This window comes from Dreissena polymorpha, chromosome 3, assembly GCF_020536995.1.
Source record: "Dreissena polymorpha isolate Duluth1 chromosome 3, UMN_Dpol_1.0, whole genome shotgun sequence".
Lineage (NCBI taxonomy): Eukaryota > Metazoa > Mollusca > Bivalvia > Myida > Dreissenidae > Dreissena > Dreissena polymorpha.
This window is the reverse complement of record NC_068357.1, coordinates 17798616-17870704: the sequence shown is the minus strand read 5'-3', so window position 1 is coordinate 17870704 and position 72089 is coordinate 17798616. Positions and strand designations below refer to the sequence as shown.

Sequence of the window (72089 nt, the reverse complement as noted above, 5' to 3'; positions counted from 1 at the left end):
TAAAATCAATGGTAAAAACACAAATTACGCGTTTTGTCTCAAATCAATACTGCTAGGTACAACGTTGTGATACTTATAAGGATGTCTTATATAAATACTCAACACACCTGACCTCATATAGACATTGACGTGGACTCACCTTGTTTACGCAGATTTATTCCAATGGGCCAATAAATCAATTTGGGTCAAGATTATCAAGTGCAAATGAATCGTTGGCTGTAAGTGAGTTATATGGATTGTTTGACTTATTTCAGAATGTGGCTGATATTACAGAAATAAAAACAACAACGAAGTTCATTTTAAAACGCCTGGACAATATAACCGGATGTGGAGAGGACTGTAAATGGTTAGTATGTTGCTTCAATAAAATGCTAAGTGAATACATTTATGGTAATAGTCTAGTTGGGACGGGGGCAAACGGTGCATGGTTGGAAGTTTTTTTTCTGATATTGTTCTACATTGTCTTGGGTAAACAATTATTTGTATTCCCTCGAACAACTTTGTTCCCATGGGGTCTAACTCAAAGTCTTGAAGATGACCGCAAAAAATGGCATAAATCTAGAAAATACTGTGTTTTCACAAATGACACAAACAACATATAGTATCCTAGATTTTGTGTAGCTTTTTAATTTAAGCTATTGTTAACCTGTAATTTCTAAAACACACTTAAGTTGCGTTGGTAAAACATAAAATATTTCATTAAAAAAATTATTGCATACACGATACATTGGTACAAACAAATCACATATGTTGTGCATTTGACATGTGTCGATTTTTACTTGAAAAGCAGTTAATATACAATGGTAATAGTAACTACATATGCACACAACTACTGGATAAAGCTCTATACGTTATAATGCTTTGTATGTGAGAAGTGTAAAAATAAACACAGTGTTAACGTATATATTTTTTCCATAATAAACTTTTACTTTAAGGCTTAAAAGTATACGGATCCTATACCCCTTAATATACTTATAATCTGCAAAGCCATCATTATAAGTTTTCTTTAAGAGATATTATACAATTAAAGTATGGGCATTTTGGGAGAATTTAATAAATGAACAATGTTGTTTTCGTATTTAATGTTTAATCTTGTTTGATATTTTACATTATTAACACTTCCGTTTCGGATATATATCACATTCTTTGACTGAATAAACGTACCGAAAAATCTAAACGCTGATAATTTAACACTTATTTAGATAAAATCATTTTTAATGGTAAAATGATAAGATTTAACTACTAAAGCATTGAATTCTTTATTTTTTTTGCGTTATTCTTTCCGGTGAATTACTTTTTAGTGTGCGCCTTCTCTTGCATTCAATAATAACTGTATAAGGGCAGTACAACCCGTTAATAATTTTAAACGTACGTAATTACGCACCCCTAACTTTAAACATTTCACTTGCTAACATGACAGTTAAATTTGAAAAGGGCAAACAGAAGGATTCACTCCGTACTTCAATGGCTGCGATTTTGTAAAAACAAAATATTGCATTTAATGAATATATTCGCACATAAATGCATGTATTAAAATGTAATAAAATATTGAATTGAAACTCAAGAAACCATAGGCATGTTTACCACATTGTAATAAGCACCTAACAATTAACAGTTGTTACGGAATTTCTGGAAAACATGGATTGCTAATTGATGTCCAAGTACGGTATATATTTGTTTAATTTAACCAAGTAAGTGTGTATCATCCCAACGCAAAAGAAACATATTTAAAGAGAAAGATTTAGTATATTGGAACACATAGAGAAGATATGAATGAATGCATACAAATATATGTACTTGGCGTATTTGCTTGACATTTTGGATCGGCTTAATGGTGAAATGAGAAAGCAGAGATACTGTAAGAATGTTAAAAACTATTTATTTGTCACTAGGACTCATAGGACCAAGCAATTAAAGAATTGTGCGGGCTTCTTTGCTCGAAAAGGATATTTATTGTACAAGTGACTGGTAATCAAGAATCATTAGGGCTTCTTTGCTCAATGATTGAATTACATAAACCAGCTTTCTTTTAGTCATGCTTAGGCCTTCTAGTTGTGTCTTATAGTCACACTGTAATTTTAACCTTCAAGTTGTGTCTTGTAGTCACACTTGGTCAGCCTATTTGTGACTTGTAGTCACGATAGTTCAAATAAGGTTAAAACCCAAAAGAAGTGTCCTTAAGTATGACAGGTGACCGGTAGCTGCGGGATCCGACAGCCAGAGTGCAGAAATATCCTTTTACGTATCCTTTTATTTAATGAAAAACACTGTCTTTATGTTGCCAAATATTTGCTCATATTATCATTATAATTAGTGTCTTAACTCTAGTTAATATATCAATTTATTACATAATATTTTTCTTTTACTGTGTTTTAATAGTGTAGCCGGTATTGTTTTATTGCTTAAGTTCCTTACAGCAATATTATTTATATCACACATTTTTAGATCATTAATCCTTTAATTAATGCTGCATAATATTATCAATATCTCTTATTTTTTATCGATTTTATGTACATATATATGTTTCGTACAACGCCATTGAATATAATTATATAAATAGGCGTTTCATCAAATTAGCAAGTTTCAAGTTTCAAGTTTATTAATTACGCACTTGCAAAGCCCATCAATTGACAAGCGATGAAGAGAGTATACGCACGGTCCTGTGTCTCGACATATCAGAGAGCATGGCTTCTGGGAACGCATGGTCGCAGGCCAAAACGTTTGACAACGATTTTCTAAATGGTTTGTAGCATATTATTTACCGTCTTGAACTGATTATTTATTACGTTACCTTTATGTTACATATTCCTTGCTCTGTATCATCAATAAATACGACGCCATTTTTTGCATGACGTCATTACGGCTCAAAAGGTTTTTTACAAAGGTGACGTCACGATCTTTCACATATTCTCTTGATTTCACTTAAGGGCGCTGATTTATTTGTTAAATAAATGAGGGTAGATATTAGTTCTCATTCAATATCTTTATTTAGACTAGATCACGAGTGCGAAGCATGAATGATTGATTTCTTGCGCATCTACTTTCCTTCCCATGGGTTACTCGGACACAATATATGATAGAACAATATATTTTCTTAAATACGCTTCATTATTTAGGTTAGAATTTAGTATATGCAATATGCCATTTGGATTTGCATTTACACGATATTGCTCCATTAAAAACAATTTACATAGTAAAAAACAAATTAGGTTATAAAAGGAAGCCATGAATGAACCATAAGAGACAGAGAATATGTGCTTATGTAACGAACAAGAAAGTGTTGTTGACCCTGATCTCTGCTTTTAAAACATTATTCTTTTACTTTGTATATAGGATTGGAAATGCTGTTGACCCAGTTTGGACCCATGGGACTTAATCAGGAATACGTAGGTTTAGCAACATTTGGGCATGAAACGAAACATCAACTGCTAGCAACTGCAAATTATGCAACCGTTCGAGACAAAATAGGTAACTAGGCGCATAATAATTTGACTATTATACAATTATGAATATACAGTTATTTAAACGTATTTCGATGGCATTTTTTCGGATCATTAATTGTCCTCTTTTTATCTAATTACCGTTTCAATATGTACATTGTAGAGAATTTTCAATTGGGCGGACCAAGTCCTTTATTCGCAGGCCTTTGGTTTAGCTTAGCGGGTGCGACATCTTGCAGAGGTGCAAATATTTACAATTGACATTTAAATACGCACGTGCTATGAATAATGACACATGTTCATACACGTTACGTTGAATAGCAAGGTTTTGATTAAACAGTTATTGTCTTATCTAATAATAAGTGCGTGTGTCTTTAATCTGTGTAAAAAATAATAAACCATATACCCATCTATAATTTATTTTTATATACACAGTTCTAGTTAATAGTTTATTTTTTAATTCAACAATGAACTGAATGAAATATTGATTGTATCATTAAATTAAATAATAACAGGTTAAATCTAAATTAAAGTGTATTACATAATCATGTAATAACCATGCGTCACTTTTTTTAAAGCAACTGCAACTACAGCAGATAGTATCATACTTGGTCCGCGACTTATTGTAATCACCGACGGCAAGCCAACGGAAACTAATCTGCGAGGTGGTCCCGATACCCAGACAACAAAGGATGAGGTAAATGTGCAGTATATGTAACACTATGTATTCATTTTTTAAGTTGTTGATCAGATTTTCAAACAATGAGTGCCCTTTGTGATTATTCTTACATTATAACAGTATTTGCACAGATTTACTAAAATGTTTTAATATTTACCTCAGACGATGACTTCAATATTAGGATGCCTACAAGAAATAGAAGAGAGAGTGCGACGGTGTTTTTTGTAGATTATGACGGGGTATGAACATACAATATATTTACTAAGCATTGGTAATGTTGCTTTTCTCTGACATGAACAGAAATAAATTGCGTTTTGCAATAAAATTAGCATTACTGTTTACACAACATCGGATAAAATACATAACAGCAATAACACCACATGATAAATAAATGTTACAAGTACTTGTATATACATTTAAATAAACGTATTATGTTTTGCCTGATTACAATTTATCTATTGTACAAACTGTGGATATGTATTGTTTACTTTTAAACGTTTTTACAACCACATATTTCATTAAGAGGTATTGCTTTTTTATTTGACACGTGATTTAGAACTCTTATGAAATAGAATAAACGTGTTTGCAATATAAACTCTGGGTAACATGGGATATCGATAACGTGACAGCGCAGTACAGATACGGTATGGGAGAATACGACGTGTTGATCGTGGATGAGTCTCGCGAGTTAAAACCTGGGGAGAAAATAGCGATTGGTTGTCGAGTACAACACCAGGTATTGTACTATTTGCATGTGACTTAATTGGGTGAAGCTGAATTTCATTAGATATTGCACTCGTCTTTAGCCTCTGTATTAAGGTGAGTTCTTTCTTGTTAGTCAATAATATTGTATATCTACTTTTTCCATTAATATTTTGTATAGGTCGGGACGCAAGATTAAAAGATTTGTCTGGTTCTATCGAGGGTGTCGTCGTAGGCATGAATTCAGCAAATGCAGAGGTACGTTTTACCGATCTTGTTATATATATTTAATTTTCAGTATTAAGTTGTTATTTGTTTCTTTCCATGTATTTTGTTTACAATCGACAATAACAATGGTATTATTTTGCCGTATATCTTACATATTAAAACAGTGTTTTTTATGGACTAATAATACCTATTATTTAACTCATTATTGCCGGAATTGAAGACATCTTAGCGTTAAAACAACACTAATATTTAGGGTACATACCAAGCTGATCCCCTGAAAGCCTTTATAAAATGACTTACTGTCTGAATGAAACTAGCTTTTACGTTGTAAAGGATTACTTGTTTCGTACCTACGGATTAAATTTGATATGCTATTTAAGTGAAAGCACATTCTTGTGAGAACGCGTTATATTCCAAATAGTGGGTAGTATGGTTTTAACTATTTTATGCACACCTTTTTAAGGTGCGTTGGAACAATGGAAAACGTGGGTATTACAGTTACGGTGCAGATGGTCTATATGAAATAGAGTTGTGGTAGGTGGTGTGTTTTGAGTGGAGGTGAAAAACTTTAGTCCACTTATAAAAAACATTTCAACCTAATTGTAACGTAAATGCGTTTTTCGAAAGCTATTGATTTATTATAAACCAAGTTTTGAAGTACATCATTCATTTGAATGCTTTATGCGGAAATGGGCCTTTTGCCATATGCGGCCAACGTAGCTTCAGACCAGTATGCGCTCAGACTGCTCAGGAGCAATTCTGTCCGCTATAAAGTCACGCAGGGTTGCGTGGTCTCCTTAGCGAACAGGGTAGCTCCTGAGCAGACTGCACAAATGCGCAGGCTGGTCTGTAGCTACGCTGGCGACATATGGCTTAAGACCCATTTTCGCATGACAATGCTCATACGGTGATTACATTTTTATTCTGCTTCTAGTGCCTGCCTTACCTTTTCCTTCGTAACATATCAAAATAATCTAGCATCACATGATATCAAAAGTCACCATTTATTTTCTATATCCCTTTTAGAAAACAGAATACATCGAGGCCATTAAGCAAAAGAAAATATTGAAAATGCTTATTAATTCACATGATTATTATTCTTCAGCGCATCGCATGGACAATCGGGCGACTATTACCACAGCAGAAACACATCTGCATCGGGCACAAAAACGAGGTCCAACAAGAATAAAAACAAAAATGCAAGCTCATGAAAATCTCAATTATGGTACTTTAAGGTCTAAACTCCAAAATTAATTAAATAAGCTTTGATGTTAATCGAAGTGTTCCAAGAACGCTGTGCAAAAAAAACAAAACAATGAAGACTAAGATATTCAGACCATGATCTGTTGTTACATGTTTATTGTATGCGGATGGTATTGTATAGTTTTACGTGACTGTACAGATCGTTTACAAAGGCATAGGAACTTTTCTAACAATGATTTTCATGGCGTATATTGTTTTGTGTACTTTATGTTGTATGTTTATGAACTATTTCTTGTATATGTATGTTTTATTACAAACCCAATACACTATTTAAAGGCAATAAGGGAAATAAGTTTTTTTACTTGAAACTGTCCATTTGTTGAAGCTTTTGTAATTACTTATGTGTGTGCATGACCCTATGATGATATTAACCGATTAGAGACATAATATGGAAACTTGCCGTATCTGATGTTGACATTTTTTATAATGTTAAGTATATAAATAACGTGTAGAGTAAATAAAAAATATATTATGTTTGTCAATATGACAAAAATCAGAAATACCTTTCCGATCACTGTGAGCAAGGTTTTTGCAATATAAAGGTTTTATTTAGCTTTTGAAAATTAGCTTCATGTTACTAAGACAAAGATTCTAAACTGCTGAAACCCAGTTATTTAAAGAGAAATGGTCAATCCCTTTTATGCTGACACAGATGCTGACGATAAATTTAATTAATTTTACATTAATTTAGATAATGCGATATTAAGAAAATATTTTCTAGTGTGTTGCCTCGTTATCTTACGGTAGATTATCTTTCCGACCGTTTTTCCTGCTTTATATTTTTCTTTCGGATTTTACGAGCATATTTTCCGGAATTCAGAAACGAAGCAGCGATTTGCTGAACAATGACCAAATTTAGTCTATAGCCCCCACATGTTTTAAGTTTTGAGGTTTGAATTGCTGTTAAACATATGATTATATTATTTAGAACCTTTTCTGTCAGTCACTAGTCAGTCAGTTTGTAAATAAGTCAGTTGTAAGTGTTTTCAGTGAGACTGTATTTTCAGCTTAAGTCTTGACTGTGTTTTAAAACTTTTAATGGATCGACATGACAATAATTTCATTAAAGTTCTGTTAAATAAATATTGAAACTGGAACTGTGGTTGCTGTTGAGTCAAAACATCTAGTATCGCCATGGTAGGAAATCTACACCTCCGGACAGGGACGTTTAAGAAAAATAGTCGTACGTATAGTATAAATAAAAACAAGGTTTTCAACTGTCAAATTTTCGTAACAACATCCTAGTCTGAACTAAAGCAAAATATAAGCTTCAAAAAGCAATAACTACACCAAATAAACTATAAATCAAAAGGCAAAACCTTTATCTTTAAGAAAATCAAACAGTTGGCAATTATCTACTAGCTGTTCATGAAATTAAGACAAAAAGTTTCATTCGAAATGCTCAAACTCTTACTTGCAAACAGGTGTGCAACGCAGAAAACTGAGAATTCTAGTTGTTATTCCCATTCCTTCGCAATTAAGCTGTTTTGATGATATATATTCCTTGGTTCGTTTCTTTTCATAGTGTTATAGAACACATTTAAAATCGAGTTTTCATGTTTGCTAGACATTCGTTGGAAACTGCTTCAACTTTGTCTTATCAACAAATTAAATCTATTATCGCAAAGACAACTCGTCAATGCATAAAATATTTACAACAATTGGAAAGTATGAACGTTTTCACTCTTAACGTTGCAACATTCGAGAACATGCAGTGCATGAATGTAACATCAAGCAACAACTATACAACGATTAATTGTTTCATAATTTTGCTAAGTTTAGTTCTAATATATATATATATATATATCTTTATATATATATATATATATTCAAGTGATTATTGAATATCTGGTAATTATGCAGGTTTTATTTACAACAAGATTCACTTCCATCCGTTTAGATTGAATTACATCGAATAGTAAAAAAACAAGCAGACATCAAATAAAATGCATACTACAAACATAACTCATCGTCGTACTTTTGCTTATTTTTAGGTCTTAAAAAATTAACCAGATACTGTTGAACAGAGAATATGCGTTTCGTTTATTTGCATTTTTAATGACATTTTTGGCGATCTTTTGGAACGCTGTCATGAAGAAATTGTAACGTGCCGTCGCCAGAGCTTCGGGTCTTAAGTATGGCTTAGACAATAAACTCAAAGCACAATACACTTTTATATAATTTTCCGTAAGCTACCTTGCTTTATGATTGGCTATTAATAAAATGTTCGTTTTGAAACAGTGAATTTAATATAACCAAATGCTATAATCCTATGACCTCGAGCACTATGTATTGAAACCTATGACCTCGGGTCTATGTATGGAACCCTATGACCTCGGGTCTATGTATGGAGACCTATGACCTCGGGTCTATGTATGGTGACCTATGGCATCTGGTCTATGCATAGAGACCTATGACATCGGGTCTATGTATGGAGACCTATGGCCTCGGGTCTATGTATGACCTATGGCCTCGGATCTATGTATGGAGACCTATGATCTCGGGTCTTTGTATGGAAACCTATGACCTCGAGTCTATGTATGGAGACCTATGGCCTCGGGTCTATGTATGGAGACATATGACCTCGGGTCTTTGTATGGAGACATATGACCTCGGGTCTAAGTCGAAATGAATACGTGTCTGTGTGACTCGTTACCAAGGTATTGAGCCTTATAGTGTTTGTATGAAGGTATGTGACTTATGTATCAACTATTAGCGACCCGGGCTACTGAGGGGTATGAATCCTTTTTCAATGCTCTAAGACCATTTGAAGAGGATTGCCAATCTCTATGCGCCCAAAGTCCCTAATTTATGTTATTATTATTTAATTACCTATTGAACGACGTTAACTCAACGAAGTCAGGGGCAGATCTGTCTGTTCAAAGAGAAAACGCGCGCTTTTATATTGCCTTCTCATGCGGCGTTACTCGGACATTCCCTTATGCCATAATGACGCTATATCTATAAACTAAAAGAAAGAATGTACCATAAGAAACAAGAAATATCTTTAAAAAAGATATACGGCGTAAATAGTTTAATGAATGAGATCAAGGATAGCGAATGTCTTTTTCTGTGCAGTTCTTAGCTGCATCACACGCAGTACGGGATGTTACGGGGAGTTTTCGCGGCTTATTTTACATTATAACATATTGCTGGTCATAAACCTATAGATACAAAACAGAAAACCAAAAGAAGAATGGATGTGAAATTTAAACATATGAGTCAACCGGCCACACGAGAACAAACCTGTTTTAGTGGTCTGTCGGGCATTGCTATTTGATTCGATTATTAACAGTATCGAGAATCATCGTGCTCATGCTTAAAGTGATATTATGGGCATTTTGCACTGTTGAATTGAGCTGAAAAGAATTAACAGGTCAAAATAGTTAGTTAAAATGTGGTTACTGATCAATTATCTGCAACTCACCTTGCTACCAGTTGTTTATAAAAATATATTTTATATTCGATATTCTTACGTGACCCACCCAGTCCTGTAAGCCGAAATGATCCGTAAAACAATATTGTGTCTTTGTGTCGTATGAACAAATCTGCACTAAAACTAAATTTAGGTTCAACTCGTAAACGCATGATCAGTTGTCAAACGAAAGTACGGTTAATATTCAAATGCATTATTTTTCTCTTTCTGGTATATTGTTTTAGTATGTTGATGCTGCATTAATTACTATAAGTGTATATGAAGTAGAAACATCAAAAATAATCAACGGTTGCGATAGACACCTATAAACTGTTACATGCTCATAATATCACTTTAGTACATTAGGCAATATGGTGGAATAATTATTGTTAAATTTATTAAAAATAATATTTATCATTGTATTGTTAAAAACACATTAAGAATCTATTATTGACATACCATAATTATATTGCTGAATATCTTCTTTTAACATATTTCTGGTCTAAAGAAAATTCCAGGTAACCTAGTTCACGGATAGCGTCTTTATTATATAACGATTATTTTACTGACCGCGAACTCCGGTGATGACCTGTATATAAACTCTGAATGTCCGCGACTTGACCCGAAACCTCGCGGGTTGAAATGCAATTCTTTAAAGTGAGGCCTCGCTTCCACTGCTCTTTATACTTTTACATGTTAACATGTTGACAGGAATATGGAAGTAAGTACTAAATATGAGAACATAGCCTTTGCAGTATAAACGCTTTTGCGCTGGTAATACTCTGAAAATAAAAGGTGTACGCACAAACTGTATTGATGTCGAGAATTGAGTGTAAAACTGTTCTATCTATTAAGCCTTTTCATTAGAGATAAAATTGTTTCATACAGTAAAACATTGTGGTACAAAGACGCGGATATGTTTCCAATGTTCTGGTGGTATATTCAAATCAGCCAATGGAATAAATGAAGTGTATTCATTCGTACCTAGCCGCGGGAAATTTTATTTGAATTTTATTGGACACTTACAAAGGTCAAGTCAGGGTGAAAAGCTGGCTTATGCAGCTTACGCCGAAAAAACCAAACAGAAGTAAAAACGGTGTCAGGATAAAAACCACCAAAGAATAAATTTCAGACACGCATAAAATGAATTGCAGCGATAGCGGGTGTTGGATTTATACAAAAGTAATGCCATAAGTAATTAATTTGTAATTAACTTCTCATTATTTCCAATTGTTCACAGTTAATACGTCTGTTATTGTTGTTGTCCTAAACCGTATTAAATGTAATGTTTTATTTACAGGTTTTATATTACTTAAATGGATATACTGTGGTTAGTGGACATGATCACACCTACAAATAAATAACTTCTATTCACTGATTGGACTTGTAATGTTAATGGCACACAAGGTGGTATTAATGGCACACACGATGGTGGCTGCTCCATAAAATAATTTGAGCAACCATAAGTCTCATCAGTTTCATCTTACATGACAAATCCAATCAGCGATTCATAAGTTAGAGGTGTAAAGTCCAGGCTTAGACTAGGGGTGTAAAGTCTGGGAGGTGTACCGACTGGATAGAATTTCGAATATATTTTATGTGTCTCGAGTATTTTGATTAATTCAATTAAATTTTAACTTAAAATGTGAACTTTGCGTGTTTTTGTCGAAATAAGCTTTTGTCGAAATAAGGCTTCCAAAACGCTGTTTGTACCGTGTCTGCATTCGTAAGACATGCATGTTTATTGGAAGACGACATATCGATCTTCAAAATTATACCATGTTTGGAATAGGAAAATCAAAGGCAAAAAACATGCTTTAAAAGATGTCAGTATTATAATGAGACCCTATCGGCATTGGAATAAGTGAAATTTAAATTGTAAAAGCACAAACAATGGAATGTAAAAAACGCAGAAATTCGTTTGCAAGCATGATAAGGAGTTTTAACTGAATTGCGAACATTGGAGTGCTTGCATATATTAGAGATGCAAATATGTTGGTCAAAATTAGTATTTAAAATATGGTAGGATTGTTAAGGCTGTGAAGAGGAACCGGTTGGAAGTATCATTGTTAGATTTGCGAATGGCATTCGTAGCAAATACGATTATCTTCATAGATTAAAATTTCGGGCGCAGAACAAGATGAACAAATCACCCAGTGACACGCATGTATCCTATTCACACCATTCTCTATTTGTGAAGGCCTGCCTATTTTCTTTGAGCCACATATTGTGAAAAAAAGTATTATAATCCTAATTGTATCATTTAAACACCACTATCTCTTTTCTGGTTAAAATACAAATAAGTAAGTTGTGGACCGGCATTTAATTTTATTTTAAGTTGTTTGATTTGCTGTGGCGTGCTGTTTTGTTCATTTCTCTATTTGTGTTTGGTCATATGGTTTAGCGTGAAATCAAGACATACAACTGGCGCTCGATTTGTAATTGTCGGCTCGGGTACTGCTTACATGTAGTCGAGCATAACTGGGAAGTTGTCATTCATCCGTCATCGATGTCTCACTTAGTAATTTTATAGGTAGAGCAGGAAGTCGGCGATTTCGTTGTTAGCGTCCACCGAGTCCTCGAGTGCAAAAGGTATTGTGCTTTTTAGGAGGTTAGGACAGTAAGAAGGTTAGGACAGTATAACGGTAAATGCCGAAGAGACGTTATAGACCCTGTTCACAATAGGCCACCATTGATAAGATCGCGAAGTCACGTGACTCGCGGAATTCCAGAACAAGGCTGAACGTGTAGCCATTTCTAATAGTGCCCCGCAACGCCGCATCTAAGTTCAATTATTCACTCTTTTGAACATTCGGCGACATAACACAAATAACATTGTCAGAATAAGCAGTTAATGTATACTTTCCATTGCAAGTGTTAATACCTTAAATTATTTTTTTGATTAAAGTACTTATTTATATTAAATTGCTTTCACGAATTCTGGCATTGTACGTTTGCGCATTTTTATCGCGGTGTTAAATCAAAGATCTATCAATAATCTTGTTTATTGTAAGATCTGAGGTTAAGGTGCCCCTGTGTCTCGTTATGATCAGATCCTATGCCGACAAATACTTAATCACACAACATGGTGTAATAAACCACAGGTTACAGATGTCTGGTCATTAAACTCGATTTATAACACCGTCATGTCTTCTCGTGTTAGTAGTTACTACAAGTGAACATTAAGGTATCATTGGCCACCGAGCACTGGTGTATTTGTATCCAAAAAATAATTCTTCTGTAAACATCCGGGCTATCGGGGTAAATTTGACTAATATTGACTCAAAATTAAATACTTAAAAGTAGAACGTTGTGACGGTTTTACGTATAGGAAGTAAGAAGGTGCAGTAAAGTGGAAAATGTAGGAGCGACGTAAGTGCAGAAGTCGAACAAGTTCAGAGCGTTAAAGCGTATCCTTGTTGAAACACAATGGTACTCGAACATGATTTAGTAGTGTTACGCCTGTTCTCTTTTCGGTTGTTCACATACGTAGGCGCTTTATGTTGCTCAAGCAATATGAGCGTTTACTCGCAACCATGACATCATATTTTGGTATAGTACCAGAAAGCCGTTAACCAAGAAGGCCTTCCCAAAAAGGCCGCACCAAAAAGGCCGCATAAGTGAACCAAAAAGGCCTCATGGTATACTAGAAAGGCCATACAATAGTTTTTATTATCATTGAATAGTTATGCTGAATATAATTATCATATCTATTAAATAGTCATATGAATTCTGGTTTTTAACGTTTTTATTAGTCTACTTAAAAGCCGTTAATTTTATAATCAAAGTCGGCAAAATTATCGCCAATTATCGCATATGAATTGTTCGTTAGTCACAATATTTTTCCTTGAGTAATTCATGTTTGTTTTTTTAATTAAAAGCCGTTAATTTTGTTATCAAAGTCGGCATAATTATCGCAAATTATCACGAACGAATTATCCGTTTAAACAAATGATATTTTTCTCTGAACTTTCTGTTTGCATCTAAAATTGTAACAAATGAGTAATGAAGGTGTTGTAAACTTACGTGGCGGCCAAATATATTTAAGATCCAGAATTATTGAGATATTTTTTGGCGTTTGAAATATAGTGTTTTTTAATCGTGTAAATTATACGTATTTCTTTTAGAAAAGGGTATTCAACGATTGATAACGCATTTGTTCTATACTCAATAATCAACAAATATTTGTTTAGAAAAGGTAAAACTTTATATGTTGCTTTTGTTGATTTTAAAAAGGCATTTGATTACGTCGACAGGGGGAAATTATATCACACGCTATTAACAAATAACATCAGTGGAAAATTGTTAAACGCTATAAAGGGTCTATATACAGACGTGAAAACTCAAGTGAAGTCTCATCATACTTTAAGTGACATAATTCACTGTCCTATGGGTCTACGGCAAGGTTGTAATTAAAGTCCGACATTATTTTGTCTATTTATAAATGATTTATATGAATATCTTAAAAGCAAGCACATTACGGGTATACAACTAACACCATATGATATCGAATTGTTTATGTTGTTATTCGCTGACGATGTTGCGTTAGCATCTGATACTATTTCTGGACAACAACAACAATTAAATTATTTACGCGAATTTTGCATTGAATATAAACTAGAAGTTGATGTTCAAAAAACTATAGTAGTCGTTTTTAAAAATGGGGGAAGGTTATCATCAAGGGAAAATTGGTATTATGCCGATGAAAAGTTAGAATGTGTTAGGGGTTCAATTATGTAGGCGTATATTTTTCATCAACTATGTCCATGTATAAAATGTCAGAAAATATGGCTATTAAAGCAAAACGTGAAATTGTATCGCTGATATCTTCTTTGTACGAATATATGCCAATGGAATATAACTGTTATTTCAAGCTAATTGATGCCAAGGTTATGCCTATCTTATTCTATGGTTCAGAGCTTTGGGGACTAAAATCCTTTCAAAGTTTGATGTGTCCATATATATGCTTGCAAGAGATTTATGTCAGCACCATTACATACATGTAATATGGCTGTACTTGGCGATTGTGGACGATATCCTGTATATATTTTTACATGTAAACGTGTCATTAAATTCGGGTTGCGTTTGTTAAACATGCCAAATACTAGAAATGTAAAAAAATGTTATGAAATGTTGAAAGTGTTTGATGGTTTAGGTTATAAAAATTGGGACTCGTCACTACGAGAACATTTATTTTCTGTAGGATTCGGGTATGTCTGAAATGAACAAGGTGTTGTAAATGAAAACGTATTTTTGTTCTATTATTTTTAACGCATGAAAGATATATTTAAACAGTCATGGTCACAATCTTGCAATGATACTTCAACATTGATAAGCTATACCGGTTTTAAAATAAATTTTGAATGGGAAAAGTACCTTATTGTCCTTTTGATTCGAAAATTTAGAAATGCATATGTCCGTTTCAGAACTTCATCACATCCATTTATGATTGAACATGGGCGATACATAGATATAGAACGAAACGAAAGGCTATGTCCCTTGTGCAAGACTTATATCGAAAACGAATATCATTTCTTACTTGTATGTTCTTGCTATGAAGATCTCCGAGAAACGTATATTCCTTCCCGTCTTTACAATCAGCCATTAATCAACAAATTTAATAATGTTATGGCCTCGCGTGATGACAACATTATACGGAAAATTGCCATGTATATTAACTATGCCTTCGAAAGACGTTAAATGATGTTGTTAACTTAAACACTGGTTTTGCTGTACCACTGTTGAATTTTTGCTCACATTGATATTATATACATATATGCATTTTGTATGTGTTTATGTATATACAAGGGCCGGTGGCAGTATGGCAAATAAACCTTACTAGTCCCGAGTATTAATTTATTGTGTGTTGACATCGTGTGAGTGTTGTGGTATGGCCTCCTATCCTTGTGTAGGATGCGGTCAGCAGGTGCGGCCCCGCCAGCATGCAGTAGAGTGCGACTGGTGCAACCGATGGCAAAATCGCAAATGTGACACAGGTAAGTAAATATATTATATAAAAAGACATATAACGTTTTATTCTACAATACGATAGTTCAAAATGACCCATGAGCATTGTTATAATCGTATAACATAGTCAATGTCGTCAAAAAGTAACCTACACAATATATAGTGTTTAATACAACGTTATTCTTAATTACTATGTAAAAATAAATTAAATACAAATATTTAATATATTTAAGATATGCAATTGGGTACATAATATATTATATGGGGATCTGTTTGTATCTTGTTTAGTAAATTATTATGATGAGGCTAGTCTTCTGAGGCTAGACAAACATCACAAACACACAGCATTAATCACAAACACACAGCATACCATCACAAAACACAGAATACCATCACAAGCACACAGCATGATATTATAAGCACATATCATATGATTTAAACCCGCATCATATCAATGGAACAGCCGATATATCAATAGTCAACAGGAGACAGACGAGGCGTTCCATAGATATTGACACAACTTGCTCGTATTTAATGTAGAATGTAGTTATATTTATTTAATAGCAATGTATACTAGATCTTGTATAGGACAGCCATTACATCGAACTGTTTTTATTTTATTATGTTGACATTAAAAAGGCTTTTGCAGTTTAATTTTTCGCATTCCTTTTGAATGCTTTGCTAAATTGTTCATATACTACTAAACATGTGTAAACATGATATTGCTATCAGCCTGTATGGTTAGGTATCAAGAAAAGTCATTGTGTTTTTATATTTTATTCGTCTCTTATGCAAAAAATATATAAAATTAAAAAAAAACAAGATTGATCAGGTAAGAGTAATTCAGAAACATTTAATATTTATCATAATAAAAAGGTCGATTTGTTGTAATTTCCCTTGTTATCTTAATATCACACAAGTACAAAAAATAATGCAATTCATTTTATCATTCTTTTAGCCAAATACTTTATCTGTAAATGTAAATGCTAACTATGGTGTTTTTGTTTGCGATGATGGTGGAAATGTGCTTCCAACCAAGAAAATGGGTGTAGAGTAAAAATGACTGTGGCAGTATTAAAAACAATACACCATTAATATACCGGTGGAAATCCTTACACAATTAAACGTGTGCATTCTTACAATGTCATGCACGTACAATGTTTCATTATAAGGATCGTACATATGTCAACATCCTGAGAAAGCCGTTTCTATGAACATTTGTGTAGTAAGTGTTTTATGTGAATCCACAGTAAGCGATTTATAAGGCATTTCAAACACTTGAGCGTTGTATAATCGCACTGGAGATACTTTATCTTGATAGTACTCATAATTGCAAAAGTATATGTTTAGTGTTATAGGTCGACAACATTTATGGGACACTGAGCTTAAAGTTGGTATGTATTAAAGTAACGATATATTGATTACTTACGTTTTCGAAGTACTAGTAGTTCATGCTCATTTCAGTTGCTATTGACAAAACTTGCTCATATTTGATTTATATTTTTTTATTGTAAAGCAATTGGGGAATCAGTTGTTATCTTGGATAGGACAGCCATTACTTCGCTTTACTTCATTATCTTGACATTTAAAATGGTATAGCAGTTTAAATTTGCCTTCGTCGAGTCTTAATTAAATGTATTAAGTATGCTTTTCTACATTTTTCATTTATACATGTGTATACAATAAATCAGCTTTCTATTAGCCCGTGTAGTTTTATATCAAGGAAAGCCACTTTGTTTCATTATTTTTATTCCTCTCATATGCAAAAATAGTTTCAATTGAAACAAAATTGAGACGTTCACACTTTATTTTATTATTGACCAAGTAGTACCAATTAGTGAAACGTTAACTGTTAGTTGCATGTCACATAAAACAAGGATGAGTGCCATAAGTCTTGCAATTAGCTTAAGTTTTTCGTATGAGTTATTTTCCAAAACTTAAAAGATGGTATTGATAACTATTTGTTAAAAGTGGCAACAATTAATATTTACGTATATGTGTCAATTTGTAAGTAATTTCTTAGTACCATAAGAGTCTTGTTCACAGTTTTGTAAATGGTGATTTTGTTTTAAATAATTGTCATAGATTTAAAAATGAATATATACATTGTTTAAACAAGCGAAATAGCACTCCTCTCTAAGAAAAATGTAAAACATATATTAGTTCATTTATGTAAAATTGTCATTCAAAACCGGTGAAATAATAAAGCGTATTTAACACTTTACCTTGGTAATTTGGATAATAAGTGTAGTACTAACATAGATTTTATAATACATGATTCTATATTAAAGCCAGTGTCGCGCAGTGGTAGCGCTGTAACGTTTTCTTCCAGATAACCCTGGTTCGAATCCAGGGGAAGGCATTATTTGTTATTCAACCTTTTTTTCTTGCTGTTGTAATTAGTTATACCTATTTAAAAGAGTAAAGATTTGTTAGTAAACATATTAAACGACTTTTTATAAAAAAATACGCAAATCTGTGAACAAGTCCCTTTAATAGTATGATGACACATCAGCATAGTTTGTAATGAAATTTAGACATTTATTCATGAGCAGTTTTAATATTCAGTATTTATTATAGCTTTTCACCCTATTATGTAGAAAATTGTCTTCTTTGTTATTTTTATTTCTAATCGTATAACTGTTTTTGTTAGCAGTGGTTTTATAGTAATACATGTGTATCACAAATGTTATATAACGAAAAGTTGTTGCAAAATATAACAGTTTATTACTTTTCTACCTAGCATATTGAAAGTTATCTTCTTGGTCAAGTTTGAAAGTCATAATTCTTATTGTTCTTGTGGTAGCAATACATTTATAATAATGCATGTATATAAAATGAACAAGCGCACAACATTCAATATCTCACTGATGCCTTCATAATTGCAACAAGAACTAGTTCTACCCAGAAAAAGGATTCTTAATAACAAGAACATAATTATTATTATAAAACAAAAAAATAATTAAGATTTACAGATATATAAAGTTATACAATGCACAAGATAATTCTTCTAAATACAAGTTTTGCTGTACATACAATTTTGTTCTGTTGTTTCGCCAATTGTCCATACGCAAATTATATCATTTTAAATACACGTTTGTAACATATATGTTTTACAATATATGTAAATTGAGTCCTGTGTTTACGTTTTGTTTTCATACAGTGTGTTTATTGAAACACCCAAAAATGATAAATATGTATAAAAAAATGAGTAATTACTCATTTTCTTATATGTTTTGTATGATCCCAGAACTTTTGTTTATCGTGTAGTATTTTATGTAATTATGAGAAAAGTTTCTATGTACGTGATGTGTAGAAGCTTATAAGTTACCAAATGACACAGGGACGTATCCAGACGAACTGTCCTGAAGGGGATGGGGACTTTAGATGACAACTTTAGAGCAGATCAAATTAAGATGAGCGTATCGGTCAAAAAGACAAGATTGTAAGATAATTTCATGCAATATTCTTAAAATAATAATTGTAATTGTCCTTTTTCGAAGGTGAACCAAACCCCAGATTGCAATGCATTAGAAATACAATATACTGATGAAATATATTATAAAATGACAATTTATCAAGGGAAGGATACTGTCTGGGGTATACGGTCTTGGGGAATGTTTTTGGAAGGAATTTCATCGGAAGGGGGGGGGGGGGGGTCGGCGGGAAAATATCCGTTCATCTGGAGTCATGGTTGTAACATTCGTGTTCTTACTCAGATGAGATATGGTGGGTCACACATTATCTCGTGCTTTTTAGTAATCGGTCATTGATCATCAGTAAACACACTAAAAATAATTCATGATGAAACAACATATATTAGGATAAAGAATTAATTAACAAAATAACATTAAACATCTATATTAAAGGGGAAAAACATACTTCAAAAGAAACGTATTAAGTCATTTAAACCGTGGCAAAGAAAACATGTGCTTTTCCTTGATAATTACTTTACCAGTAGTTTACACAATAACGATATTGTTACATACATGTACATATATTTTAGGGTTAAGAAATGTGTTTTGATGATGATATTTACATAATTTGGGTTCTTGCATCAGGTCTTTGGATAAATGTGTTTCTGTATGGTATAACACTTTTCGAACTTACAAGAGGTAAGACGTAGTTCATTATTAATCTATTGATTTTCCGACCTGCAATGAAAGACTATTTGATGTTACGTACGTAGTAGACAAAGAAACCAATCATAATTTACAGGACAGAACATACAGTTTATTGAATACTTAAACAAGTGCAGCTCATCTTCAAATACATACACAAACCAAGACAAAAATATAAGTTGGTTATTTTAAATGGTAGTTTTTGGTAAAGCATAATTGTGCGACAAAAAAAAACAACCACTCAGAGATGATAATAACGTTAATGCATGCTTGTTTCAAAAACGACATACACTACAAAACATTTAATGTATAATAATCATTGTTAAACAATTGTCGTTCATAGCAATATGCAATATTTTCAGGTAAAAAGTCGTTCTACTCTGTTGTTCAAAGTCATCATAACGGAGCTGGATTTACCAGCTGCACGTATCGAAGAGTGGTCACCTCCGAGAAGCGCACTTCACACGTGTCGGGGTTAACGCCCACTATAAAGTCAGCTTCACTGTACATCACGCGCAGCACGTGGTATCGAAACCCGTCCAGATTACTGGAGCCTTGGACCACAACAGAGCCCTCTAGTGGATACTTGCCCACTGTGGAGTGCCAGGAAACGAAGAGGCTGACCAACTAGCGAAACAGGAAGCAAAAACAGAGCAATCAAATACCGAGGTTTCATACAGAGAGAAAGTCACCATCATAAAGGCAATCACCAGGCCCCAGCAAGAACAAGATGCTTACCACCTGCCTAACAGAGCAGAACAAGAAGTGATGGTTCGACTACGCTCAGGACAAAACAGACTGAATGCCCACATGTACAGAATATGCAAGCTGGTACCCTCACCACTCTGTCCATGTGGAGAAGATGAAAAAACTGCTGAACACGTTCTCCAAAGATGCAAAAGACACGACCAGGAGCGAGCTGCGAAGTGGTCCAAAGACACAACCCTCCACAGAAAACTGTTTTAAGGTCTGGAAGATCTAAGACGGACTACAACATTCATCGCAGAAACTGGCGTGGTTGTGTGCCCTGGAACACCGAGCCACCGTAATAGCGCTGGAATATGCCTGGAAACAGACACGCACATGCGTAGATATTGTTCACGTGTGTCACTATTTCTACGGTAAAATTCATTGTACACGAATAGTAATAGTGTTGGTATCAATACAAATTAGCAAGGGTTCGTGTACACGAATGCGGTACACAATAACCCATTTTTAAATAATTCAATTATTATGCTTCAAATGTTTAGAAAAACAATGTTTGACCTTCAGACTGGCGAAACGTTTTACGATGAATTAATCTAATATCTTTCAAAGTGAAACAACAATTATATGTTATCAAGTTTCTAAATTGTATCTTCTACCTGTTTGCCATCCACATTTTATGAGTTATGAAGAAAATCTGATGTCGCCAGTTACAAGTAGGTTATAACGTAAGAGTTGACAGCTCCGCGTCCTACTCTTTGGCGCGATGTCACAGTTCTTTGAAACCGCCCCATTCATGGTATCCACGGCAACCAGTGACCACGCCCACTCGTGACCGGACTTTGCCCACAGGCCCGGGCAGAAGGCGTAAATGGCCTCTGGAATGTCGTGTAAAGCTTATAGTGAAGGTATATTACGCCATTAAGGATCGCATCGATAAAACATTGGCCCTATTTGCATAAAAGTGTCACAATTGCAATCAACTTACAATATGTTTTTCGGATTTTATCTACTGCGTTCTTTTCTGTTGAATAACATAAATAAAATATGTTTGGCCTTATATCTCAGAAATGACATCATTTTGCGTCCATCTTACCTCCACTATTCGGGTAAGAATGCATTGACATGAACGTGTATTCACTGACATCTACCACAGCATCCCTTTAAAATTGTCTGCAAATAAACATGTTAAGACAGGCAATGTAACAATAAGCAGATTCCAAACGGTACCGTGTTCGTAATAAAATTGACTCAAAACTCGCGTAAAACACCCAACATATATTTATGTTTGCATTCAGTTATAAAATACATGATAAATAATGTAAAATAAATCTTTTCAACAGGTCATTCATGCATCCTTAAAACTTATTTTAATGCATATATACCCATATTTCAAACTCACTGTTAAAAAAACGTTCAAACGCGTTACCCATGGGCAAGTTTTTGTCATCAACAATTACGCTAAACCAAGTTTACAAATAAAACAATCGACGTTTGTTGTCCTTAAATAACCGCTTAAATGATCAATTATTTTGTAATTCTTTTTGAGACTGTCGTTAAGTCAGTGTCAACCTTTTATGTCATTTTAATTAAATTTATTGGACAATTTCCTGTTCTTCCTCTTTAAAAAATTTTTAAACGCGTTAATGTAGCCTACTCAGACAGTAAACTGGCCCCTTAGATAGATAAACAATCTACTCCCGCTATCACATAACGTTCGTGTCCCCAACGCCGCAAACAAACATATTTTAATGTTGATGCCATGCGTAACATTTTATCAACTCATAAATTAAACACACCAAACATGTAAACCCGTGTGTTAAGTTCATGACGTCACAATAACCGCTTACAAGACCAAACCTTAAAAATCTGTTGTGAAATTGAAATCTTCGCCTCTCCCGTAAACAAGATTAAATCTTTGCAATCAGTTCGTGTCTTTTACTCGTATCCCAATTCAACGATTGCATAACCTTACTTAACTCCGACAGCGTTCAACAGATTAAGCATCCGAAGCAATGATTTTTCTTAAATCGATCTAAACAAAAGTCAACTATGGCATATTGTTTCTCGTCAGCACAAGTTTACACGACACTTAGAGTTTCTTTCTACGGAATCATTTAGCTGAAGAATAAATAAACAAAGTGAAACGTCAGTTGCATCCGCGGGAGAACATTCTGGTGGTCACTACTTCAGGCAAGTGGCCATCCGACACATGACAAAAGCACATGATAAATGAAAGCAACACTGAATAAAACAGCCACGGGTTATTCGTGATTTTTCAGCTTTGGACTAAGGTATTACGGTGCTTTTTTTAAATTTAATCATGGGTATGTTTTTGTTTTTTGTAACTAATACTCTAATGCTCAAGATTTCCACAGGTGTTTGGAAAATCGTTTTACAAAATAAATGTGTTTAAATATTTAACAGTATTGTGTTATTGAAAGGTATATAAACTATATATTACCATTATCATTTGGCACAATTCTGAACGCCGCATACAGCTTGTCTTTGTACCACGACAACCCGTTAATATGGATCGGGTCGTCCTTAAATATGCCCGACGTCTGTACCAGAGATCCGTTCTGGGAGCCAATGCGAAAGACAATCTTGGCCGCCTCCTCGCGCGACGAAGCTGCGTCGTGGACCGTTTTCAATGGCAACCACTTCATCTAGCATGAACGTATTGTCTTGACCACCAGATGGGTCATCAATTCCAAAGGCAAAGCTGTTCATTATCTGAGTAGCACCAGTGGTCACGGAGACCGAGATATAATTGTTTCTATGGGGCTAGAACGGATTGTAGGCAAAACCGTACAAGTTTGTGCCCTCCATTTTCAGATTGGATTTGTACTTTTGTTCGTAGTATTTCTTCAGTTCCAACCCTCTCTTCAGAGGTATAAGTTTCTGCTTGTCAGTCTTGCTTTCGACGGACAAATATTTCAGAGTATCTATTTTTTTCGCCCTTTTGGTGAGTTTAATGTCCGCGCACTGTAGGGATGGGTCCTCACCAAGTGTGTGAGCGTCGTAACGTACCCGGATGACGCAGTGGTCGCATTCCGTGTCAGGCAGTTTCTACAATTTACATGATTTTTTTCATTATACTAACAATTTAGTTTTGCGTATACTCACAATGATATCCGTGCAGTTTTGCGTATACTCACAATGATATCTGTGCAGTTGTGTGTATACTCAATATGACATCCGTGCGATTTTGCGTATACTCACAATGATATCCTCGCAGTTGTGTGTATACTCACAATAACAGCCATGTAGTTTTGCGTATATTCACAATGACAGACGTGTAGTTTTGTGTATACTCACAATTACATCCGTGCAGTTTTGCGTAAACTCACAATGATATCCGTGCGGTTTTGTGTATACCCACAATGGCAGCCGTGTAGTTTTGCGTATACATGTACTTACAATGACAGCCGTGTTGTTTTGCTGGTAGTCCTGTGCGTGCACGTACGGGTCTGTGACCACGGTCAGTATGGCGAAACTCGTGCTCTCGGGGCTTGAGAATCAGATGGACAGATCCATGTAGCCTGCAGCGGAAATAGTGGCGTTTATTACGGCAATAATTAAGTCGTTTAAAGTTTAGTTAGTTAAGTTTAAACCGTTTTATTTCAGCTCGATTGGATCGAAAGCCATAGACATAAGACACTGTGATTTTCCTTGGGAGAAACAGTAATGGTGTCTTAAGAGAAGATCACGAGAACGCTCCCAGAGTGGTAATCGAACCTATATCTCCTGATCGTTTGGTGGACATCAAATATACTACACCAACATAACCTTGTTTTATTTAAATTTATTTAATAACATTCATGCACTAAGAAGAAAGCGAAATGTAGGAAGTTTACACATACTAACCCAATAATATATTAGTGTATGTAGTATTAAATTGATCGACGTAACGGTTACAAGATGAACACATGCTTGCGATCAAAACAATCTTCATTGAAACTGTATAAACGTGTTTTTTTTTCGTGAGAACTCGTGTCATTTTAAAATGGATTGTATTGTGTTCGATGAATATGGACTTTAAAATGAGTATTTAAACTAATGGGTGTATAATAAATAGTCATAACAATTTGAATTGTATGTAATGTGTTTATCACAAATATTTGTTTATCAAATAGAAGGTGTTAACGAGAACATGAGGACCCTACATGCATATATAATAAGTTTATTTAAAAAATCAATACACGAATTTAACTATAAGTAATAACTGTTCACGCTTGAAGCCACGTGCCAGGGAATCCAGGCTCGTAATGGTTGAAGTTCTGCTGCCACTGGAAGAAGATGTTCTGGCCGGGCGCGTACACCTCTACCGGGTCCTGCACGGGCATGCCTCCGCCCGGCAGCGCGTGCCGGAAACACGTCGGGCTTCCAGACTAGATTCTACGTATATGTAAAAGGTTATTTATCAATTATGATCGAATGTTGCAAAACAAATCGATCAAAAACAAATCAAGGGTATATACAAAAAGTAGGATCGCTTGGGTAAGTGGAAACACACAATTTTTACGTCTTAATTAAAAAATAATAATCAATTTATTGTTCTCATCGGCTTATCAAATACAGTGTGGAAATCGGATGAGTAAGAATTACACTTCAACGACGTAAGTGTGTAATGTATTAAATAAGATCGCATCGGAAATGTAGCATGCGTGTCATGTTAAAATAACATTGATTGTAAATAGAAGAAGGAAGGGTATGCAAAAGACAAAAACATGAACAAAGCACAAACTCCGTTTTCTCTTCCATTTAATAGTACGGTATCGTAGGTATATTCTATATAAAACATTCTTGTAAGACATCTTGGCTTCACTAATGGCGGAAGCAAATGCAATTTTTAACCGTTAATTTTTTTAATCGGGTATATTTTAGTCGGTGAAACTTACCGCAAATACATCCAGATCGCCTCTTTGCCGTGGAGATATAAGGCACAAGTGTCCAGCAGTGTGCGCAATACACAAAGCTACAATCCAGGCTTGCACCCAAGACATGCTGAAAGAATTTAAGAAATATCTGTTAACAAAAACTTTAATCTTTCAACGAGATATTTATACTTAGACCATGGCTTGTAAAAATGGTTGATGTTCTGTAAATGAGACATTATCAGCTACATTTTAAAGTTCTCATAATCGCTTTCATCAATTAAATGGTCAAGTGAATTACACATGAATTAATGTTCATGTGAATGTTATTTTAGGATTACTGTTACAGAATATGTTGAATATAGGTTTAAAAAAGCATATTTGGAAATAATATAATATGTTTAAACACTGCAAATAACTGATTGAAATAGGCATTGATATGCTGATCAAATAAAAAAGTGGCCGTGTATGGTTACTCTCATTAATAATGATTTGTAAGTACCGTAATATTTGGTTATCCGCTGCTGATTTTACACAACGGAATATTTGTTACTTTAATTAAAACGTAAGAGGAATAGCGAGTTTTGTATTTGCGCAAAATATAAATAACAGTGTCACTTTTAGAACAAATCCCATAATCATTACATACTGACGTATCAAACAGTTATCAATGACATCTTGATCAGTCATATTGCATGACCCTACTGATATATACATACTAGATCATCAAGAGGTATAGAGGTGTCCAATTATCAGTTTTGTTTTTAAATTTGGACACTGCATACCCACATGGTACACTCATATGTTATGTATTATCTTACCTGCAACCAATGAATCAATACTGACTTAGTTTGCACCGGGGGGGGGGGGGGGGGCAATTGAGTTAATTGAACGCAGAATCTTGTTCATTTGTTTTGTTTATTTAAATTTAAAAGTAAACTGTATGAAGGCGCGGTCACAGGAGTTTGGGTCAAAATATTTAACAAACTTATGTGGTAATAGTATCACGGCGCACATTTTATCACTTTGTATATAAACCTATACATCACTTCAACAACACAAACTCACCACGCCACGGAGTTTTCATTGAACTAAGTAAGCATGAAGGAACACAAATAGAATCTTGTCAAAATTTAGAGGTTGTACGCCGTGTCCACCCCTCTTGATTCTTAATACGTCTATGGTGAGCTAAATTGTTGCGTAATTGCTCATCTACTTATATATGCTTACGATAACATTAGAATGCATGTGTGAATACAAAACTGATGTTTATTTTGCGGGACATGTATTGGAAAGTAAATAGTATGAAGAAAACAACTATTCAAAAGCAATAACAACCAATAGCAATATTTATTATTTAAGATGCGAAATGGCATGGCGCGAAATGACATACAGTTTGAGAAATTCACCACACGAGTATTAAACATATCCCATAATAAATGTTAAGACATAAATATGTGATGCATTATTGAATGTAACTAGGGTAAAAAACACGTGTTTTTTTACAGAAAATATGTTTGTCTTTGTGTCTTGTTGTTGTGTAACTAATTACGAGCTAGGTACATATTTGTCTTTAACTCAAACAAATCACCCTTTGTAAACTTGTTATTTTGTGCAAATGGTGTCAATGTGCTTTTAGAAAGATAACAGATTAGAGTATGTTTCAGAAATTCATATACACATCAGTATAGTTTATGAATAAGAAACATTTCCGTTTGCGTTTGGTATGAGCCCTTTGTACATATGTGTCTTGTTCTTTGAAAATCGGGCAAGATACATGTGCGTAAAGTGTCGTCCCAGATTAGCCTGTGCAGTCTGCACAAATCCAATTTAGGCGGAAAGTGTCGTCCCTAATTAGCCAGTGCGGACTGCACAGGCTAATATGGGACGACACTTTACGCACATGCATTATGACCAGTCTTCTTAGAACGCATATGAGCCTCGTTATGGCAAAACTGGGCTTAATAAGTGTGCGTAAAGTGTCGTCCCAGATTAGAATGTGCAGTCTACTCAGGCTTATCAGGGGCGACACTTGCCGCCGAGATTTTCGTTTAGAAGATACTTTCTTTAAACAAAAAAATTCCATATAAGCAGTGATGGGTCACTGATTATCTCGTGGTTTTAGTCAAAAGTGAATTTTGATAAGTTTACACTTGACAATAGCATTTTCCTGTGGTAGTTACTCCATAATTGCCACTTTCATATATTGTACTTCAAGGCAAAGTGCACATTCGTGTTCACTTTTTTGTACTGATGATATACATAACTGCATAAATAGCATGCGTCGAATAACATTCGTTGGACATGGGCATTAATACGGTTGTGTGCTGTTATGGCGAGATGTATCGTGTGAGTACGCCATGTGATGATGACCGATCAACATTTAAGTCGCGTTCTGAAAAAAACTGGGTTTAATGCATGTGCGTAAAGTGTCGTCCCAGATAAGCCTGTGCAGTCCGCACAGGCTAATCAGGGACGACACTTTCCGCCTATACTTGATTTATGCAAAGAAGAGACTTTCTGAAAACGAAAAATATCATAAAAGCGGAAAGTGTCGTCCTTGATTAGCATGACAATTTACGCACATGCATTATGTCCAGTTTTCTCAGAACGCGGCTCATTTAAGAACGAAACAGATGGTTGGCCCCTGTACCTATTGGCCTTGTGTTCTAGCTTTGCTTACCGCGTTGATCCTTTGTATCACATTTGGGGTGATATCTGTATGTAAAAATGGGATTTTTCTTAAAGGAACAATGTGATTGTATGTTCGTACTCAACTATCTTTAGTCCTTTATGTACAAATAAAGTAGCAAAAATTCCTTGTTGTAAAACAGCTACGGATAACCAAATATAATGGAAAGTCCTTATATAATGAAAATAACCTCTTGTTGTATTCTTCAGCTACACTACCATATCTTAAATTTATTTTATACTAACCCTTATTTGTATCACTTACATGTTCTTTACACATTTAGTATATTAAATCCATTTACTTTAATTTCCAGCATTTTATATACAATATGCCATGAAACCGTCACCCTTTAATTAAATATGCCTGTCGATCTACATTAATTCATTTTATTTTTAGTTTTGCGTGTCCCTTTAAGAACACTATCATAAAGATGACGAGTACCTCTACAATGTGACTGATAAATTTTCACATAGTGACTGATAAATTTTCACATACAGAACATGAACTAGTTTGCAAACACTTGTTGAAATATAAACATCAAATTGACCTATTTTGTGCGTACTATCATTAAGTTCTCTGGCATTTAACATGTCGTGGATACAATCCTGGATCGTAGCGCTGTGCGTGCAGCTGACTTCCGGTAACGTGTGCCTCATTTCTCCACGACAGAGAGGCGATCTGGATTTGTCCACGGTAAGTTGCAGCGACTGAAATTTTACCGAGTATCACCGAATGTAATAACATATACACAGTTTACAAAAATGTATTCATTTTCGCAACACAAGAACCCTTCAAGTAAAACAATAATGGCGTTTTATAGTATATAATATTGTTATAATATGTAGCTGGTAGTATTTATGGAAGGATATAAAAACGAGCCCGTGGTTTGTTCATATTTTGGTAGTTGCAATATAGAGAATACTAGGTTAGCGTTGAATACAGAGAAGTTTATGTTGCGAGGCTTAGAACGCCGGAAGCGCGAGCCTTGGCGAGCGCTTTCGGTGTTCGAGCCGAGCAACATAAACTTCTCTGTATTCAACGCTAATCCTAGTATTCTATTTATCCCATTTGATTTTTTCAACGTGACATTTAACATAAATAGATCTAATAACCTTAACAATAATTTTAATTCAGTCATAAAAGCGCTTAAAATCTAACAAATGTAACCATGCGTAGTGATATACATGTATTTGTTCTGGTACGCAAAATAGTCTTTAAAAAATTCACACACAAACTGTAAAACAAGTAAAAAATATCACCATATGCCTACATTCAATTTTACGCAGTATGCGAATTTAACACATTACGACCGCGAAAAGAAGATTTGACTTTACTATAATTCATTTTATTTTCGAAAGAAAATTATCAAATCCAATACGGCGGCGATTGCTCCTGACAAAATGCTGTCGATGTCAACATACATGTACACCATCGACGACCTAGTTCTGGCTACCATAACTTTATGTCGCTTTTTATGATTTTTGACTGGCGCGACTTTGTACAGGTCTTTCAATACTAAATAAACTGTACGCTGAAGTTTCTTTAGCTATCGAAGACCTTGACAATTTTGACGAGTAAACAGACAATTGCAGCGACTGACACTTTATTTGACAAAATATACAGGGCAATACGTTTTCCGACTTCGGACGAATTTAAGGACGCGCAGAACGTGTTTTTTATAAAATGTTATGGGTATGCCGTGTGTGATCCGATGCATCAATGGCGCCCATGTTAAAATCATTTCCCCGAGAACAGGGAACGACAAAAGTACAAACAAAAATCAAAACACGTAAGAACTAGTATCTTACCTTTAATTATCCTTTAAAATCCATCTAATAATCCATTTAACTCAATAATTGACGATTTTGCATCTAGGGTCTTTAATAATTATTTTAGCATAGTTAAATAAAGACCCTTATGCCATTCTATCACTTTATTCAAATGAGTTTATGAACGCGATAAACTTTCTTCTTCGTCACACGCTACGTCATGTACTCTACATTACTGCTGTTCAAATGAACCGGAGCAGTTTATCTAATAATAGCCGTTGGTAAACTCGGTTGCATTTGCAGATTTCTGCATACAAACATAATTATGTTTAAACTTGCACAATGTTTTATTTATCTATGGTAAATGCACTTATTGTACGAGAAAATAATTTAATATATAAATACACAAAGAATGGAAAACATTCCAGTACACAACAGATAAATAAGTAGAAAATACCCGTGTACAAAATGGGACGTTCCCAATTCCAGTGTGGTGCTATTTTTACCATCTTATACTTTACACAGCTCTATGCCTAACGTGAATTAAATAGGAAAGCAAACATAGCAGATTATGTATGAACTGTGCGATATGTGTATGGCTTGTTGTACATTCTTAATATTTAAGTTAAATGTCAAAAGTATATGCTTTGGTTATAAGCAATGCACATTACACGAAATAAGGAAAATGTGATCAATTGACAATTCAGATATGTCGACATACAGTACATGTAGAAAAAATGTGAAATAAGTCGCGTTTATAATAAATCGTCAAAAAAATGAGGAAAATGACGCAACAAGTATGCCATTTTATGACGCCATCAATCAGCTGATTCATTATACGGATGGCGAAAAATTATGTCATATGACTAGTTTTAAAGGTTGAAGGTCGTATAATTTTGAAGCTTAAGTTTTGTCGACTTTGTTATAAATAAAAAAATAACAAAACAAAAATCGTGTAATTTCATATTTTATTTCAACATTTCTTTTGGTGAATATGTCAGATATATGTTTTTCTGCAAAATGTGCACATTTTCTTCTAATGGGTGACCTTAAAATTCGATCAATGAACCAAACAATATCGACCTAATTTTAGCGCATATCGCATGACGTCATTTAAAAAGTAGTCCGTGCACGCGACAGGTATATTCCACAGTGTTGAATACAAGCAAGTATATCCCACAACGTGTTATACCGTCAATGTCGCGGTGAAAATGGGATAAATCCTTCTATTTACACGAGTAGTTTTTTACCGTTAAGACCTCCAACATAGATAATGTTAGACAAATCAGCGAAATTTTGATTTAAGTTCTTAACTATCCAAACATTATTTCCTATCCTTTTTTCAGCATTTTATCTTTGTGCCTATGTATAAAGTAAGTTTGCGCATATGATCGGAAATATAGCAAAGCGATTGAAATCAAAACCTGAAATGCCACCCCCACCCCCTCCTACGTTTTGGGTCGATACCACAAATTAGGTCGGTCGGAAAAACAGACCAACTATTTACTTTTTATTTTAATAGTACTGCTACAGTAAAAACAAACACCAATACGAGAATCGGGTTATTTTAACATAGAGCGAATGATACAATTGTTTGTCTGTCAATAAAGGCGATTTGGATTTCTGATGCCAAAAAAAGTTATTTTAGCAGGACTGTATGCGTACACACGGACGTCCTCGAAGGTAAATCCGTATGCGTTCTACTATGTACACGCTCTTCTTTTTTTGTTAAAATCCTTCGACGCATATTATTATGTTCTGACTATTATGGGATGCTGTACAGACATATTTAGTTATTTACGTTTGGCGCCATATAAAAACCAAGAGCGGAGTGGGAATTGAACCCTGCACCTCCCGCGGTTCTCTACCGCGTCGCTTTAAACGAAAGCTCATGTTGCAAACCAGTAACTATAAGTGCACCTTATATATCGCCCAACTACAGAACTGCACACCGTTGTTGATTACCTAATAAACAACGACAATCCGCTTATTACTTCTTTTTCTACCGTAACCGCCCCTCTGCCCAACCTATCTTATTCAAGAGTGGCAGTTGTATGTCACTGGCTAAAGTAAATAGGTGCGCATACTACTGGTAAACTAGATTTCACACCAAACATGTGAATGAGTTAACTGACCGCCGTGATAATAATGTGCAAAATGCGTACACACAAATCAATACAAACAAACAAAACAAAAAAATAATTACTTGCTATATACATTTTAGTCTGGCTACCCGACGTGTTTCCGGCACGCGCTGCCATGCGGAGGCCAGCCTGTGCAGGACCCGGTAGAGGTGTACGCGCCCGGCCAGAACGTGTTCTTCCGGTGGCAGCAAAACTACAACCACTATGAGCCGGGGTTCCCAGGCACGTGACTTCATGCATGAGCACTGGTTGCAAAAAGCTCGTTTTAATTTCTGATTTACTTGTTTAACTAATCTGTTTATACATTTAGAGTTCTTACCTATTAGTTTAATATTTTCCCATGGTTTATAACACTTCTATCATATACATGTACATGTATAACAAATCTGTGTGCACTACGCATTTTTTATAAACACACTAACTGTATAACTCAATTAAAAGTAATTGGAAGACGGCATTTACGTGATGTCCGTAATAATTAGTACATACATCTGATGTTTGCATTCATCTCACAGTACCCGTATATAAGACATTCAAATAAACTAAATAAAAGACCCATTTCCGCTATAGGCTACATGGATCTGTCCATCGCCTCCAGCCCCGAGAGCATGAGTTTCGCCACATTGACACTGGTCACAGACCCGTATGTGCACGCACAGGACTACCAGCAAAACTACACGGCTGTCATTGTAAGTATACACAAAACTACATGGCTGTCATTGTAAGTATACACAAAACAACATGGCTGTCATTGTGAGTATACACAAAACTACATGGCTGTCATTGTAAATATACACAAAACTTCATGGCTGTCATTGTAAGAATACACAAAACTACATGGCTGTCATTGTAAGTATACACAAAACTACATGGCTGTCATTGTGAGTATAGGACAAACTACACGGCTGGCATTGAGAGTATAGGCAAATCTACACGGCTGTCATTGTGAGTACACGCAAAACTACACGGCTGCCATTGTGAATATACGCAAATTGTGCACAGCTGTCATTGTGAGTATACGCAAAACTACACGGCTGTCATTGTGAGTTTTGGGAAATCTACACGGCTGTCATTGTGAGTAAACGCAAAACTACACGGATTTCATTGTGAGTACACGCAAAACTACACGGCTGTCATGGTAAGTATACGCAAAACTACACGACTGTCATTGTGAGTATACGCAAATTTAGACGGCTTTTATTGTGAGTAAACGCATGCATACACGGCTGTCATTGAGAGTATAAACACAACTTCTCGACTGTAATTGTGAGTATATTTATAAACTACACGCCTGTCATTGTGAGTATACGCACAACTACACGGCTGTTATTGTGAGTTTACGCACAACTTCATTGCTATCATTGTGAATATACGCAAAACTACACGGCTGCCATTGTGAGTATATGCACAACTACACGCCTGTCATTGTGAGTGTCCGCAAAAGTACACGGCTGTCATTGTGAGTATACACACAACTACACGTCTGTCATTGTGAGTATACGTAAAACTACACGGCTGTCTATGTGAGTATACGTAAAACTACACGGCTGTCATTGTGAGTATACGCAAAAATACACGGCTGTCATTGTGAGTATACGCAAAACTACACGTTTGGCATTGTGAGTATACGCAAAAGTACTCGGCTTTCATTGTGAGAATACGTAGAGCTACACGACTGTCATTTTGAGTATACGCAAAAGTACACGGCTGTCATTTTGAGTTTACGCAAAACTACACGGCTGTTTGTTCAGTATACGCAAAACTACACGGCTGTCATTGTGAATATACGCACAACCACGCGGCTGTCATTGTGAGTATACGCAAAACTACACGGCTGTTATTGTGAATATGCGCAAATTTAGACGGCTTCTAGTGTGAGTATACGCATGCATACACGGCTGTCATTGACAGTATAAACAAAACTGCACGGCTGTCTTTGAGAGTATAAACACAAGTGCACGTCTTTCTTTGAGAGTATGAACACAAGTGCACGTCTTTCTTTGAGAGTATGAACACAACTGCAAGGCTGTTTTTGAGAGTATGAACACATCTTCACGGATGATTCTTTATTATAACAATTGCACGACTGTCTTTCTGAAAATGAGTCATTGTAAGTATGAGCATTACTGCATGGCAGTCATGGCGAATGAGAAAACTGCACGGATGTGTTTGTGAATATCAGCAAAACTAAACGTTTTAAATTTAGAGTGAGTCATCCCTCGTGTTGTTATTGTTTATAAAGGTATTATTATAAAACATAAATTATTATAATTAAATCGATTTAAAACTAAGAAAATATATTATGTCTGCCATTGTCATCCGAAAATAAACAACAATACACTTGCAATTCAGTCTATTCTAACTTGATCTACAAAGAAAAACTAATTACATGGCGAACTACCAGTTTATAGTATGAATATTCGAAAGAACTTCTTCGAAAGGTTTGATGACAAATTGACAAGATTTTGATCGGGCTCGTTACGTTAGAAAGAAATAATTAATGTATATTTTAGAAACTACCTGATATGGAATGCGACCATCCGGGCTCGTTACGCACCCACAAACCCGGGGAGTCCCCATTCCTACAGTGCGCTGACATTAAAATCTCCAAAGGAGCGAAGAAATCAGAGGCTCTGAAATATCTGTCCGCCGAAAGCAAGACTGACCAGCAGAAACTTGTACCTTTGAAGAGAGCGTTGAAACTGAAGAAATACTACGAACAAAAGTATCTAAATCTAAATCTCCAATCTAAAAATGGATGACACAAAAATGTACGGTTTTGCATACTATCCGTTCCAGCCCCATCGAAGTGATATATCTCGGTCTCCGTGGTAACTGGTGCTACTCAGATGCTGAACAGCTTTGCCTTCGGTATTGATGACCCATCTGATAACCAAAAAAGTACGTTCATGCTGGATGAAGTGGTTGCCATTGACAACGGTCGAAACACGACGACAATTTTGGTCCACGACTCTGGGCCACGCGAGTCGGCTGCTAAAACCGTCTACATCATCGGTTTACAGAATGGGTCCCTTGTAAAGTCTTCGGGCATATTTATGTCCGATGGGGTCCCTATAAACGGGCTGTCGTGGTACACCGACGAGACGTATGCTGCGTTCAGAATTGTGTCAAATAATAATGGTGCATCAAGTGGAAATGGTAATATGTGTTCGTAATCTTTAATTGAATTACATAATTCGGGACCAATGTTGTAATTTATAGATTTAATAGATTTATACCTTCAAATAATAATATACTGTTGTTTTTAAACATATTTTAGTGTGTTTTTTTCTTATAGAGGCATGTATATCTTTTGAGCGTTCTAGTGTTACTTGGCTGCGTGTGTTCAAATAAAAAATGGCTCGTATATCACGATTTAAATTCATATTTACTTTAAGTGCATTAAGGTTTATCACGCATGATATTTAAACAGTTTGCGGCTGCAAACGCAGACCCTTCTCTTTCGGTCTAATAGTATTAAGTCCCGATGAAAAGTTTTACCACGAAAGTGTAAAAACTAAAAGTCAACCTTAAAGTCAAAAGGTACATAAACACCAATACCGGTATATATTTTGTTTCAGACTTTTTCTTCGAGGTCGGGACGCTAGGCACGGACGGCTCGTACACAAAGCGCGCCAGCATTCCAAACGCCGAAGATCTGTACGTGAACTTCCAATGGCTGGAGACGGACATGAACGAGCACGTGCACGTGTTTGCTCTGATGGGCAACGAGAACGAGGCCAATAAACCGAGTGCCCGGATCTACGCGTTTGACCTGTTTTACGGGTTAGTTCATGGCTTGAACCGACGACCCTTTCTTTACTTATCAATGGATTTGTCTTAAAAATAATGTCGGACGCGTCGCCAGGTGTCACGTAATTACGTATCGTTCGTGGAAAAGACACATTAACCAACAAAGTTCATTTCTGATTTCTTTGCGTTTTATTTCTGCTTATTAACACAACACAACGTTTCCAAAATGTTTGTCAAATACAAGATACATGCGAAGCCCGCAATGGGCCCATCCAGCGAAAGCCAGCAATAATGCGACTTGTATGTTCGGCCGTTTAAGTAAGACTGTCTTTCATACAACGCAGATGCCAATTTATACAATAATGGACAAATAAATTGGGTGACGGCTGTCTGGATGATTGACTTTAACATGAGTTGAATTACCTGATACGGGATGGCTTTATGTGTGACTTACATATCTTGTGCATATATATGCCAATAATTAAGCGAGACCACGTTTTTTTAACTGTCACCTGTCATTTAACATGAAAATATACACAAATTAACAGTGCTGCATGTGTTTACAATAAACATAACAAATTAGTGAACCCAGCCATGGGCCATAACTTGGTGCATTTTTTCTCGTCTAATTTGACGATGACATATGATGCCCATTTATGCATTTCTTCATGAAGACAGATATTATGTTTCAGTTACACCGAACAAGGAATATACATGAAATACACCAATTATGCGACACACCTCATTTTCATTAAAGAAAGATTTTATATTTTATGATTTAAAATCTTTAGAAAGATCAAATCCTGAATGACAAGTGTCTTACAATATCATGTATCAATGTTAAATGACGTTGATCGATTGTCCACGTAACACTACAGGCGTTGTTTGACTAGTGACCTCCTGTGCTGTCCATTCGAAGTAGGTATTGCCCGGGTTGAATATGTACCTGTTGCGGTCATGTAGATGTCTTGGTTTGTTGTTTTCTGTCTATGTTGATTCATGGGTGATGTTATCTACCATTGCTGTCGTGAAGAAGCTCTATCTATCGCCAAACTGTGTAGGCAAATCGCACGTGGTCGGTTGCACTCATCTGCGTATCAAGGTTCACATCGAGGCTGGATATGTCATCGTGGTTTCTGTTGTTTTTGTCGCTGAACCAGCCGTCATCACGTCGTTGTTTCTGTTGTTGAATCCATCGTGATATTGTCTCTGGATATGGTGTTGATGCGTACCGCGTAGCTTATCAATTGTGACGTATGTTAAAACCTTTGTGATCGCATTGTTGTTTCTGTTGTTGTTGATTGTACTTTTGTTCTTGGTTCCAGCGTCTTCATTTCTCTTGGGACATTAAGATCTTCTATTGGCCATAATGCTCACGAGGTATTAACTATAGCAGTATTCTCCTTGATGTCTTAGGCCTCGGAAGTATCATTCCAAATGCGTTATCTACGCACGTCAAACAGTTGAACGGCTGCATCTACTCTATAGTGTTTAACGTCACAAGTATTGTGTCCAGTGTTGCGTCACTTGTTGTCCTTCGAAATCTTCTGGCGTTGGTCTTCTTTTAGTGATAGAACCAGGTATTCACTTTGAGAGTAAACGCCGTGATGTTCCATTCTAATTATGTTGTTTGTTTCTTCTATTCGTTGTGGAAGGCGTTGTCTCGCGAAGTCGCTCTTCTTCGGCGTTGTCTTCAAATCTCGATATTTTTATCTGCGTCGTGGTGATACAAGTATCAGTTGTTCAAAATCATGGCAAACATTTATAAATATCCCCTTAGTTATTGTTAAATATCGTCATGACAACTTACTGTGATATCTTATTCAAAAAAATAAATTCTTTACAACGAAAAAATATTAGTCAATTCCTCAAAACAAACTTCGGATAAGTACATGACAGTTTGACATCTGACAAGCCATTTACTTAATATGACTTGTGTACCTCCTTAGGCATAATCATTTTACGCACGTGCGGCCGGTAAATTTTTGACAGGCGCGCGCCACTTTATTGACCTAGAGTAATGGGTAATGATAGACGTACCTGTTCATATCATGGTTTCATAAACCTCATCTTTATCACTATAGTTTTGCCGTTGGGCATAGATTTATTGACATGTTTGACCTGTGCACTTGTAAAAATGCGCAAATATGACAAGGCAGACTTTTATATATATGCATTCATAATATAAGAACACGTATCGGTATACTTCAAAATTCAGGTCTTTGCTCCTAATCGAACTACTCAAATAATTCTTATGCGACATCGCATCTTCTGTCCATAGCGTAATTTGCTTCGATGGCACAGGGATAAATTCTCTTACTCATGAGGACGCTAAGGTTATCACAACCTCGGGCTCGGTATGTCCGAACGCTGATCAGTCAGCCGTGCTCATAAAATATAATTGTAACCCTTAAACAATTATATTAGAAATTTAATGCGTACATATCGTTATATTTTCACTGCGCTATACGCGTCAGATCGCATTAAATTCTTACTTAAAATTACTCAAGACCTTCAATATTACCGATATCCTACATATATTTGCAATCAACACAATGACGTATATACATATTTACATAATATTTTTTTTAAGTGTCTGCCCTATTCATATTCGCAATTACCATTACTGTTCTTATTTCCTATTTCTTTTACAATTCTGAAACTATTTTTAAATTTTCCAATAATTTTATCTATTCGTCCTCTTTAATTTTCTTTATCATTCTTATAAACAAAACCCGCCTTATTTTCTTTATTAAAATAATAAACGAAACTGTCTTAAATAATCTAAATTCCTAAATTCTTAATTCTGCCAATGTAAAATACTAGGTAAATTCTTTGAATATTTGTATCATCTCCGAGTTTTTTCTACTATATTAATAAATAAAACCACCGCCAAAGTTTCTTTATTAAAATAATAAACAAAACTATATAAGATATTATTATTTCCTTGTACGTTTTAATTAAATGGAACTTTACAAAAAATACCAACAATTTAAAATGGATTTGTGCGCAAAAAAAACGCACGTTCGTATACAATCTATATTATAATCATACACAATTTATTCAAAATTCTTTAAATATTCTCAATGATTTGTTCGCCTCTAATTTCATTATTTCTATAACTCAGAAAATTCTGTAAATTTAAATTACTTTCTTTTTTATTTATTTTATTCTTAATTACCCGATATTTTAGAAAAACTACAGATCAATGAAAAACTGTATGATTTTGATATTTGCATAATTTCTCCGTACATGATTAATTATTTCTTTAACACTTAACTACGTAAAATTCTTTAAAACAATTCTGAAAAATTTCGTTGTCATGACGCTTTTTACTTTCATTTTCTACTTTATAAATTTTGAAATTCCCTCTCCAAGTTTGCCATAATTTTTTTTAAACAACTGACCTGAATTCATGTCGCGTTGTGGTTGTGATGTTTTCATTTTTTCGGCACGTGATCGCACTTGTGATCGTACTTCGGTCGTATCCATGGTACACGGCTCCATAAAATGTACTGTGTCACGTAATTACGTATCGTTCGTGGAAAAGACACATTAACCAACAAAGTTCATTTCTGATTTCTTTGCGTTTTATTTCTGCTTATTAACACAACACAACGTTTCCAAAATGTTTGTCAAATACAAGATACATGCGAAGCCCGCAATGGGCCCATCCAGCGAAAGCCAGCAATAATGCGACTTGTATGTTCGGCCGTTTAAGTAAGACTGTCTTTCATACAACGCAGATGCCAATTTATACAATAATGGACAAATAAATTGGGTGACGGCTGTCTGGATGATTGACTTTAACATGAGTTGAATTACCTGATACGGGATGGCTTTATGTGTGACTTACATATCTTGTGCATATATATGCCAATAATTAAGCGAGACCACGTTTTTTTAACTGTCACCTGTCATTTAACATGAAAATATACACAAATTAACAGTGCTGCATGTGTTTACAATAAACATAACAAATTAGTGAACCCAGCCATGGGCCATAACTTGGTGCATTTTTTCTCGTCTAATTTGACGATGACATATGATGCCCATTTATGCATTTCTTCATGAAGACAGATATTATGTTTCAGTTACACCGAACAAGGAATATACATGAAATACACCAATTATGCGACACAGGGTTTGTATGAGGAATGTGTTTGAATTGAGGTAAAGCACTCATTGCATTGGTATAAGACTAAGAGTATCGTACAGATTGCAAGGTTTGATCTCTTGTGAGGGTGTGCTAAAAATTTCAATTAAATACCAGACTTTTCATATTGCCAGAAACTTGCGGAAAAGCAAAATAACGTCTAACGTTTGACGGTTCAAAACAATGTTAGAACAACCGCTGAAATTCACAATTTATTGTAGCGTTATCCATAGGCACTTGGCATTAGTTGCTACCCACCCCCTACCCCCACCCCCCAAAAAAGGTAGTTGTATTTGTTTTGTTAATTGTCCATTCGTTATACAAAATAAAACACAACAAGTTAGTCAAAAATTATTATTTTTTAATTGTAATGGCATGGTCTATTATATGATCTTACAAGAATAGTTTACATGTTTATCCGGTTTATGGTTGATGTAAGGGAATGGACATAATACAAGGGTTTGAACGTATGTTTGTTTGTAACGGGGCACATGGACTTAAAAGCAGGGTATGCCGTTCTATTTTTGTAACAAATGAGATGAGGACACGGGTTTGTACGTTTAGTACATATTATGTGACTGTATACCGTTGGGTTAAGCGTGAGGTTCGGAGCTCAATACAACCGGTTTAAATCCTTATTGCTTTGCAAGGTACGTTCCAAGTAGGTAACCTAAGTGTTATTAATGTGTGTGTGTGGGGGGGGGGGGGGAGGGGAGGTGGGGGGGTGGATGAGTGTGTTTGTTGTGTACTTGTATGTCTTGTCTAGTACATCTGTATGGTGATTTACCATTTGGCAATTAATTCATTGTCATAAATAAAGGACCGCGTGGTATAATAAGGTTTTCTACTGCTGGTTAAGCTGAAGTTTCACTTTGTGGATATAAGTTGGCTGCATTAACGCATTTCAAGTGTTCTCCATGTGACCTATTTAATGGGCCACTAAACTGATTTAGTTTGCTTTATGAACGTATTGCAAGGTTGCTCATGGATGTCTATTTAACGCGTGAGTTTACTGACAGTAAAGTTGGCTTCTTGACGCTTTGCAAATTACTAGTAGCATATGTGACCTTAATGCCACCGTGTAACATTTAGTTTGTTTAAAGGATTATTGAGTTGAATACCTATTGTAAAACTGAACATGTTTGTTTTAGTGAACGGGTGTACGTTTGGGACACAGTTTGATATTTATGTTACCGTGTTTTTATGCATAACATATAGTTTATTTGCGACTTAAGCATATACAACTCATCGTTAAAAAACAATAAAGCAACGCATATACAACTCATCGTTAAAAACAATAAAGCAACCATAAATACACATGCGTCAAAATAACAACAAACGTGTTATGCATTTTTACAATATAAGATTTTTGTGAGAATGTTATATGTAAGAGAAGGTTCTTAATTTTATAACAAAGTTAAGTAAATGTTTAAAATCAGTTATTGATTGAAACAAAAATTATGCAGTAAGAAATTATTATAAATTAGTATATATTTGAATGTGTTTATTACCTAATAAACTTATAATTGATCGTTTGCAGTGTTACGCGAGGTCAATGTCGGTTTCAATGGCATCACGGTAGCGTTTTAAACACACGTATTATTACCCGTTTTGTTAATGTGTTTGTTAATTTGCAGAAAGTTTATGTAGTCAGTTGATGTCGATGTCAGTGAATACACATTCATGTTAATACATTCCTACCCCAGTTGTGGAGGTTAGTGGGACACCAAAGTCTTTTTAATGTATGACCTAGAAAATATATTAGATATATTAGATACGACGAGCCTCGCTCTATGAAAAGGGGGTTTAATGCAAGTGCCTAAAGTGTCGTCCCAGATTAGCCTGTGCAGACCACACAGGCTAATCGTGGACGACACTTTCCGCCTTTACCTGGATTTTTGCTAAGGAGATACTTTCTCTAAACGAAAAATAACATTTAATCGGAAAGTGCGGACTGCACAGGCTAATCTGGGACGACACTTTACGCACATGCATTTAACCCCATTTTCACAGAGCGCAGTCCATATATATAAGATATTTCATACATATTTACAAATATTTATTCAATAAATGGTTGAAGCAATCAAAAGTTATGGTCTCTATTTATGAAACAAACAGAACGCAGCAGACAAAACAACAACATACTTTATGTTGAATGTCATTGGCATCTATGTAAACTGTTTAATGTGAATACGGTCATTGAATTATGTAAAGCAAATCGTGTAACCGTTTCCACACCCTCTCAATTCCACAATATTCATCACGAAATTGTGCAAAAAATGTTTACTGTTTCCATTTAATATTCAACACACTATATTTCTCTAATTGGTTTTAACCAGTAGGGGCAATAAACCGCCCTCGTTTCAATATATTCCGCATTGTTAATGTTCGGAAATCGTCACGTGAAAGGCACAACAAATAAAAACGAGCATTTTGTGTATCGTTAAATATATGTTACAAGACATCTAGCGTTAAAATTTTGGCTGTTGCAATAAGGAACATTGATTGTGTATGGGTTAACTTTATTTGACGAAATATTTTACGAAATATTCGTTGATTTTGAGTGTTAATGGGGCTTTAACACCTCGTTCCAGAGGCCATGTACGCCTTCTCCCCTGGCCTGTGGGCGGACGCCGGTCACGACATGTGGGCGTGGTCACTGGTTCTCGTAGAGCCCTTGACTGGAACGGTCACCAAGCAGTGCGACATTGCTCCCAGAGGTGGGTCGTTGAAATATAAAATGGAGTCTCGATCTGGGAAAACCGGGCTTAATGCAAGTGCGAAAAGTGTCGTCCCTTATTAGCCTGTGCAGTCCACTTTCCGCCTTAACTGGACTTCCTATAAACGAAAACGTACATGAAAGCGGAAAGTGTCTTCCCTGAGGGGAATGTGCGGACTGCACAGGTTTATCTGGGACGACACTTAAAGCACACGCATTATTCCCGGTTATAACAGAGCGCGGCTCATATATTAAAATATTTTGTAGAAGAATATATTAGTTTCCGTACTGGAGTCGGGTTAAGTGGATTAAAGCGTATGTCTGTTTCCAGGCATATTCCAGCGCTACTACGGCGGCTCGGTGTTCCAGGGCTCCAGTAATCCGGACGGTTTCTCTACCACGTGCTGCTCGTCATGTACAGTGAGGCGGACTTTATAGTGGGCGTTAACCCCGACACTTGCGAGGTGCGCTTCTCCGAGGTGACCAACCTGCGACACGTGCACTCGTTGCAGCTGGTGAATCCAGCCCCAGCCCCATCAAGACGAACTTGTAACAACAGAGAGAATTGACAGTTTTATCTACATGCGTTTTAAATTACCGCTTATCATATGTCGAAGATTATTATATGGGGTGGTTGTCCTTTCTTATCGCAAAATTATTCTTTACCGAAACCTTCAATCTAACAGTAAATTTATCTTTGAAAAGAATCGAGCTATCTTCAAAAATTGTTAGTTTCTTTTTTTAAATAAAAATCCCAGTACATTCGTCGCCTCTAAAAACTGGTCGGAACATTAATCGTTTTACTAATGTTTACCCACTTCCTTTTGTTAGTCGTGATTAAGTTTTATACCACAACCCTGAACAATCCTTATTCACAACATGTTATTTAACATTATTCACATTTATTTATGCATCACATCTTTATGTGTTAACATTAGGTATGAGATTTGTCTTATAATATTGTGGCTAATATGTGTCGTGTTCTGAGAAAACTGGGCATAATGCATGTGCGTAAAGTGTCGTCCCAGAATAGCCTGTGCAGTCCGCAGAGGCTAATCAGGGACGACACTTTCCGCTTTTATGAAATTGTTCGTTTAAATGAAGTATCTTCTTAGTAAAAATTCAATTGAAGCGGAAAGTATCGTCCCTGATTAGCCGGTGTGGACTGCGCAGGCTAATCTGGGACGACACTTTACGCACATGCATTATGTCCAGTTTTCTCAGAACACGACACATATGTTTTTTTAATAGTGTGTGTCATACTGCCATTGGTTCATTGTTTTTGTTAACCACTAGATGTTTTCTTCATACTTTTTATATGGAAATACATGTCCCTTCATTAAACAAAAGTGCTGAATTCACATAAGTATTATAATGTAAACACATATTTCTTCCGGTGATTATGTGACTAACAAGTGACAGAAAACAACATCAACAATTTAGAAAAAAAAATACATTTGATTACTGGTATTCAAAACGTATTTGTCTTAATTGATTTTATAGTCAGGATATTATATGTTAGCGTTTTCGATCGACCAAATCGCCAATGACGATTGAATCTGTCAGCAGGCGATTAAAATTTAAAATTTAAAAGAAAAAGGCGATTGTAAACAAAAATCAATGTTAATCTATACATGCAATAGCGTACTTATTTTAAAAGAGCGCCGTCAGCAGCTGGAGCGTACACGTGGCAACCGGGACGAGAGTCCTCCGCAGAACATTTTCTTGAAGACTCCGAAGAATCGCCAAGCGGAATAGTAATTGACCGTAGATGGTTAGTGGTTTCACTACGTCGTCTGAGGAGGTTTCGATAGTTGAACTGCAGCGGGCGGAGCTGTTCATCAAGCGAGTACTGTCATCCCTCGACCCGTACGTCCTCTCCCGCTGACTTCGCTGACTCCCAGACCTTGGAATGATCGCCAAGCGGAAAGGTAATAGTCCGTTTGTGGATAGTTATTATCGAATGATTGACGAGAGCAGCGGAAACTGCAGCGTAGAGGACGGACGGGCGAATTTTTGGCAGAGAAACAGGCCATGATTACCAGAGACGGCCCTATGAAAGGCCAAATAACTCACAAAGGCCACATATGCTAGTTGCGTAGCTAAAGTCCTGTCTGCGCAGATTGGTAAGGAGCTGCGCTGTCCTCTATAAATCACTTAAGGGTTCGTAGTCTCATCAGCTATCTCCTGACATATTGCGAGATGCTCAGGCTTGACCATAGCTACGCTAGCCGCATATGGCATAAAACACATTTCCGCATGTCGCGGGTCCATACAAATATTTGGTTTTCATAAATGGAATATCTTAGAGAAGTGAAGTCAAACTGTGTCATTTATAGCAAACTTGCAAATTTCGGTAGCCTATACAGTATTTTCAGTCTTTTAAGAACGATTTCCATACCCGACTGAACGAGTACGGCAAACATTTGTGGTTAGATAATGAAACGATTTCCGTCTTTTCTTGACACTCTATTATTACGGTAGTTTTTGTTTCATCATTTTGAAAGCAATACTGCGTTATCAATATTTATCGAAAGTCTTCCGCGGACAATTAAGTGACCGAGTATCAAGTAAAAATGCGAAGTATTATTTAAGGTTTTCTGTTGGGTTTTAGCAAATGTAAATAAATTATTTCCGATTGTCAGGATTTTTCCAAATAAACTGCTTTTTACTTATCAGTATGAGACATTAATGAAATGGAATTTACATGCATAATAAAATAAAACATTTTTCTTTGTATATTGTTTTATTTTTGCTTTACACAATGAAATAATTTAATTTAATTTAATTGATCACTTACTAAAATAGTATTGACTTTTTCCGTTTTCTCCCATTGATCTGATAAAGAATCAGCTGCTATTAAGGTTGGTAACTAATAGCCTCATATGCGCACGTGTATGTGTGTATTTCAGAGTTCACTTAGAAGTCCTGCTGCGTCTTCTCGAATGCATCTATTGGCTAACCTGCACCTGTTGCCTTTAAGGAGAGCTGTGTTACGCGATTATAACGTAACACACAGTGGTTTATTTGCATTAGGAAAAAAGTTATGTAAAGTATAATCTTCCGCAACGCGAATTCTTTCTGGACGTGACCAGCATAATGCACTACTTTTAATTACGTAATTATTTCTCGGCGAGGATTGCCTTCAATCCTCGATTTTTTAGTGATTTGGTGAACGGAAGTGTATACCTATTTTCAAACCCCAACCATTAACCTTAGTTGTTCCGAACAACTCAAAACCGAAAAAAAGAACAAGCGTAACACTCCTAATCATGTTCGAGTACTTTTGTGTTTCAAAAGAGAAAACGCGACTACGAGAAAATATTGTACAGGAGAATGTTTCTTTACAGTTTACAGGAGCCCGTCCGTAATAGATTGACGGATGTCTAACCTATAATTATACCGTAATACAATCGGACCTATTCTTCTTCTTCTTTTTCAGATGCAGCACTCCTTCTATATAGAAGCATTTATGCGGGGATGTAATTCCATATATATGAGCCTTTTGAGGTTTGTATGTGTTTAAAAAAGTGGACACTGCTATGTCTGGTCTCCAGGAACAAGAAGGCTATTGGGAGAAGTGATGGCAACAACATGATGAATAATTGTATACAGCATAATGAGACAAGTGTGTGACAAGTGAGGGCCAATTGAGGGTGTCTATCTTATTATTTACTGAACGTGTGCTGTGGTGTCTGTTTGTTACAAATCTGGCTGCTCGTCTTTATACTTTTCCAGAAAATGTATTTTAACTTGTGTATGTGGGTCCCAGACAGTAGAGGTGTAGTCTAATTTAGGCGTGAATATTGCATTGTAAGCGTGATCTCTCACTTTGGATCATTTTTGAAGTTGCGGTTAAGAAATCATTGAGCCTGGTTTGAATTATTTGTAATTAAAGTAATGTATTTATCCCATTTTTAATACGTTTTTTTAAGTGTAAGACCTATTTATTTTGCGAGGTTTACCTTTTCAAGAACATGGTCATGTAGTTTGTAGGAGAAGATGATAGGAGTTCTTTTCTGAGTGATGCTAGGGATGTCACATATTTCATTATGAAATTGCATTAACCAGTCCTGGTGCCATCGACCAGAAGCTTCAATATCTAGCTGGAGCTTATGGGCGTCAGGCAGGTTATTGATATTTTGTAAATGATGCTATCATCTGCAAACAGTCTTAGGGTGCTATACTAACAGCAAACTTGTTGATGTAGATCAGAAACCCTTCACCGCTCTGAACTTGTTTAACTTCTGCACGTACCTCCCTCTTACATTTTTGCTTTTCTGCACCTTCTTACATCCTATACTAGCCCCACCGCAACCTTCAACTATTACGTCCCATGCACATACCCTTTTACTGTCCTTACCTTCTTAGTGCTCTTAATTCCTCCTATGCATAATCCATTATGTACTCGAGATTTCGGCGAATGCCAACTACGAAATTGCCGACGTTCTGCTCTACATTTAAAATTACGAAGCAAGATATTGATGACGGATGGACTCACCGGTCAAAGCAAAACTGCCACTGTTATTTTCACAATCTGTGGCTCAATGGATAAATGTAAGACCTACGAAAAAAAGAGAGAATGGCTTGAATTTGATACATGTGTGTCATTGGATATTTTTGAATCTTGTTCTCCACATGAAATTATAATATATGAAGATAATCGTATTTGCTATGAAGGTCATTCGGAAATTTAACACCTATTCTTCCATACCTCCCCTTCCCATCCCTAACATTCCCACCATACCTTTAATACCCATTCTGACCAAAATATTTACATATCTCATCTATTCTAGCACTTCATTGGTCGCAATTCAATTAAAACCCGTTATCATGCTTGCAGACAAATTTCTGCGACAATAACATTCCAGATTATGTGCTTTTACCATTTAAATTACACTAATTCCAATGCCGATCGGGTCCCATACTGCCAACGTTTAAATCATTTTCTGGCCTTTTCATATTCCAAGCCAGGTATAATTTTAAAGAGCGATATGTCGTCTTTCAATAATTGCAATAACATGGCATGCCATACGAATGCAGGCACGGTAGAAATAGCGTGGTGGCAGTTTTATTTAGACAAAACATTGTTCGTTGAAAGCCCCATACAACAAAAGACACACACTAAGAGTTCATACTTTAAATAAGAATTGAAGTCATCAAAATACTCAAGGCACATATAAGCTATTTGAAATAGCCAAATAAGACATGTATAACATTGTTTAACGATTTTAATTCAAGAAGAGAAAAGGAAATAACGCACTACGGAGGGATACTCAATGCTTTAGTTGAATGTAACCTATTATGGCGGCGTTTGACAACGCGTTTAGTAAACGAATATAAAACATACATTTTAGTAACGAATTAAAAATTTATAATGAATGGACAACGGTAAATATTTGTTTCTTATAGGTATTAGTCTGAAATAAGTGTTAATTTACGATGGTCTTATTCCTACTATATCAATATTTCAAACTAATGAATCGTGAACTATACATTTTGTGAAAGATAAATGACTTGCACCCCTTTTTCTTTACATATAATAAGGTGAAAGTATCGATAGAGACCTCATATTGATGATTATGTTAACATTTAATTTATATTTAATTTAATAATTTAAATTATTATAAAGAGTTGTATTAAATAATTGTTGTCCCAAATCAATAGACCTTCCGAGCGTAAAAGTCCTTATCACAAAAAGATGATTTAGAATTATTGCTTTTTGTTTCAAATACTCTGTTCAAATGTACACCTCATCGACTTAAAGTTGCTCTGACAAAGTCAATGTTTATAGAATTTTTTCTATTAAATTACATGCAATGTCCTTTACAAAAACTAATCAATACCATGTTTTAAATTGCAAAATGCATCATTTATGTAAGTCAATGACAGTGTTAACACCATTTTGGTTATTGGGCAGGGGCCCTTTGGATTGGGAAAAATCACGTTGTTGATAAGAAATTGATGTTGTTTTTCTTGCTAGCAAATACTTTAAAAATGAGGATAAAAATGTTTTCAATACTATTTTTGCTTAGTTCAACTTAAAGAGATTAATAGGGAAATATACTAAAGGTGTATTTATTTTATTTATATTAGGAAACTTTCAATTTGGATGTTTAGGCAGTCTTTCGGGGAAAAAACGTACTTATCGATTCCTCATCTTCGTTTATATGCTCCTCTTCTTCTTCGTCATTTCCTTTGTCATTAGCAGACGTATCATGCTCTTCTTTTGGTGGTCCATAATACAGGCTAGTGCTTCCACTGAACTTGTCAGAACGCGCTTGATCCTCTCATTCCTCGCGGAACATCCTTTCGCTTATCCGTCTCAGCGAGTCTATTTTATCGGCATTATCGGCATTGTCGACATCGTGAGCGCTCCAGAGTTCGGGAGGCTCGTTGAACACGTTCTCGACCACTGCCTCGTCACCAACGGTTTTTTTCAACGTTCACCATACTTGCTTGTGCGCCTAAATCGAGATTGTCATCTGCTATAGAATTGTTCCGTGACTTTTGCGCAATACCGCTGTCTTCGGAATACTTCTGGAATGACACGTGAGGTGTTGCATTCGTCGCAGACGGCGGGCGCAGACGAATTGTTTGACCTCAGTAGCTCAACATTGTTTCTCTTACTTCCGATAGCTTCACTTTCATCAGAGTCTTCAACCGTATTGAGAAACGCTGGATTTGTCGTACTTAACACTTTCGCCTGTTTTGCTTCGACGATGGCGTTTTCTTCGTCCAAAAGATTATCGCCAGCTTAAATGTTCTCATTTTCTGATTTTCTTGTCTCATTGGCGTCTTCATCGTCAAATTCATCATCTAAAGCGTACGCTGAGTCAAACTCGTTGGAGGGCCAGCCCGAGTTGAACTCAGAGAACACGTTACCGTCAATGGTGTCACTGGTTACAGGTGATTTACCCTTTCACTTCGCACTGTGAATGTAAATGTTTAATTTAATTTCGATATTGAGTTACTTATCTCTAGATAAATAAAATGTGTATTAGGACATAATGTACGAGCGTTCCGGACAAAAACAAGTACAGCTTAATAATGATTAAAGAAAAATCAACTCGAATTCGACGTAATATGGTTTATGCAAGTACACTGCTAACTACAAGTATTGTTTTTAGGACTGCGTTTATGGGTGATTTTATTGACGACTGGGCAATGAAGCTCTTTCGCGTTGCATGTAAGAAGTATGAGTGTTGTGTTAGAAGTATAAGTGTTGATGTTTGAAAAGGGACTGAATATGCATATTTAAATATAAAGCCTTACGTGTTTTGGTGTCGTTTGGTCGTTTCGTTCGCTGCAAAAAGGACAAAAAGTCTGAATTAATAATCAAGATATGTCGGTACAAAGAAATAACCGTTTTTATTCCCATGCTATGATTCCAACGACTAAAACCTTGTGCGTTGTTAATAATTTTCAATCTGAATTCTTGTTCGCACTCTTAATACTGTTGATTTATTTAAATTTCTAAAGATCATTATGAACTGTAGTTTATAATGACCATTTTGACATTTTACGGGTCTACTACACATGTTGAACGGTGTACTTATTGCAAATCTCTACTAAAATTTACGTTTTGCTTTGATCGTATGATGTTAAAGCAAATACTCGTCGGCAGACTCGGTCTCCGCTGCTTTCCCTTCCGGTAGCACTTGAGCATGCGACGACGAGGAGCACCGCCGCCAACATGACGCCGCATGCGACCTCGGCCGCCGTCAGGCAACCGTGAGCTTTTCGTCCCTTCAGTCAGTGTCGGCTGGTGTAATGGTCGTTTGTGTACATGAAACAAATGCATTACAATGATGCGATGATTAAATGATCTTTTATTCATGATTTTCTAGCCAATACAACTGCTTTGGAATTCTGATGCGTGACTGTTTAACTGCTTGGCCCGAGTTGACTAATTCAAATGAACCCGCTACGAGTCCGCCCTTGCGTCTGCTACGGCGGGGAAGGACAACGTAAACCTTACGAGCGACAACTAATTGTAAGTTTTCAATTAACAGAAGTAGGGATTTTATTTTGTTTTTATATTTTTGTATTTAAGGAGTAATAGTGTTCTATACTTTAAAATGCATTCGCAGTGTATTTGCAGGTCAAACCTACTACATATAATTAATATATAGAAATATTGCAGAAATCGTATTCAAAACTTATCGACAATTATGCCAAAATTGAAATGGTTAAATGTGAATAACAGTGTAACATTTTAAGCTTAAAAAACACGAACATTCAGTGAAAATGAGTTATAGAAAATAAATTATTTCAAAATTGATTAACTCGTCTAAAATCGTTATAACCTGGACTGGTTCGTACCACGTACGTTCTGAACGACTTTCGGTGATAGGTGCTGCGTTTGTTTGTTCTGACGTCATCATTTCTGACGTCATCATCACTGATGAGCTCGTATTGAGGTGTGTTTAGTTCTTCATATCGATATTGGCTATTGTGAGTAAAAAATGATCAAATGTATGTATGATATCAATATTACAAATACATTTCTAAAAATTACAGTTTGTTATGTTCAAGGCTGATTGTTATTTCAAAAGTAGAAAAGTCAAATTGTATTATATTGTATTAATAACAAGAATGAATTGTTTTCTTCAGATGTTAGCGCACGAATAAGGTGGTCATGGAAAATTAAAATCCAACAAGAGACAGCCCCTCACTCTAAAAATAACTACGCATATTTTTAGTCTACCAACCTATGCATTAGCTTACGCACGACTCGTTCTCCGTCTTATTTCGGTTTAAGGTCACGTCACGTGACGTCGTCTCGGTGGAGCAGTCGCGTGACCCCAATCTCGTGCTGGACCGACATACCGTCAAGCACGCGCTCCACTCACCCCACGTAGACCACGTACCCACGACTGAAAGATACGTGACACAAGATGCTGATAAAATCGTCTTGGACGATAGATAGTAAACAAACAATACCTAAGGAAAGAAAATCGTAAACGTTGTGAACTAGGTTTGAAAGTAAATATATGGTTAAGATTAATTGAATCACCAATCAAGTAATGCGTATTAAATAAAAATTCAGTACAACCGATCAAGCGTTCAATGTACACATTTGTAAAATTAAACACACGTCGATTTGCTTTAAGTCGTTATTTGAATATGTTACCATATATACCATATACATAATTGTAAAACTAGGAGTTTAAAGTAATGAAGACGTGATACGATAGCCTTAACCACGTTATGCGAGGCGTCATCCAGATTAAAGTCAACAATGGTGACTTCATAAATGAGCATCAAGCTCTCGAGTCTCACCTTCGCACACTTTTAGACACATCTGAGAGTGGGTTGAGTAACCGAGAAAAAGCGAGCTCTTCACGAGCACGACACTTTCGTTTACGCATGCCCTCTTGCGGACCTGAAATCCGTTGCCACACTTGGCGCTGCACTCGCCCCATGGACCCCACGCGCTCCATTCTATTGGCGAAATTAGATATGTTTAAGGAAAACCAGGCTTAATGCATGTTCGTAAAGTATCGCCAAAAATTAGCCGCAGCAGTCCGCACTGGCTAATCTGGTACAATAATACACATATAAGTCGGCAAAATAATAACGTTATCTGTGTTATCTTTCGTATTGATATGATATATCATTTTTACTACACACAGCGATATTTCAACTAACGTTGAAACAGTTTGTATTCATTTATGCTGATAAGAACTTATTGAATGCAGATTTAAAATGCATTAAAATATAATGTACGGAGGGCGATTTTACAGCTTCCTTAATAGAATTGTCATGAAATTAAACTTCATAACCGTACAAGCATCGATATTATCTATAATTCATACAATTCCAGAAAACAAACGGAAGAAAACTTGCGAACACTTTTAATTTGTGTAGCACTATTACTCTCCCCTGAATTACATACATTTTGTATAAAATATACCTGTTGCATCCGTTTGATTTGGTACGTATATTCAAGTTATTCCAGAATAGCGATATATTAAGATCTTAATCAAATCGTATAGCTTTTTAAATGCAAATGTTATTACGTGTGTGTTTGTTTGTACTACATTTGTATCGAATGTCTCACATATATACACACACAGAAACTTCAGCTGCACCAGAGGATAGAAACCTAATGATGCCATGCGGTCCTTTATTAATGGCAAGGAACCTATTGCCAAACAGTGAGACACAAAATAAATATATTAGACAAGACGCCCGAGTGCACAAACAAAGAATAATAAAGATTTCAACTGGTGTCACCGCCTAGGAACGGTCAATTTAAAGCATTGGGGGTTTAAACCAATTTTATGGAGCTCCGACCACTTAGTCCGTCCAGAGCTTTTCAATTAAATGGCACATTTACACAAAAACAAGGAAAAAATAAGCCCACACAAAAACAACAACAAATAAATCTGGCCTCAAAGCCGTGGATGGGTCTATGCAAAAACCCATTTAAAGAAGCTCCAACCCTCATACTTGGCCCAGTATGTTTCACAAATCATTTAAGTTGAAATAAAAATTAACCCCATAGCATCATGATCCACATTAAATAGCAAAAAAGAGAATACACTTTTATTATATGACCATCGCACCAAAAGTTGTGTTGGGTTAATAAAAACAGAGCATGAGGCATGAGACGTGCCGTGTATTAAAGTACATTTCGCCGATGCTACATAAGCTTAATTCATAGAGATTACTCAAAGTAAGTGTTGAATACAGTACGTTTTAATCCAAACTTACAAAACCTCAACCACTAGCCTTAGTGTGTGTTTCATGTTTCCGTGTCAAGCAAACAAAGTTATTAGCGTCATACATATTTTGATTCTTTAGCAATTTAGTTTATACCTTCAATATATTTTCGCTGATGAAATTCGTGCAAATAAGCCGCAATCGTGTTGTAACAATTAAACAAATAGGCAACAGTGAGTTTAAAGCCAATTGCAAGCACGCGTTTCGTTGTAATATTATCTCATTGGGCGATATATTGCGAGATCAATGCATGCTCTATGATAATGTATGTGTTTGTTTCGTTCTAACAACAACACGAAGCTCTAGTTAAAAGGTAAAAAGAAAAAAGGTGCGGTTTATAATCTGCTTCGATATGCATCTTTAGCCGACTTTGACATTAAACAGCAGTTTCGCTCTCAACCTTCGAAATAATCCTTACGCCCACAGTTGTCTCCCTTGGCACACGACTGTGTCTCCTCGGTTTTTCCAAGGTCGACACACCCATCGACAACAGTTCAATTTTGTGTTCTAGTGCGGAGAATATTCGGGCTACATTCAACTGAACTAGCTACTCCAAGTGGTAAACGACTCGCCTGTGACAGCTATCAACAAAATTCTGCTTAGAGTTCTTTGGAGTTTGTAAAATGGCATTTACACAGTTGTTGGTTTCAGATTACATTTTAGATGTGTTTCCAACGTTCTCCTAAAAGCTGTGAGGGTTTTATTCTAAGTATTTCTTTTTTCTTGCTCTAATTTAAAACATAAGATACGCAAACATTGGATTTCAACTTCACATGGTAAATTATTCCTAAAAGACATACCATTTTCACGTCAAATGCATAACGTATATAAAAAAAATGCTAACAATAATGTCTCAATTTTTCCAACCCAAACGGATAACGGCAAAATTTAAAGAAGTCTTGATTTAACAAATACGTGCACTAAAACTAGTCCTATTTAAGAGGCGCCCTACTTAGATATGTTAAACTGGTATTACTTGCTCTTTTATATAATAACCGCATTATTTTGCAATTATAATTCCAACAAAAATTTTACAATTCTTGCGCAATATGAGACATGTCTAATGCTTACGTTCAACGTTACATTGCTTATTATATAGAGGATATTTGTTGGATTCGGTGGATTATCGATTCTAATTCACGAGTGATCATATAAAATAATAATTTCACGAGTGGCGCAGCCACGAGTGAAAATATATATTTTATATGGTCACGAGTGAATTAAAATCGATAATCCACCGAACCCAACAAATTTTCTTTTTATTTTATGCTTTATTTCACAGTTTATATACATTGTTAAAGAGTTTAACTAAATAATTTCGTTGGGAAAATGACGTCATTTCGTCAAAAAAATGACGTCATTTAACATAAACAGTGAAAATTATGGATAATTTTCACTGATAATTTTCATTGTTTGAAACAGTGAAATTATCAGTTTTAATTCACTGATATTTCTCTATAAACCACCGGAAAGCATAAAATAAAATATTATTATCATTTAAACGAAATTCTTTCACCAACTGTCGTTACCTTAGACAAAAATGTCGTAGGACTGATTTATTAATTCCAACGTCGTTAATGATGACGTCGCCAGTTTATAATTCCCCGCATATTGGAACGTCACGTTACATAAGGTAAACCGCAAACCATCCGACGTCGGCTCAATCTTTACTCTTTGCGTAGGGGCCGATGGGGTTGGCGACGCAACCGCTTTCCACTACGACTAAAGGACGTAGCAGCGGGTCGAGTAGCGTGTACTTGCTGCATAATTCAATACGAGGAAGGGAGGGAACTGCGTTGTCGCCTTTATACTTATATACAGTGTTGCATAAGGTTTAGGTCACAATATACCAACAGATTTCCTACACAAATTCAATGTAAAGGCAATAACTTTAACCAAAAATAAAGTCAAACTTTTGCGCATAGAGACCCTCATAACCATACCTTTTCTCGAAGAGCATACCAAGCCGAATTGATTTAAGCAATAAAAAAGATAGGTCACGCGGTATGCAATAAAGAACTCGTCACGAATCAAAAGTCACTGTTTTACGGCCATCTATTTACCGGCTTCTAGTTCATGAGGGTTTCACGCCATCTGTCAAAGTCTTATGTAGTCTCCAATCTTCAGATAAAAGAGTGAATTTCTAGTAAACAACAATGTTTTCCCTGCCACAAGCTCACAGAAATATTCTAATATTAAGTCATGGCAAGTGACCCTACAGAAAACCGTGTCTTCAAATAAATGATGTTCATGTTTTTAGAGAGTATAGCATTGCACTCCAAAAAGATTTAGTATATTGTAACCAAAAAGAGAAATAAATTCTGATTAAAATGTGTTTTTCTTGCATATTATTATCTTCCTATTCATATTGCACCAATATATTAAGTTTGTCTTGATTATCTGTCCATTTGGCCATTTTATATCATATTTTCACATGCGGGTGTTTTCTGTCCGAAGAAGGCGATTTTAGGCCTGTTAAAGCCTAAATGTTCCTTTAAGATTTAAAGCTGTTGTGTTCAATATCTGCAACAAAATACCAAAACAAACCAAATGGACAGGCACGTAGGGCTTAAGCGGGGTGGGGAAAGAATGACTTTGCTAGATATTTTCACTCTAAGCATTTATGATAATGTCTTTTTTGTGTTTTTTTTTTAATCACCCCCAAAAATGTCTATTTCAAAGCCAAAAAAATCCAATTTCATCCAAGAAAATAAACAAATTAGTAAAAATGAGATATCAAAGATACTTTGAAGTGTAGAAATCAATAAGCTTCCGATAACTTGTTGTTTCGCACCAATAAAAGTGTGAAATCTTGAAAGCGCGTTGTCGCTCGGAGCCCATTTATTTACAAGCCACCAATGATATATTCTAGCATATAATGTCATGGATGCCTTTTAAGTGCAGCAGAAGGTCAATATGCACAGCCAGCTCTCATTGAGAGGTTCAAGAGAATACAAAATTTCATATTTTGGGCACAAAATAAGTTGTTTTGACTAATTTTATGGTGGCAATCTGGTCAAAATGGGAGTTCCTAACCGAGCCAATGAAAATGATGCTCATTTTGGGGTGGGGGGGGGTTAGACTGGAAGGCAAGGTTAAAATGAACAAGATACATATATGTAGGCAAGCATTATAAGCTTAGAAATGAGGTTCCATGTAGTATCAGGGGCAGAAAGGCAGCTAAGAGCAATGCACGCTTCTTCTTCTAGGGACACAGCTTCCCGCAGAATTCTCAACACAACAAATATTGATCCATGTCACCTTTGTATGCAAAAACAAGTGAATAAGGTCAATACTTCCCTTAATTCACTGAATGAGACAAGCATGTACCAAATAGATAACAACACTGGTTGCTGAAAGTGACACATTTTAGCAAAAAGATCCCTCTAAGGTAAATGATGAAGGGGACACTTGCTACAACAATCCTATGTTTAACTCGGACGCGACATCCTTTCAAGCCGGAACCATGACTGTAAGCATATTATATTGTGAGAAAACAATACCAAACACAAGGTTATTGTAGGGTTACCAGTAGCATATCAACTCAGCTGTACTGCATGCATGCTCAGGAATAAGGATAAACCCGTTCAGTGCCAACTTCCACTGACAACAAAGCACACGCTTTACGTGTCAGGACGCGGAACTATCGGTACAAACTGCACGGGGAATTGCACAACGGCAAGGGTTTGAGTGACCACAAACCTGATTATGACATTATTTCACACCTTACGCCTCATGAATATGCTTATTTGCTTGTGTACATGATAATAGTTTAGTAGTATTACCTGTTTTGTCATCAACAACCCTTATCCAGTGGCCCTTGGCTTAGTCGCAGACATTCCTCTACCTGAAAAAGTCAAAATTCCTAATAGAATAATATGAAGTGATAAAACTTGTTATATTCATGATTGTACTTAATATGAAAGCTGGCTCAGGTAAGCATCTGCTGCACTGTCCATACTGTAAAAATGTCTGCCATTCCATGTCGGTGAAATGGGGCTCTGTTTGAATGTTCATGATTTACGCACAAGCTATTGATGCGTTACTGGATCACGAAGTCCCTGGCGTTGAATTCTGACTTCATGTAGCACATTAACACTACACGGTCAACCAATATGCCTTTGAATTTAAGTCGGAAAGCATTTTGGCCCTTATTTGGCTATGTAAGGGTGGGGGTCCACTTGAAAAACAACTATTTCAGGTCAAATAATCTGAATTCATGATTTCTGTTGTGTGGCTAGACACATTAGTTATACATTGAATTTTAGTTCTCGAGTGAGAAATGTAAGCCATTTAATTTTTCCAAGTTAAAAACCTTTGTCAATAACAATTGTGCCATGTCACATGCGCATATGATTCCCTATAAATCATACATATTAACAATATTTGACATTAAAACGCATTCCATGAAAATGCAATTTAATCTGTTTGAAAAGAAATTATTCAAGCTTTAAAGAAAATTTACACATATAAACGGATGAGAATACGAAAATCTACTCCAAATTGCTGCCCTTGTCTCGCTCTCTGCCAGTACTACATTACTCAAGTGTTTTCACTTTCGTCACATGATCTTTCCGATTCAAGGTATTTCCGTTGTTAAAGTGCATGCTTAAATCTTACTTTCATATCTTTAAAGTGACTCTTTATTCAAACAAATCTGGATCCCCATGCTGACTTTTTAAACAAAGGATCACACGTTTTACTATACAATTTCCTGACGGTCCAATGCACTGGTGTGTTTTTTTAGCCGAACTAACGTTACAACACAGGTTTCACCAGTTTCATACTTGTAATTCCTTAACAACAAGCAAATTCGTTGAATTGATATCCCCCTTTTCCTCATTTATATATAGACACCTATGAAGTTTCATGTTAAAAAACTTAAATAGTTTCTGAGATATAGCTCTAAAAAGTTTGTGACAGACAGATGGATGAATTTTACTTTTGAATATAAAATGTCTGTTAAATGTCAAACAACTTACAAAGGCTGGTTTTGTAAAATAGTGTGGATATATAAGATTTGTGAAATGCTTGTATCAAAACTGTGAGATGGCTGACCCAGGCCACACGCAAAGAAGGAAAAAAGCCTTACAACATTTATAGGTTTTGATAGCAGAATAACTCCATTATGTATTGCAGTATAACCACATGATTTGTCGCAAAATAACCTTTAATTTCCAACTCTGTCTACATAAAATAGGTAAGGGTGGTTGAAGAATGATAATTAATTAAAGCAAAGTTAAAAAATGATTCTGTAAATTGCAGTGAGTTTGTAAACTTGTTAAAATCCACTTTATACTGCAATTTGAACCAAAATGTTTGCTTATGCCATTTTAATAAGGCAAAAGGAAATTATTGCTTATATTGAGGTATAAAAACCATTGGAAACAAATGATAAAAAATTTATACGCAGAAATATGCAAGTACTATACTGTCATAGATGATATTGGAGATAACATAGCACATGTATGTATTCTATATGATTAAACTATATATGTCAGTCAATTACAAATAATTTGCAAAGTATCTTGTGGAGCTTGCTTAAAATTGTATAATAAGTGTACGAACTGAATGTTCTAAAAACAAACCTCTTTAACCATAGGTGGGTTTTCATACTCAAGATACTTTTTCCAAGTATATAATAACAATGATGGTATTGTTAAGTTGAGTGTGTCTTTCAAAAATCACTTTAAGTTTCAATTAAACATTTCTCATTATGAATAAAATCTTGTTGAGGAGAACACTTCTAGTTATTAACTAGTGGTTGAAGTATGCATTCATGACTCTGTATTGAACCACTTGAGAACAATCTACCATTCATCCTCCTCCAGTCTGAATGTTAAATTATTAAAAGTGTTTTTGGAAGAGAGCAAAACAAAATTGCAAACTAATTTTTTTTTATAGATAAAACAATGTCTAGCATTAATATTTCATGTACAGTGAATTGTGTTCTTCAATTGTTTGTGTAAAATCTACTTAAGTTTACATGGAAGGCAGATTGTTTGCGTGAAATCTACTTATGTTGACATGAGAGGAAGATGCAAATAGCATGAACATACAAAAACATGAACATGTGCGCAATTATATCTGCCATCAATTTTCTCGCTGCATACAAGTATATATGGAAAGGAATCTAGGTCAAAACCTCTGGATAAGACAGCTACAGTAAAACAAGAAGGTCAACACACACCCTTGTTGACTGTGAGTACTTAAATAGTGGATGGCTGGAAATAGCAATTAATAAAAATTGCATCCGTTTTCTGAATTAGTGGCTCTTGACTGACTTCATAGAAATATATGTTGAATGATATTAGGCACGAATCTTTCCCCACTGCCATGTCTTGATAAAGATACATAATTATGCATATTGGGCACCTATTATACATATTTCCATGTGAGCTGGTAGGGTGTTGATTATGAACTTCTGTCTAAAAAAGGACTTTTAAAAACACATGATGAGACAGCATACTTTGCACAAGAAACATATTTAAGATACGATGTATAGATCAGGATTGTAAAGTCAGTAATTAGTCACTAGCCTTAAAGGGGCAGTCAACCAGATTGACGAAAAAAGAAAAGTTCTAAAATACCGTTTTAACTCTAACCCTGCGAGTAACTTGCAGACTGTTCAGGTTTTTATGCTGTTCGCTGCTAATCAGTATTTAAGGGTTGAAAATGAGGCCTTTACAACTTGTATCTTGTTAAATAGGAATTTAATTTAATAGTATTTCGTAAGAGACTACAAATGTGTAAAAATATGTATCTAAGTGGAAAAGGGTTAAACAAGAGATTGGACGCTGCATTAGTCTGAGCCAAATGTAGGTCAGCGTCAACAGCAACATGGGGTAAGGTTAGAGTGGGTGTGTTGATAGTTTTCAAGGACAACATCGATGCAAGTATGAAAGCTTTGTAGGAAACATAATTGATATTCTATGGAATGTGCCATTTTGTGTAAACCATGTAGAGATGGAAGGATGAGTCAATCATTATATACCTCTCAGTCAGTCAATGCCGGGGCATACACAATATTTTCGGATTGGGTCTTCTTTTTAATATATTACTGTAAGTACCACAAACAAGTTGGTGTCACAATCAAGATCAACGGAAATAACTACTTGTGAGGAGCGGCAAGCAGATGTGGTAAACGAAAGGGCAAACATAAATGTTGACTGTGAAGGACCGATAGTTAAGTATTGCTATTATGAACATCATAGTTCATAGATACAATAACAACCAAATTAAACACGATAGGAGTTAACAACTTAACAGATATATCAGATAGTCACTAACAAATTGTCCTATGTATATTTCGCTCCGGATTCATACACACATTGCTAATTGTGACCGGAAAACACTAGTTGGACTGCCACGATCATGCTGACAAGTAAAACTTAGAAAGGCAATATACATGTTATAATATTATCTGCAACATAGCACTTTTTTTCAATCGCCATACCCTTAAGGTTGTTTCCTACTGATTGTTTATATTTGTATGACACGGAAGTTTTGCCTAACTTCTCCAGATGTATTTTTTTTGTTGTTAAAAATCAATAAATCAAATAGAAATGTAATGAAATAGATTGTGGATAAATGACATGCATTATTTTTACAAAAATAGGTCTATGCCCTGCAATGTTGCTACCTTCAAGCACTTAAATAATATATCAGAGGAAGATAAAACGCTGCAATTTGAAAAACTCGGATATCAATAAGAAGAGAAAAGGAACAAAAAATCAAATGCATACATCGTTGTAAAAACTAATTTCTTTGTCAAGGTATGAATGGCCATGATTTAGTTTTATTATGCAGAGAACACACTGACCTGATTGTTGTATAAAGCAGGGAGCACATTTACCTAAGTGTTGCATTATACAGATAACACATTGACCCGATTTTTGTATTATGCAGCCAACACATTAACCTGATTGCATTACGCAGCGAACACATTTATCTGATTTTTTGTATTATGCAGCAAACATATTGACTTGATTTCGTTGCATTTTGCAGCCAACGCATTGACCTGAGTGTTGCATTATGAAGCAAACACATTCACCTGATTTAGTTGTGTTATGCAATGACCACATTGACCTGATTTAGAAGTATTATGCAGCGAATACATTGACCTGATTTAGTTGCATTTTGCTTCAAACACATTGAAGTGAGTGTTTTATTATGCAGCATTCACATTCAAGTGATTTAGTTGTTTAATGAAAAACAACACATTGACCTGATTGTTGTATTATGCAGTGAACACATTGACCTGTTTGATGCATTATGCAGTTAACACATTGACCTGATTGTTGTATTATGCAGTGAACACATTGACCTGTTTGTTGCATTATGCAGTGAACACATTGGCCTGATTGTTGTATTATGAAGTGAACATATTGACCTGTTTGTTGCATTATTCAGCAAACACATTGACCTGATTGTTTTATTATGTAACAAACACATAGACATGAATGTTGCATTATGCAGCGAACACAATTTGATCTGATTGTTGTATTATGCACCAAAAACATTAAACTGATTTAGTTGTTATATGCAGTGAACACATTAACCTGATTGTTGCATTATGAAGCAAACACATTGACCTGATTTAGATGTTTATGCAGCAAAAACATTGACCTAATTTAGTTGTATTATGCAGCGAACACATTGTCCTGTTTGTTGCAATATGCAGCGAACACATTAACCTGTTTGTTGCGTAATGCAGTGAAAACATTGACCTGTTTGTTCCATTATGCAGCGAACACATTGATCTGATTGTTTTATGTAGTACACACATTGACCTCATTGTTGCATTATGCAGCAAACACAATTTGACACGATTTAGTTGTATTATGCGGTGAACACATTTACCCGATTTAGTTGCATTATGCAGTGAACATATTTACCTGAATGTTGTATTATGCAGCAAACATATTGATCTGATTTATTTGTATTATGCAGTTAACACATTGACCTAATTTGGTTGTATTATGCAGAAATCATATTCATGTGATTCAGTTGTTTTATGCAGCGAACACATTGACGTGATTTAGTTGCTTTACGCAGCGAACGAATTGACCTGGTTTAGTTGTATTATGCAGCAAACATATTGACCTGACTTAGTTTAATTGTGCAACGAACACATTGACCTGGTTCAATTGTTTTATGCAGCAAACACGTTGACCAGATTAAGTTGTATTATGCAGCCAAGGCATTGACATGATTTTCAAAATCTCAATTTAAATAGGTTTATGTTAATTCATTATCTACAAGGCTGTCCGGTTACGGTTAGCGCAGTGGTTGGTACATGCACTTCTCACTTCTGCAACCGGGTATCAATCCCCATTCCCAGGGCACGTGAGTTTGGTAGGTAGTCATTATAACGGACAGGTTGGTTTCCTCCGGGCAATCTGGTTTCCCCCGCCCACAGCATAAGACCACACCAAAATTGAATAACTTTCAGTAAAACCTAAATACATATGTAGCTGGAAACTGAAGCTTTAATTTAAAATTCGTTTCAACTTTCATGAGTCTAGTCATTAAATTAGGTAGGAGTGGTGGGACACACTATGAGTCTCCACATAAAGCAGGCACTGTTCCGGAAGGACCTCGTGAACTTAGAACATTATCTATGATTATAATCTTTTTTTTGTAACACCCCGCATCAATTTGCGTAGATCACTTGTTTAAGCAATGAATGATTATCAGCATGTTTCTCAGCATGTGACATCCTGCCAATCTCTCTTAGAGTAATAGTTACGTCTACCTTAAGTCTCAAATAGCATCACGCACATCAGGGTGTTATACTTTACTACGCATGTATCACTGTTACCACATAGGTTTATTTTTTTATTTGAATGAAGGACATGACCACAAAAGCCAATAAGAAACATACAAATATAATTTAACACAAATAATGCTACATTTATGAAAACAATCAGTCAATATGTTAGGGTCATATGGTATATCAAGGAGGTATTTTACTCAAGTTCAAAATGTAATTCACGCACATGAAATGGAGAACAAACATAAGTTTCCCTCCTACCAGTTTATAATACACACATTATAATTTTAAACAAAGTAACCATACTAGTATTATGCATAAGGAATTTGAGTTAAAACCTATGTTACTATTTTTTTATACCAGACAATGGGTATACAATGTGTTAAATATTATAGTCGGATCGGGATATATGTTAATCCAACCTCATTCATATTCACACAATTCAGGGATTTCTTTTTATGTACCAAGCCAGTGAGAAGAAATTGTGAAGGTTGAACGAAAAAGAAATCCGTATGTTGTAGTGCCGATGAAATACTTTGACTTTAGATATCAAGCATGTAGTCAAATATGTGCTACCGTTAAACGTTGTAAATGTAAGTGGACAAAACGTTTTATGGACAATAATAACATGGATAAAACTGCAAAAAAGTGATCCGGGGCGTGTGTTTTTAAGAGCAGTTTTAATGACAAAAGTTTTCAGTGTGTGCAACTTAAATCCTCAAGGAAAGGACCTTCTATAAAATGTGACTTAAAACCCTTGTATTTTGCCAAACTTCCAATTACAATAGCAAAGAAAAAAGACCTGCTATCATTTTGCTCTGATGAATAATTCCTTCAGAATATGACCAGTATTTCAAGGATATTCCATCTGATAAGACAAATAGGGACAGTCTTCCAGAACCAGATACAATGGAAGAAAGTGAAGATTCAAATGTGGAATAGAAAATCTGAATCTTGACTTTCTTTTATTGTGAAGGTTGGAGAAAAACAAGTCCATACTGATTGAAATATATGTATTGTTACATGTGTATGTCCTGTTAAAATCTAGAATGCAAAAGGAAATAATGATGTTCTTCTGTATAATAATATCTCGTATTATTAATATTAATATGAACTTGTGCTAAGTGCACATGTTTTGTTCAGTCTCTCAAAATAGATGCATAGCACAGGGCTGTTTTGCCTTAAGGGCACTTAGACCTGTATGGCATAGGAAAAGCAGGGTACTATTCTTATGCTAAGTAGCACCAAGTCTGAAGTGCACTTAACACAGTGGCACACAGAAAATATATATGTTTTACCTTTATGCCATAATGAAGTAAGTGCTATTGTGAATACAAAAGCATTAAATATTGTATGCAATTCTATGATATGTTTATAACGCCATTACAATACTTTTACTTAATATTGTAACATAATATTATGCTAATATTCATATTCAAATAAAAGTTGTAGTTTTTCAAACCTTCTTTTGCGTTTTTCTCCACTATTTGAAAAATGGACTTATTACGTTCTGGCTCTCACCCCTCGATGTACTGAATATTGTTCTTGTCAAGCGAACAAATTATTTGTCCTCATATGTAGAGATTGCTTGAATTGTTAAGGTTTTATTGTTTAATAATTATGAATTAAATGCAACAACCTTTCCAAACTGCGTTAAAAATCTTTGCGAGATCCCAGTGGTTTAGTTGATATGGTCTATGCCTTGGGGTCAGTATGTTTTGGTTCTGAGTTCTATCCGTACCCTTTTACACGTATTGCGTTGAGAACAAATTATTCAAAAAGACGACACGTTCTGGTTTTACTTTAACTTAAATGCGTCTCAATACACGCGCACTGTAGACGCAGTCAATCAATAAGTATGTTTATACTTTATTTTGTATGCCCTTAGCTTGAGAATTCCCAGTAATAAACACACACCTTTCCCGATGTTAAATAAAAGTTTAAAACAGCTCTAATTTTATAAAGTATAATTATATTGTTCCATTAATACAGAACTTATTTTACCCACGGCATAATTTCGAGTATTATCTTATATATGCGTACCAAATAATTACTCATTCCGAGTTTATTTGTCAGGATTTATAGAGATCGCAGTGGTGTAATATAGTTACCGCCATTGAATATAGAGGTCGTGAGGTCGATCTATACTAAATTCAGCGCGTGGAAGGTCTTTGTCAACAAAAAGTGATTGTTTTACGCAGGGAAAGAACCTCTGGTCTTTAAATAAATCAATCGGTAGTCATTACGTTTACTCTTAAACTTACTGATTAATGCTTGAGGCGCTGGAAAGGACTTCACACTGTCGAAGTAAGTAGAGATATAGCATCTTGAAAAAAGTGTGTGGCACTTCATTAACGAAAATAGTGAGTTCTAAATTGTCCGGTATCAAGTAGCAATTGGCCTCGTTTCGGCAGCAATCAGTTTGAAAGACGTACGTCGTCGAAGCGAGTTACATTCTGCACGAGATGCACTAGAACTGTCATCTTAGTGGCCTAAAATCTCGAACGGACAAAAGCGTCTATAGAAGACGGATCAACCTTATATTTTTAGTCAGCTTGATTTATGCATTGGGGGTAAAATAACAGATACATTAACAATAACAGCATGTATCTTTATTTGCTCACAGTTAAACAAACATATCTTTAAACACTGATATACGGCAATAAAATTTGTAGATGTCTGTGAAAGATAATCAGCGATATCAATTAGATCAAATATCGCGGATGATTTTTTTAATGTGCCGTTCTAAACTTCATCAGACCCATATCGAAGGATTCTAAATATAATGGTGAAGTTCATGGAATGATTGTAATTAAAACAATAAAAAACGCTATCCAGCATGTTAAACACATTAAGAATGTAGTATTCAATTGCCGTGTTATTGCATACGAACGCGTTGAAATGACGATTCCCTAACAGGCTGTCTCGCGCATTGATTGTGATCCCGTGCGTGATGGAATGTTATTTAAAGAGATATCACGATGGCGGGGTTCCCGTTCCGGTCCCCTTTGTGGCGTGTTTTTACCACCCATTATGCCTTTCTGGAAAGAATCTGTTCTATTTTTATCTTTTTTATGGCATTTTATAATAAATGCCCGTTTTCAATCAACAATATTGTGTTTGTTCTTTCCTTCAAGTCATACGAGTCCGTCCGGTCTATGACCTTTTCATTACCACCGAGGACAATACATAAATAATATTTTATGCACACATAAAAGATTTTATGTCATTGTACGATTTCTTAATTGTTGAACATTATATTGGTTCAAGCCTTATATTTAATTACTTGTGTATAACCTCAGGGTGGGGTCACATGGGCTCTTTTGACCAATCAAATTCAGTGTTGGCCATTGTGGCCCTTTGTATCCTTTTAGACTAACGAGGAATCCAATATGGTCGAAATTAACAACCCACCTCCACCCCTTCTCCGCCATAAGGTTTTGACTCCCGTACTATGTATGTTTTTACCTGTGTGTAAAACACATTTGTTTCTTATTTTACTGTTATACGCATCAAATATTTTTCTTTTATACTTATTTTGGGCGTGTTTTTCCCGCCGTCATCACATTCAAATTCATGTTTTTGTATGTGTATATACGCGTGGCGTGTTTTTACCACCCATTATGCCTTTCTGGAAAGAATCTGTTCTATTTTTATCTTTTTTATGGCATTTTTTACCACGGCGTGTTTTTACCACCCATTATGCCTTTCTGGAAAGAATCTGTTCTATTTTTATCTTTTTTATGGCATTTTAGTGTTTTTACCACCCATTATGCCTTTCTGGAAAGAATCTGTTCTATTTTTATCTTTTTTATGGCATTTTATAATAAATGCCCGTTTTCAATCAACAATATTGTGTTTGTTCTTTCCTTCAAGTCATACGAGTCCGTCCGGTCTATGACCTTTTCATTACCACCGAGGACAATACATAAAAAGAGATATCACGATGGTATTGCTGGAATTACGGCTTATGTAAAACTCTATAGGTAACACAGGACCTTATTCACAGATCAGTGTGTGTTTTAAGTGTAAGTCGATTCGCTCAGTTGCTGACTTTAAACCAGGGGACTGTAGAGCTAAGTTTAAATAACACGAAAATAATTTAAGAAAGAAAATAGAGAAAAAGATTGACCGTGTCGGAAACGAGAACAGAACCAGTCACACTCGTTCAATCTTAACTATGGTTTCGAGTTTGTAAGGCTTAATAATTTTATTAATTTAAATTGATTCATATTAATAAACGAAGATATTGTTTTTCAGCACGATTCTACTTTCTGTGTCGTATTTCTATTGATTGATTGAACAAAATCTTTTGAATCCGTGAAAAAATAGTTGGAAAATTATCATGTATGTATTTCTTTTGACCTTGCAATCAAGGATAACCCGTGAAAGTGCAAGCACTTATTTCCAATGGGGTCCTTTGGTTTTGCTGAAGAGACAGCAAGCCGAAGAGACAGTATTGAGATACAAGGAATCCGGGTGCGATACCCTATCTCTTTGCGAATAGATCGATTGGTTCTTTTACGTACTCATTGTATAGCACCGATACACGCGAGAATTACCTGTGTTTCATACCAGTACATCTCTAGTTGGGTGGCTAACACTTGAAGCCTTTCTGAAATTTCCAGTGCCCCGGCCAGGAATTGGACCAGGGACCTCTGGAATGGTAGACCAGTGTGTTACCACTCGACCACCGCCCCACCGTCATGTCGACAATATGTGAACAATCCCTTTAATACGTTTAAAGGTCAATGATGAAATCGATAACTAAAATCATAAAAACAAATTGCTTCATGATTGGTATAAATAATACGTACATGATGTAAAGTATGCTAGAGCACACACTGCAATAATGAAAGAATTGTAAAATATGAGGACTTTTTAAGAATACCTGCTCTGGTGCTGACACTGTTCCAATTATCAAGGGACAAACACAAACTGCATAGATTTCGAGTATATTGTGAAACTGTTGAAACTGCTAATTTCTGTATTAAAGCATTTCAACTTAGAGCCGAATTTACATTGCTTGCATGTACACAAATATGTAAAACACATGGAAAGCAAAACATAAGGGTAGACATAAGGAAGCAAAACAGGGAGCATAAGCACTTAAGTTTACAAACTAAGGCAAAGAGTAGAGATCACGCAGGGAAACATATCTAAGAGGAGACAATACCCAAATACAAGGACGTATTTGATTTAAACCCTTTTTGGTGTCACAGGCTACACATTTTAATATTTAAAATATATTTAGTTATGTATGCAAGGCGGACAAGAGCAGACTGATCCATTCCAGTACCCAAGCATGGATTTAAAGGAGTTGAAGGATGAAATTTGTCTAAAATGATTTGGTAAATTATTCCAGAGTTTTGCAGCTGTGTATCTAAAAGAGTATATACCATACTTGGTTGTTCTTGGTTTAGGCAGCCTTACTGTATTTGAATACCTAAAATTATAAGAATGTTCTAAAAATTTCAACAAGATCATGTAAATAAGAGGGTCCATCCTTATTATAAATTTTAAAAAGTTATTGGGAAATTATTATTAAGCCTTTTATTTGAAGGGATGGAAGACCAGACCTTGAGAGAAGAGCATCATAATCTGAAGTAAAATCATCGAAAATGAAACTTTGTGTTCTTTCTTGATTTTTTGCGGCCTTGTACGGGCGGTGTCACGCGTTAAACGTTTTTTTTCTATCGAGCTATCTGGAGGCATGCTGTCGACTTGAAGCGGATGCGTTTTGAGACCGGAGAGCGGTGCCGGGCTTGCGCCTTTGCCGTAGACTGTACTCATTCACTCTACTAATAGATGAACATGTTGGACTTTTAGTGCAGTGCAACCGAAACCCTATTATACGCGCACGCGCGCCGGTCAAAAAGGCAGAGTGCACAAATAAAAACAGAAAACAACAAAAGGTATTTGGAAAAAGTATGTTAGCCATGGCGACCAAATTTGGCATGCAGTTAGTGCCCGTGTGCTCGTGGACCAGGTGCTGGTAGTACGTGACGTCACTCTGGTGACGTAATTGACGTAGATATGACGTTAACGTCTTCCCTATATGCCGCATAAAGTGCGTACACGGGCGGGGAAGGGCCAGTCCCGGTCCGCATATGAAATGTAATCGCCGAGAAATTGACCACGGGTGTGGCCCCACGGTCCCTCCCAAACACTGTGCCAAGTGTCATGGCTAAGGCCCCAGCAGTTTTCCCATAAACATGTAAAAAGGCGTGTACGGGCTGAGACATTTTCCGCCCTGTTCAGGCCTATGGAACAACCCTGGCTTAATCTTAGGGTTTATTCTAGGGTATGCAAGGGAAGGAATCGAATCGCCGATCGATGTGTTTCCATTTTCTTATACTTATAATGAATAAAGACGGATTGGCTCAAGGCTTGCAGCTGATGCGGTCGCAGGCCGGAAGGCGGTGCCGGACTTGCGCGGAGTCCGACGGTGGACAGTTTTTATTTTGTTGGTGCTTTTTTCGGCAAATGTCTGTCATGACCGTGGTCTGTTTTTGGCACAATTCCGCATTGTCCGCTGCATACAAATATTGTACGATGTCTAATAATGTATTTTCGCATGGTCTCTAGTGCCACGATACGTTTATTTCTTTTACAGCATTTTACCCTAATTGTCGCGCTTTGAATACTATCAACACTGCTTCTTCATTATCGTCGTTTTACAGCAACATCAGCATCGAATACACAACAACACCAGCAGCAACAGCAACAGCGGCATTGCTAAAAACGGCAAATTGAAAAAGAATGGACAATAAAAAGCGCCCATGTGATCTTACATGTACCACGTGATACCGCAATCGCAATGCCGCAAATTCCATATACCCTAGCCCTGACCTTACCCTTATCCCTAACCCTAACCGCTACGCCAGGAGTCTGTTTTTCGTGTAAGGAGATTAGTTTATATACATAGACAGCTGGAAAGCAGATATTGTTTTGTTTTTGTTAACATTGTGACAAAAATGCAACGTATGACCATATTCAATTGTGTATCGTTAAATACAAAAAATAATAACACAAAGCTTCTGACTTTTTTTGCACGAACAACAATATTTTGGTGTATAAGCATTATTACAATACACTATTTTGTGACATTTTTATTTAAAATTCACGCTTTACCAAAGTAACCTAAGCTCTAGAAGATAACAAAAGTCTGACGTGGGCATTTTTTTTTAATATATGAAACAAATTTCATCGAACAAAGCAAATTTGTCGTGAAGTTTCGAATAATCCGTAAAATAAGGTTTCTTGGCGAAAAACACGAATGAATATCAAACCTAGCATATATACAGTGTTTAACACGAGGAAACATCCAACGACACCTGATGTTTAAGAGTTATTAAATAAGAAGTTCAAATAAAGTCAATGATGGGTAAATATGTTAAATATTTCTGAATTTGATTTCGGGGGACAGTCGGGTAAAAACAATCTTTGATGCTATACTTATTCAATCGTGATTTAAGACTAGAAATGTGTCCAGAGTACACTTGTGCCCCCACTTTGCACATTTGCTAAAATTTTGAGCATGAAGTTGGGCTGCAGCAAAAATTCCCTCCTTCATGACCATTTACACAATAAGGGTGTTCATCCCTAAAAGTTTGAGCGAAATTTGCCAATCGGTTTAACAGGAGTTGCGTTCACAAAATTTCGGGACGTTTCCCCTATATAATATAGTGGGAAAATCAACAAAGAGCTATGATTCTGTAAAATTGGTTTGCAGCAGAAATTCCCCCTTCATGATCATCTACACAATAAGAGTGTTCATCCCTTAACATGAAAACCCGCCAAGTGGTTTAAGAGGAGTTCGTTCACTATCTATATAATTAAAAAATCAACAAAGGGCCATAATTCTGATAACTTTGGTCGCAGCGAAAATTCTCTCCTTCATGATCATCTATTCAATATGGGTGTTCATCCCTGAAAGTTTGAACGAAATCAGTTTAAGAGGAGTTGCGTTCACAAAATTTCGGGACTTAAGGACTTTGTGGGGGCACAAGAAAATGTCAGGTGTTTTGGACCGACAGCAATATTAAACATGAAATCTTACATATATTAAAACATTGTTAATACAAATTAGTTGTGCCTCATTCCTGTTGATATCATAGAAAACTCATCACATAGGTAAGAAACCGACCGTGTTTATAACTTGGTGTCGAGGTTAAACTGAGTTTCGTAAAAACGACTGCCAGTGCTCAATTATGACTTCAATTATAAATTACAGAAGAACAACGGTAGGTTTTTATATTTATATGAATACATATGGATACAGAATGTGTTTATTAAAGCATGCAAACATGTAGTTATGTATTGTATTTTTTTTCGCCATGAATACACATAAACACACACTTCTTTATGAATGTGAATGTTGTTCTTGTATGGGAGGGAGCTATATAGGAGTCACTTTGTCGGTCGGTTGGCCGGACAGTCGGTCGGTCCCGAAAGTTTGTCCTGGATTTAACTATGCCATTCATTGTGCGATTTTACAATCTTTCGGTACATCCGGGGGGGGGGGGGGCGCTTCATTAATGGTTGCATCATCATCCGTGGACAGTGTGTTGTGCGAAAGAATTACGTCAAAATCTTCAAGGTCAAGGTCACACTTTCAGTTCAAATGTCAAAAATGGCCATAAAAGAGCGTGTGCAGGCCAAAACTATGTCATTCATTGTGATATTTCCAAAATTACTTTGTTCATTTGTTCACCGACATTGGACGGTGTGTCATGGGAAAGAATTACGTCGATGTCTCCATAATTAAACACCTTGAGGAATAGTTAAAACTTGGTCATAGATGAGCTTGTCCGGGACATATGCCAAGATTGTGAGATTTTAAAATGACTCGCTACATTTTTTTACTATCATTTAACGGTGTGACAGGCGAAAGAATTACGTCGCTATCTTGCATAATGATTCTTAAAAAAAAACGCCACATGTTACT

The 72089-nt window shown here is 35.7% G+C and overlaps 2 protein-coding genes and 2 long non-coding RNA genes across 4 annotated transcripts; 2 read left to right on the top strand and 2 right to left on the bottom strand.

Annotated features, from left to right (window-relative positions):
• Positions 1–3332: 3332 nt before the first annotated feature.
• LOC127873003 (uncharacterized) lies at positions 3333–4131 on the top strand. Its single transcript, XR_008045887.1, has 3 exons — positions 3333–3468; positions 3604–3681; positions 4019–4131. It is a non-coding gene; the product is annotated as an uncharacterized LOC127873003 (long non-coding RNA).
• Positions 4132–20055: 15924 nt separating this feature from the next.
• Positions 20056–24083, bottom strand: LOC127875272 (uncharacterized). Its single transcript, XR_008047344.1, has 4 exons — positions 23944–24083; positions 22985–23592; positions 21180–21398; positions 20056–20880 (listed from the first exon to the last, which is right to left on the bottom strand). It is a non-coding gene; the product is annotated as an uncharacterized LOC127875272 (long non-coding RNA).
• Positions 24084–32592: 8509 nt separating this feature from the next.
• Positions 32593–43588, top strand: LOC127874804 (uncharacterized). Its single transcript, XM_052419436.1, has 5 exons — positions 32593–32694; positions 34519–35164; positions 35587–35791; positions 42509–42634; positions 42965–43588. Exons 2-5 carry the CDS (start codon positions 34855–34857, stop codon positions 43011–43013), a joined length of 690 nt encoding a protein of 229 aa, XP_052275396.1. The 5' UTR covers positions 32593–32694; positions 34519–34854; the 3' UTR covers positions 43014–43588.
• Positions 43589–48710: 5122 nt separating this feature from the next.
• LOC127871150 (uncharacterized) lies at positions 48711–51081 on the bottom strand. The gene is made up of 4 exons (XM_052413874.1): positions 50943–51081; positions 50216–50398; positions 49909–49939; positions 48711–49565 (listed from the first exon to the last, which is right to left on the bottom strand). Exons 1-4 carry the CDS (start codon positions 51033–51035, stop codon positions 49537–49539), a joined length of 336 nt encoding a protein of 111 aa, XP_052269834.1. The 5' UTR covers positions 51036–51081; the 3' UTR covers positions 48711–49536.
• Positions 51082–72089: the final 21008 nt, after the last annotated feature.

Excerpts from the sequence above, each read along its gene's own strand:
- LOC127874804 (XM_052419436.1), top strand. The coding sequence starts at position 34,855 with ATGCTGAACAGCTTTGCCTTCGGTATTGATGACCCATCTGATAACCAA. Across the intron at positions 35,165-35,586 it reads TGGTGCATCAAGTGGAAATG|ACTTTTTCTTCGAGGTCGGG; the intron begins GTAATATGTGTT and ends ATTTTGTTTCAG. Across the intron at positions 42,635-42,964 it reads GTGCGACATTGCTCCCAGAG|GCATATTCCAGCGCTACTAC; the intron begins GTGGGTCGTTGA and ends GTCTGTTTCCAG.
- LOC127871150 (XM_052413874.1), bottom strand. The coding sequence starts at position 51,035 with ATGATGACGTCAGAAATGATGACGTCAGAACAAACAAACGCAGCACCT. Across the intron at positions 50,399-50,942 it reads CGTGGTACGAACCAGTCCAG|CCGACACTGACTGAAGGGAC; the intron begins GTTATAACGATT and ends CCATTACACCAG. Across the intron at positions 49,940-50,215 it reads TCATACGATCAAAGCAAAAC|CGAACGAAACGACCAAACGA; the intron begins GTAAATTTTAGT and ends TCCTTTTTGCAG.